This window comes from Phaethon aethereus, assembly GCF_964289735.1.
Source record: "Phaethon aethereus genome assembly, chromosome: 3".
Lineage (NCBI taxonomy): Eukaryota > Metazoa > Chordata > Aves > Phaethontiformes > Phaethontidae > Phaethon > Phaethon aethereus.
In genome coordinates, this window is record NC_138576.1 from 81582954 (window position 1) to 81655042 (window position 72089).

Genomic DNA, 72089 nt, shown 5'->3' on the forward strand with positions numbered 1-72089 from the left:
CTTTGTGATAAACTGATCCATGCTGGGATTGCTGGACTGAAACACTGCCCATCTTTTAAGACAGAATTACTTCTTACTTAAAGTACTTATTTAGAAAGAAGGACCTTAGAAATTGCAAGAAATATCTGAAGATGTTGTTTTCCTTTTTTTAAAATTTTCCTACACCTTTCCCTATTCAGTAAAACTAACCCCATCTGAAACCCCACAGTTTAGAGCAGAAGTTCCTCCAAAGTTGTGTGTTCTCAGGATTCATCCTCCTCCTGGTTCAGCAAGTGCTGCTCACCCTCGTCATTTTCACAGAATCACAGAATCACTAAGGTCCGAAAGGACCTTCGAAATCATCAAGTCCAACTGTTAACCCAACACCACAATGCCCCTAAACATGCCCCGAAGCGCCACATCCACATGTTTTTTGAACACTTCCAGTGATGGTGACTCCACCACCTCCCTGGGCAGCCTCTTCCAATGCTTGACCACTCTCTCCGTAAAGAAATTTTTCCTGATATCCAATCTAAACCTCCCCTGGTGCAACTTGAGGCCATTTCCTCTCGTCCTATCACTGGTTACTTGGGAGAAGAGACCAACATCCTCGTCGCCACAACCCCCTTTCAGGTAGTTGTAGAGAGCGATAAGGTCTCCCCTCAGCCTCCGCTTCTCCAGACTGAACAATCCCAGTTCCCTCAGATGCTCCTCATAAGACTTGTGCTCCAGCCCCCTCACCAGCTTTGTTGCCCTTCTCTGGACACACTTGAGCCCCTCAACATCCTTCTTGTAGTGAGGGGCCCAAAACTGAACACAGTATTCGAGGTGTGGCCTCACCAGTGCCAAGTAGAGGGGTACAATCACTTCCCTACTGCTGCTGGCCACACTATTTCTGATACAGGCCAGGATGCTGTTGGCCTTGGCCACCTGGGCACACTGCTGGCTCATGTTCAGTTGGCTGTCAACCGGCACCCCCAGGTCCTTTTCCACCATGCAGCTCTCCAGCCACTCCTCCTCACCACCCAACTTGGTGTCATCTGCAAACTTACTGAGGGAGCACTTGATCCCCTCATCCAGGTCATCAATAAAGACATTGAACAAGACCGGCCCCAGAACCGAGCCCTGGGGAACACCGCTTGTGACCGGCCGCCAGCCGGATTTAACGCCATTCACCACAACCCTCTGGGCTCGGCCATCCAGCCAGTTCCTCACCCAGCGAAGAGTAAACCTGTCTAAGCCACGAGCCACCAGTTTCTCTAGGAGAATGCTGTATGTTTTAATGTTTTAAAGGGTATGTTTTTAGGACAGCAGTAACTGAACATGCAATTTAGATGAAACAGATCTCTTTAATCAACTTTTGTTAATGAAATCTAGTTGATTTATTCGATGTTGTGCCAAAGAGACTCTGCAGACAGAAGCATGGACTTCAGGAAATCAGAGACCTAGTCAGCATCTGTATCCATGTCCTTACCAAATTATTCCTGGAAGACTGGAATAACTTCTGACATTGCTTACAGAGCCAGGCGGTTTTGTTAAATTCAGTAATAGAAAGGCCGTCAACACTCTATACATTTGCATCATTAACCTACATCTATGCTGATCCAGAATGGAATTCACTGCACTCAGTAGGATCACAGTGGCAAAGGACATCCAGATTTTGAAAGACCCAGTCACTCCAGCTATCAAATGGGCTGACCTTTCCTCCAGTACAGCTGCAACAGGGGACAACCTGATACAGAGAAGTGGAAAAGCAAGCAACTGTCCAAACAGAAAGGAGGTGGCACAAAATTTGGGCAGCACTGTATAGAAAAGCACGTGTACATCAGAGGAGATGACAAAGTAAACTTTAGAAAAAATGAAGATTTCATACTGGATGTTTATAAACTGGAGCATGGTTCATGCTTTCCTCTTGCCTTTTCAAATCCTGCCTAAGACTTCACGTTAGATGCTAATGAACAAGAACAAAAAGTGACGTTTTGGAAAATCTTGTTTTGCTCTTAGTTCCTCACAGACCTTCTGTGAAAATTTGGGGAAACTCCCTTAGCATTCTCCATCTGCCCTTCCCTCCACTCAGAACTTCCACGCACACTTGCACACATGCATCTTTAGTCTATCTTGACCATTTAACAGATTTTCCAGGACAAGAAGCTACATCTTAAACTGTGCTTGTGCGGTGCCTCGCAGGTAATCCCTGAAGCTTGGCTAGGTCTTTCAGTACTAACATAGAACAAAGAAATGACAAGGATGACTTGTTTCTGTCTGTTTGTTTTAAATTCCTGTGAATAGGCCACTTATATGAGGGGTCTCCCAGTATTGCCAGTGACACAAGTAAGTCCATGGGCACTGGATCTAGTGACTGGCTTTCATTGTATTTGTGTCTTTTGGCCAGTTTTTCACTGAATGTTGCCTCATGAGCTTTACCCTTATTAGACATCAAAGAGAAAGAGATTAGAGATCTGCTAATTATGAGAAAAGATTTCAGTCTTTTTCTGACTTACTAGTTAAAAGAGAATCCACATGGAAGATAAATCTTCATCAATCCTATCTGCATAAAAATCATATGTACTTAATAGTCTTTGAAATGTTTGTCAAATTGAGCTCTGTCAAGACAATTAAAACTGGCCAATGAGCTTAAAAGTTCTGTTAGTGATTTACTAGCAGATGATAGACAGATGGACAGCATGATCAGGCCATCTTCATTTCTTTGAGAAACCAGGATTAGTAAAAAGCCTATTTCAGTTCCTAGCTAATTTTTCACTGTAAAATTGGTCTAGTAGGTACAAATCATGTTCTATATCCTTAACGGTTTACTACTTCTGACTGTTTGGGGTTTTTTTTTCTATTTTATATTTTCTTATTTAGACTACAGTCAAGGGAATAAAGAGGTAGAAGCCCTTGAGAAGAAGCATCATCACGATGCTCTGCAATTGTCTGATTTTCTGATGGAGAGCAGGTATCTTGGGACCAATCAGGAAGTTCTGGTAATAGTTAAACCTAGTGCCAGCTCTAGACATCCGCTGGTCTAAATAGGACTACACTGACTTCCTGCTTCTGTCTAATAGAGTAGTCAGGACCCTGTCTTCCCTCAGGATCTATGCAATTTGAGGTCCTGCATGTGGTACTAAACACAGGTTAAATATAAGATAACCTTGCAACCTCAAACACATCACTGTTCCTTTTTCTTTAAAGTCAGATTTAAGTTCACCACTGAAATCCCAATCTACTTATGGATTTTCTTGCTCAGTCTAATTTGCTGTTGAAGCCCTGACATTAATGATGAAGCACCTGAATCCTGTGCTTCTAGCAGGTTATGTAAGAGCTCCTTTAATTTTCCATCATCTTTTATAGAGTCACAAACTGGTTGAGGTGGGGAGGGACCTCTGGAAATTGGCTAGCCCATCTCCCCTGCTGCAAGCAGAGCCATCTGAAACAGTTACTCAGAACTGATTTTTAGTTTAGTGAGGTTTCTTATATCCCAGCAATGTCCTATATATCACACAGTTTTCCTACATTTTTAGGAGATGATTTATATCTATGCCAATATTGCTAATATCTCTAGAATTAGCAATGCCAAGTGAATGCAGATGCTAGGACTCAGAATTACAGCCATTTGGGTCCTTCTGTTTGGTCAGAGTCTTTTTGCTTAAGCTCAGAAATAAGTCATTAATGAGTCATTCTATTCAAATGCCTCAGTGCAGGGGTGTGAGTAAAGCAAAGCTCAACTTGGATGAAGTCAGTCCAGTGAACACAGGTAATGAATCCTTCTGAATCAGCATAGTCAGAGACAAAAACATGGTCTATTTGCCTGGATAAAATTAAGTCCACCTTGAAAAACCTTTATGGAATGATTTTTCTATACCCCACTAAGAGTGCATAAGATAAATGTTCTCACTACAAGACCATACCAGAAAACATAGAATATCTATAGTGTTATAGTCACTTGTGAGTGGAGCACAACAGGAGACATGCTTTCCTTCTGCATACTAATGAATAGTTTTGCAAGTGCATACATCTTTTAGCTTGGATTTGAGCTTTTCAGAGTTATTTGTCCTTTTCTATACACCTACATTAAAATAAAAACTTTGTTCTAGGAAAGCCTATTTTTCTTCACTAACTGAAAAGGAAGTATAAAGAGTTAGGCCAGGTACAGATATCTACATCTCAGATGGTTAAACCCCATTTCTGATTTGTTTTTTTTCCCCCATTTACTTACCAGAATATCATCTGTCTCACACATCTGGAAACAGAGCATGTCTTACAGCCATAGCTGTAAACGGGGCATTGTGATACACAAACCAAATGGCGGATACTTTAATGACCAGTATTCCTTTGGGAAATATGATTTAATGGTTGCCCTCAGCTCACCATTAACAATCTCAAATAATTTCTGTTTCCATCTTTAAGCAGCCTCAGTATTTCTCAGGTATCAACATGGATCAGTGGCCTTCATTCTGTTCTGAAAGGATTAAAAAAACAGAAAAAAAGAGAAATCTCCCAAACAAAAAGTATGTAAGCGAAAAATGCCGCCTCTGTAAGCTCACTCTGAGGAACAGAACTTCTGTATTTTATGCATACGTCTATTTCTTCAGCCTGCCTTTGCACAAGCGAAGCAAGAATTTGGTGCTCTGGTTTTATAGTTTATTTAATAAAAAATACACAGCAATGAAGAAAGACTAGCAGCTGGTTTCTGATGCATACAGCACAGCAGTTCTCCAGGGGATCCTGTCCAGCATCTTAGGTGGTTCAGATACTGGCTGATGATCTCTGCAGACTAGATCCTCCATTTCTGCAAGTACTGATTATGACTTTGAGCAGAGCATTTTTCTCCCCCTGCCCACCTCTTTTGTGTGGTTTGTCAGGCTGTGTAAAATTTTGTGCAATTTTATTGCTGCTGCTTTCCCCACACTCATGCCTCTAAGCCACATCTGGTATGTTACATGTCTCCATCTGAGAGATTTCTGCTGGTTTTCCAATAGCTTCAGTGCAGTGATATTGGCATAGGTTGTTTAAAAAAGCAGAGGCCCTTTTGCAGCACAAATCATCGCAATATGTCTCCATCTGCCACTGAGCCAATAAGTTTAATACTGATATTTTTGCCTATGACTATTTTGAATCAGCAGCTATGCTTTTGCTAACAGGAATTGTGCAAGAGGTTCATTTTTCATTGTGATTGGCATGTAAACCCCTCTGCATATGAGCACTTGCTTTGTATATCTCTCTATACAGGTTTGTCTATATGCAAGTGTACTTAAAAATGAATATAGGCACAAATGCTTTGTAACTGAACCAGGGTGAGCAAAATTAGTATCCTTGACAGAGCAATCAACAGAAAGCATATATTAATATATTTTATTAATAGAGTTTCCCAAGGTTTTGTGCCTCAGAGTTGAACAACACAAATTCAGATGCCCTCCCCGCTCCTCACCCCCACAACATCTCTGTCTCATCTCAAGGGACGATGTTTCCCCTTCCTGTCATGGCAGCACCACTGGCACTCGCGAGGCTCCCCTCCTCTTTCCAAAAAAGTAAAAAACCCTCGTTGACAATTAAACCATTAAACAATTAAACAACTAAAATATAGGAATAAAAGTGTGTTTCATTCAGTATTAAAATAAGGAGGATTTTTTTTTTTTTTTGCAATGTACTCCCTGAAGTTTTATGAATATCAAAGTGAAGTATCATAGATGGAAGAGAAAGAAAATGAACAACAAACAAACCTTAGATAGATCAGGTGACAAATACATCTGGCATTCATTCACAGTTTTTTATTAGAGAAGTTTTAAAAAAATCCCTTAATACACTTATTTGGCTTAATACACTTCAGGAAATTAATATATAATCTGAAGAAAATGTCGACACTCCTAAAAGCCCCCATCAGGGGCTGCTCTTTGGTGTCGTGTGACCTGGCAAATAGCTGTTCAGATTCTTCCTTTCTGTCTTCATCCTTCTCCAGTTTACTTCTCAGCACCTGCTGGTCTGTGATGCTGGGACACGCTGCTTCCCACCACCTTGCCGTTCTGTGCAGTTCTGAGAGCTGTGGCAGGTAAAAAAGGAGGATTTTCTATCTTTCCTATAGGTTATCCCTGTGAGAAATGGAACAACTTCTCATGTGATGGGGACATCACAGTGCAGAGCATAAACACATGTCAAAGCCCCAGACGATGAGGTACAAAAATATGAATATAGCAGGAAATTAAAATGTTCTGAGATTGCTTCCTTTTGAATTAATAGCTCTTTCCGTGGCTTTGATTTTATTTTAAATTTCTAATGCAAAACACTTGCAACATAAGAAGTGACAGGCTTTTTGCTAAAAGATGATATATGCCCCTCAAAATTATGAACACGTGTATGAAAACCTGGTAGTTCTAATAAGGCAAATTGACAACATTGGCTCATCCCACATAGATACATTAATGCAGAGTAATGACTGAGGAATAGAAGAGGTAAAGAAGTCTCAGATAATCGCTGTTGCTTACTTCACAGTGAAATGTTTACTGTTTCTTGTAAAAATTAATCTTTCTTCTTGAGAAATAGCAGTTCTGCATCTAAAATTATTTAGACATCACAGCCCAAAGGTTTTCCAAGCCGCTTGTCAATGTTAAAACTTTCCTAGAATATTGCAGGAAAGGGCACAAAAATGTACATTGATAAAACCTTTCCCATATCCACCTGGAAGTGTCAACATTTTAAAATTGATGTTAATATTTAATGAAAACTGGACAGAAAAGTAAACTTCCTGTTTATAAGAAGGCCATATGTGCAAATGGAGCATTAATTTCTTTTGAAGCTATAGAAATTAATGCAGTAGTTTGCCAAGCAATCTTTTATTTCTGAAAGTAATGTAAAAACTACAGAGGCTCCACTGTTTTGGGAGTTGGGCAGGACCCCAAACAGCTGATATTGAAGTAATAGCTGACATGAAATGGGTTGTGATTTGCCAACTGTGTTGTCAAATCACAATATTTCATGGTCTGTTGGGAGAAACAATATGGGGAAGAAAGTATGTACATAATTGTGGCACTAAACAATGCACACTTTTTTGAGGAATAGCAGCCACCACATCATGAACACATCCTGGACAGGAATGAAGAGGTAGAAACAACGATCTTTCACAGCACTCCAACACTGCAATGCTTTGCACTGGAGTTTTTTAAAGAACTCTTTCAAAGCATTATTTCATCCTCTGGGACATACAGGAGCATTATCATTCCCCAGTTCATAGAAGAAAAAAACACTGGCATGAATATTCCAGAAATAAGCGAGTAAAACTGTTTAGTTTTAGTCTATATGCATCATTAAGAAAAAAAATCTTAAGCACAACATTCAGGTGTTAAATCTGGAACAGATGCGTTGGCATGAGGACAGGGGAAAGTATTTTATGTTCAGGCAACACAGCAGCCATGGAGCTGATCTGCAGACCTTAGTGTTTGAACTCTGTGGGCTTAGCACATTTCCCCCCTCTCCACTGTAAGGGACTGCACACTGGGCTAGCTGCATGCAGGATTTCTTACCGTGGCTATTTCTTTGGCTATCGCAATGGGTTAAGTGGAATCATGCCACAGGTGCCAGCTCCTGCTTTCTGTAATTCAGTTGTACTTCTTCTCTCATCAGAAGGCTGTCAACGCCCACTGGAGGAGAACGGTTCTTCCTCTCTGCAGAAGAGAGACATGGTTCTGACTAGAGCTTCCCTTCCCAAGACAAGTGATTTCAGTAAAAACTTAACCAGGTCTTCCACACGGTTAAGAATGATTGCAACTGTTAATAACAAAAATCAGCTTCTCATTTTTATCCACAAAATGTTACCAAAGATGGAAATGGAACAAAAAAAAGTAGAAGCTGAAAAGAGTTTATTAAGAAGACCTGCAGAAAGGTGGAGATTATCCACTCACTTTCAAATGTGATATAGTAAATATTTTCCCCCTTTTCCAGAAATATTATTTGTCTTATTAATAAACTTAGATAATGTGTTAAATATCTGGGTCATTTGTTAAAATAGCCATTAGTTCTGAAACCTTTTTTTGTTCTCAAAACTGGAGATATGTTGAAAGTCTGGGCCTTCCAGTGCATAGGTCTCAACCTACCAAACCTAACAAGTTAGCAGAAGAATGTTCTTTTGATTTACCTCTCAAGTGTAGTGCCCCATGGCTGGGTGAAAAATCAGAATTGTCAGATGTAAATAAGGGAATATGGAAACATTCAAATAAGATCATTTTTTGTGATTTTCTGTCTTCATTTCTCTTAAAGGGAGATAAATTCATTGTTAGAAGAAAGTTCGAACAGGAGATAACAGGAGTTAATGTTTTCATATTGCTCTCATAATGACTTGCACCTGTTTGTTTTGAAATGGATGGTCTTGTGATAAAGATATTGACCTAGAGTCAGAAGCCCTCCATTTCACCTCTGTTCAGCCACAGCTTCCTTCTCCCTCATGTTTAAGAGGGAGAGGATATTACCTTCTCACACCACAGGGAAGACTGATGCTAGGCATGAAGAACAATAGGTTTCTTGATTGTCGAGTGATGGAAGATACAGTTCCTACTCAGGGTTAGGCTATTTTCCTATCTATAACCATGAATGCCTTAATTTCTTTCCATTTAATGAATAATACTGATTTAAGATCTATTGCAAGCTCTGGACACCAATCTTCATGGGAGACATCATGTAAGATGATCAAAGAAGGTAACTTATTATATTTTACCATTTTAATTTTGTTGCATAAACCAAGAAAGCTATAAAGTCTTCAACTGAAAGCAAGGAATTAAATCTTATGGAAGGATTTGGTGCTTTGTAAATAATAGTCCTCTCAGTTCCCTCTGTGTACAACAGAGGATGTTTCCTTCTCAAACACGAGGGAGCTTTTTATTGATGTATAAATTAAAAAAAATGAATGCAGAGTAACTCTTTATTTCTGCTTTTTTTCTGCACTTAATTAAAAAGAAGAATTTCCAAGAAGAAAAAAACAAGAATGTGGTCTCTTGCCATTTTGCTGCCTATGGATGCTCCATTTGTCTGAAAACTGTGCAAATCTTAAGTTGAGCATTTAACAATGTTCTGGTTTTCTCCCTGCTCCTGATTTCCTTTACAAATATTGGAACTTCTCTCTTTAAATGGAGAAGCGCTGTTGTCCAGAGCAGTGATTGCCAATATCTTTGTAATTGAATCTCACTTGAGAAAGCTAGTGATCTTCCACATGCCCCTGGTTTCACCTCTAGACATTGTCCCCACTTCTTCAGCATCAAAGCTGAGCTACTGTGTATAGTTAAACCCACTGATTACATCCACACCAGCTGGGTAGTCCTTTACTTCTGACTGCAAAATCCTAGAGCAGAGACACTGCAGATGAATCTTCAGAAACCAGGACAGATTAATTTGCTTGGGCTTCACACTCCAACTCTAAAGTACTCGAGTCCCACCAGCAAGGAGTATCTTAACAATTGGTAGCCACTGCTCCTCTGTATCTGTTAAAGCAAGCTGAGGTATTGTTTTTGCCGTATCTTGAATCATTGCCTCTTTATGACAGGCATATCCTTCCCTGAAATTTCTATTGGATGTTGTTGCTACCTTCAAGAAGGCAGCAGCAGCTCAAGGAATAAAACTGGACTGAAGGATCAATCATAGAATCATAGAATGGTTTGGGTTGCAAGGGAGGTTAAAGGCCATAGGCAGGGGCACCTTCCACTAGACTAGGTTACTTAAAGGCCCATCCAACCTGGCCTTGAACACTTCCAGGGATGGGGCATCTATTACTTCTCTGGGCAACCTGTTCCAGTGTTTCACCATCCTCATAGTGAAGAATTTCTTCCTTTTATCTAATCTAAATCTACCCTCTCTTAGTTTAAAACCATTACGCCTTGTAAAACCGTTACCCCTTTAGTTTAAAACCTTACCCCTGTCACTACACACCCTTGCAGAAAGTACCTCTCCAGCTTTCTTGTAGGCCCCCTTCAGGTACTAGAAGGCTACTATAAGGTCTCCCTGGAGCCTTCTCTTCTCCTGTCTGAACAATCCCAACTCTCTCACTCTGTCCTCATAGGAGAGGTGCTCCTGCCCTCTGGTCATATTTGTGGCCCTCCTCTGGACTCGTTCCAACAGGTCCATGTCCTTCTTATGTTGGGGACCCCAAAGCTGAAGGCACTATTCCAGATGGGGTCTCATGAGAGCGGAGTAGAGGGGCAAAATCACCTCCCTTGACCTGTTGGCCATACTTCTTTGTATGCAGCCCAGGATATGGTTGGCGTTCTGGGCTGCAAGTGCACTTTGCCAGCTCGTGTTGAGCATCTCATCAATCAACACCCCCAAGTCCTTCTCTTCAGGGCTGGTGTCAATCCATTCTCTGTCCAGCCTGTATTTGCGCTTGGGATTGCCCCAACCCAGGTACAGGATCCTGCACTTGGCCTTGTTGAACTTCATGAAGTTCGCACAGGCCCACCTCTCAAGCCTGTCCAGGTCCCTCTGGATGGCATCCCTTCCCTCCAGTGTGTGGATTCCACCACACAGCTTGGTGTCATCAGTAAACTTGATGAGGGAGCACTCAATCCCACTGTCTGTGTTGCCAACAAAGTTGTTAAGCAGCACCAGTCCCAATACCGACCCCTGAGGAACGCCACTCGTCACCGGTCTCAACTTGGACATTGAACTGTTGACCACAACTCTTTGAAGACCACAGAGTGGTCCATCCATCAAATCCATGTCTCTCCAATTTAGAGACAAGGATGTCATGCAGGACAGTGTCAAATGCTTTGCACAAGTCCATGTAGATGACGTGAGTCGCTCTTCCCTTACCCACCAACACTGTAACCCTGTCATGGAACACTATCTGAGAGAAACCTGCCTCGCATGAAACTGAAAACTCTGGGTTTCATTTTATTTACATATATAAAAAGGCATTGGTCAAAAATGACCTGTTGCAGCAGCTGACAGTGCTTGCAGCTTTCCACCCTCTCCCTTGTTTTCTTTTGTGTCAGCATGATTTAAAGAGAGGAAATCAGCTGACAAAGGGAGTGTCATGACTATATTTCCTAAAAGTTACTGAAGGACTACGTAATCTCAATGACTAAAAGCAATTTCTAAGTTACAAGTTACCTTATTACAGATGTTGCTAAGATTTGAAGTATGATTTGCAATGCATGCCTCCGGCATCCAGAGACTGGTGCATTCAGCTGTGCTGACAAGAGTCCAGAAATGTCAGTAGATGTCTGAAAATAAATACACTTGCTTCTACAGTAACAACTCCAAACACGTTCACATCTAGCTCTACAAATATCAAGATGAACAGGTAATGATCAATTATCATTGACAGGACAAGAGGTTGTAAAAGGTCTGTCCAACTCATTTGCCCGATTCCAACTCTGACCAGTAGCAGATGGATAGGGAAAGCATTAAGAACATGACAAGCACAGAATGACACTTCTCTGTTGCAAAATTTGTAGATTTTTTTAGTGTGTGTGTATACATGACATGTCTACGCAAGAGCTAAACAGAGAGACTTGGAGAAGGCCATAATCATGGGTAGTATCCTGTACCCAAACAGAATTGCAACATGGCAGCTGATCTTTTCAGCAAGCAGAGGAAATTCTTCTACCTTTGATGTACTGCATGAACCCATTACAGATACATGCACACAATCAGTAAAAGCAAAGCAGAATATTGTTTTTTCTAACATGCAGTTTTATGATGAAATATATACTATTCGCTCCTTCCCAATCTGTGAGAAATAAAGCCTGTCAATGAAATTAAAGAGTAACAGACCAGAAATTGGTAAAAGGAAATTTATACTGTATATTGTGTATAATCAATCGCCAGAACTCTCAATAGGTTGAGAAGTGGGATTAAAACCCCGATATATTTATATCAATAACAATATTTGCAGTTATATTAGTCCAAAATAAGTCATGCAAGCATGAAGGCAGAAACCACCTGGGACTAGGAAGGACATTTCCCTTCTACGGATGCTGATGTATGATTTTTAAGGATAAAGATTTTACACCTTCCTCTGGTGCATTTGGTATTGGCAGCTTTCAAGAAGCAGGATAATGGATTAGAAGGACCTTTGGTTTAATGAGTCCCAGGCTTCTTTTGCTTCAAAGTCCTCCTTCCTGATCTACAAGGGTGGTCTTCTCTGCATTGGGAACATGACTGTTCCAAGTTATTACATAGTTATTTATTTTTCAAATGGCTTTAGAGAGCAGATGTTCCCATGCAAGCCTTAGAGCTCTTCCTCTATGGAGGTTTGCAGCACAAACTGAACGCTGAACTCCCACTAAACTGACCAAGATGAGGATTTGGCCCACTGACTGTGGTAGTCTGTTCAGCTCTGCCCCCGTAGTGTAGCTAGCAAGGAGTAGACACAGATGTTGGCATTCACGATGCTAGTATTTGGGCTGTCTGATGTACAAAATCACAGGTATAATCCTTGGGTGGATTTTTTTCCTTTCTGGAAGAAACCATGGTAAATATGTTACTCTTAAAATGGACAAATTCTTAAATGCTGTGAGTTCAGCTTAACTTTTCAGAATTCAGAGGTTTATCCAAAGTTTATCTGAAAAGCCCATGTCTTAAAAGTCATTAAGAAGTCTCCTCAGAACTTAATTTCAGGTGGTTTTCAGGATTTCAGTATTCCTGTTTTATTCGGCTGGCCCAGAAGATACATAAGACTTACCAAAAAGACTTTAAAGGTGAGGAAGATTATCACTGACTTTTCATAGTTGGAAGCCTGATGCTGAGAGAAATGAAAAAAAATTCTGCCTAGAAAAATCACACAGGAGTCAGTGGCAGAATCAGTGCCTGCCCTACTCTGCTTCCCCTTGTGACAAAAAACACCTCTCTCCAGGGATTTCAGGCCACCTTCTTCCACAGCCATATCTCTCTGGGAACCAGAAGGGCAGAGGCTGCAAAATTTTTAAATATGTATTTTTCCCCAAATATTCATTAATATCTTCAAAGATTATAGTTACAACAATGAACAGCGGATGTCACTGCTTTATGTGAACCTGTTCATTCAGTGTAGTATATTTGCTTTTTCGGTCCTTCCCTGTCTGTTTTTCTCAAAGACCCTGTACGAGTACTGAAGTACTGCTGCTATGGTTTCACATCTTTCCAGTCATTTTATTTCCCTGGGTCTATTTTGCAGGGTCTTATCTGGTTGCCATGAAGGGATTTATTTTTCACCCTTCGAATCACCACTGAGTGTTCATGCTCAAACTCTCTTGCAGATCCATACCACATTTAAATAGGACTCTTGAGAATGTTGGTAACAATATCTTGATCACTATTACCTGAACGATGTCAGTCATTGACATCCTTGCAGTATAAACAGAAGAAAGCCACAAATACAGTTGTATTATTATAAAGGACTCATCAAAAGATCATGATTTTCTTGCATAATGTTCTGCATATTCACACTGGAACCAAAAGCCAAGGAAAGAATAGTTGGGATATTTGTAAGGCCAAGAAAAGTGAATAGTTAGGATATTTTAAGAGAATATGACTTGAGTTCACACTTCAAAATTGGCAATTTGGCATGCTGGGCATTCTTACTTTTCCTAAACGAATTCAAAATGCCCTCACAGGGAGCAGTTCATATGGCAAAGATCTCACATGCTAAGAATTTTTTCTTGTATTTTATTCTGTTTGGTTAGTGACGATTCACTGGTTCCTGAAAGTCTCCAGCAAGGCGGCAATCCTCGCTCACACCCGGTGACTCAGACGGACAGTTACAAAACAGGATTGTATATTCAAACACATCGGCCAAGACACAAGATAGAATGTGTGTATCAGTCCAGCAAAAAAGGAAAGAAAAAAAAAAGGCAGCAGGTCCAAAATTTCTCAGTCACAATACCATAAATAAAGCTTGGGACAGTTTGCCAGATAAAGATTTCATAGGAAATGATGTCTTCTCAGAGGTTAGGAAACCTGCTGTTTACAACCTTAGAAGACAGTTGGTGATTTGTAACCAAGCAACAGAGTTGCTGGTTTGCTTGAAATGAACTGGTTAATAGCAAGGCAAGAGGCTTATTTAACTGATGTCTTTGGGGAATGGAATATGTTCTTTAAAGAAACGTTTTAACTATAAAAAAGGTAAAGAGAATTTTGTTTATAAAACCTTTTTACAGTTTATTTCCTATCATTAATTTCGTAAAATATATATATATATATAAAAATGAGGATCTGACTAAATGAATCAGGACGTTAAATGATAAAGTTCCGTCCGTGTAAACAAATAAATAATTATTTACAATCTTTGGTAAAACAAAATGAAATTTCATTGATCTCACTCTCCCTCTCTCACACACACTTGCAAGGAAAAAGAAAAAATTAAAAAAACATCATAAATAATTTACATAGAATAGGAAAATTATGATACAGTCCAAATATTAACATCTTCATTCCCACACTCATGTCTCTCTCTGACAAAACAAAAAACCCTACACAGCCATTACAATCATTACATTTAATGAAGTCACCCTCCCTTCTTCTGGGGACTTGGGGATACAATTTGAAACACCAAAAGAAAGAAACTGAAATATTTAAAAACCTCATGAAGAGGGTTTTGAAAAAAAAAATAAAACCCAAAAACACAGCAACAAAACAAAACTGAAACAAAACCAAAAAAGGTCTGATAATATGAACACTATAAAATGTGCAATAAAGCCAGCAACTGTCGATTTCTTTCTAATGAATGTAGCAACAAAATATATTTCAAGGGAGAAAAAGTTGAGTCAATATTTAGCTCACTGTGCCCTATAAGGCGGCAGAGGTACTGTATTATTCCATTAGTTAAACCCACCTATGAATAAATTTACACCAGCGTGTGTTCTTTTTGTGAACAAAGCCCATACAACTTGCAAAACAAAAGTGTTAAACATGTTTATACTATTGTATATCTGAGTAACTGTTGTATTTGTTTAGACTAAACACTGGTATCCCTTCAGCATTATTTAAGAAGTTCTATATACAGCAGACATAGGTAACAATATAAAATAGTAAAATTAGGGTAACTGGATATATATTAAGGTTCCATTTATGAATTCCTTATTATTATTCATTAACTTTAAATCATACATGAATAACCCATGAAACTATACTTGTGTATACAATGCTTTGACAATATCTACATATTGTGATATGCTTTTAAAAATAGCTTTAGGATATCATTATTTGTGAATGTATTATTGATGCATTACATGACATGCCTTAAAATAAATTAGAGAAGGTAGCTTGGTGTGATAATCATAATAAATACTAACAAAATATTTATAAATGGAACCTTAAATTCATATGTTACCAAATTAAGTAATAGTGGCTTTGCCACCTTTTCAAAAACCCACATCAGGATTCAGGATGTCAAAGTGCTTTTTGCAACAGAGGTGGGAAAGTGGTTCAGGTTCATTTTGCTCCACATGATCATGGTATATTCTTATCACAAGGGAATGCAAAATATGATGGAAACAGAACAACCGGGAATAATTTTTTTCTTAAAGTCAGACAATAGTGATAGCTTTGAATGTTTAAATGAATCACTCTTCCCTTTCACATGGGAGTTTCTAGTCAATTCTGTCTGGCCTGAATTAAGTGTCTTCTAGACAATGCTTTAGGTTGCAAATTTGACATTTCTACCAACTGTAATTTTAAGTCTGCATTAAGAGCATCCTCATCAACTAAAGAGCATCTTTTGGGATCAAGAAATGTTCATAATTGACCTTTACTTCATTATCCAAAGGCACTTTCATTGTTATTATAGATACTGTTGCTATGGCCCTCCAGTATTTTGCTAAAATTAGACCCAGAGGCTTTGTGTTACTGAAGTCCAGCCCTGATCAGAACAAGGAAATGTCAACCATGCACTTAAAAAGTTATTCAAACACATTTTTTCTCACCTAAAGACTATGACTGATAACCAGTACCCCCCTCTTTTTCTCCATATATATATAAATACATTAAGTAATTACATTTTTATATGTAAACGTCATTCCTTAAAAAAGACAAATAAACAAACAAACAAACATGTTTTGCTAAGTGTTAACTGTACAGAAGTGTTCTAATGTATCAATCTGCTTTTGCTTCAGTGGTGGGTTGGACGCTCACATTCAGGTTGTTAGTCCTGGCTGTGAGAAGGCACTTGGGTGGAGAGATGGCTGAGGCACTCCTGACAGCTGGGAAGTACCTGGGGAGTGGAGCATGAGGACAAGAGGTACACAAAAAATAGAAACTGGGAGTACCAGGATGTACTGAGGTGTCTAGGTTGCATAGCATTTACAGTACTTCGGTAATGCAGCAACCATTGCTCAAGCATCTGAAAGAGATGGAAAAAAGGTATTAACTGTGGTTGTTTTATTTGTTTAGGAAGTCAATCACACAAGATCAGATTGGTATAAGGACGCAGCACAATGTTCCTGTTCTGCATTTTCCTACAAATGTGAAGTCATTTATATAAAAATAGGTATCTGCCTACATACATAGAGACATACACACATGCGTATGTGCACCTATGTATCTAAATGTATATAAAAAAGTAAGTAAGAAAACCTAGAAAAGCATTTTCTAGATTTCAAAACATTTTGGACAAGGCACTATAGACAGACATGCTCATTAAAAATATCTGCTTTCTCCTTCATGCCTCTTGAAGAAGGGGTGATCCAGAAGTAGCTCTCTGCCTGCAGGACACACTGAAATAGCCTACAAAGGAAAGCCGAAGGAATTCTAAGCACAATTTCTTGCTCAGAAATTTCTATCTCATTTTTTCCAGGTGGGTAGTATTAAACATCTGGGTTTTGTTATGCAAATTAAGATTACTATAGGGTCAACGAGCTTTCATGGTATTTCAACAAGTCAAGGTTTACTCCATACTATATTACAGATTGCTGTCAGTAACTAGAGGATACTTTTCATTTCCATATTTTGTGCTTGCTCCACAGGTTATCAAAGGCTTCAGCATTTTCCAGAAATTTTCTGCAACTAACCTCTGCATTCATATTTGAGGTCAGAGAAATAGACCATCTCTTGAGAGAAGACAAAAAGACCTAATCGTCCACCAGCAAAGGTTGTATCATAGATTGGTCCAGAATCCACCATGACTTGCTTCCCTTCATAGACTAAAACCCTGCGAACAACAACAAAATTTAAATTAGACAAGGAGGGTAATGCAGTATCCAGTGCTAAAGGCTGGTAACAGTTCCCAAGAAGTGAAACAGAATAAATTTTAACACAGCACCAAACTAACTTCATTGTAAGGATTGCTTCTCAACTCTATCTCACGCCCACCTGGCTGGCAGCCATAATAGATTAATCAGAAGCAGTGGAGCCATTTCATAAGTAATTTTATGCACACCATCTGCAAAAGATTTCCCAGTTCTTTATTTAGAACAGTCATGTCTCCTGGAATGAACTATGTCATATACTAACATTCATTGATAAGCCCCCCTCCCTAACTCAGAGGTTAGCATAAGACCTTGACACATCACTTAGCAAAGTAGTCTTCAGAGCTGTGTGAACGGCTCATTCATTTATCTTTAGGTGCAAGGGCCAACATCAGAAATTGTAGAACCATCCCTTTAGAGTCAGACAAAACATTGAGATTCAGCATGTCTCCAATTAATTTCAGACATTTTAAGAGCTTAATGAAAGCTTGGAAGGATTTGGATGCAAACAGCTAGACTAATAATAAATTGGAGAAGAAGAACTTGGGGTTTTGGGATTTTTTTTGTCTGTTTGGTTTTGTAGTGTTTCAAGCATCCACCCTGGAGCCAAAAGACCTCTAAAGACATCTCTTCATCCTCCTCCTCTATCAGATAGACTGCAGTTCCTTGAACTTGGATTCTCCACTTCTCATGGGAGACCTTGAGATAGTCAACGTTCTTAGGCTCTCAGTCTCTTAAAATAGTCTTTGGGCCAAAGGAGAAGTGACTCCGTAGTCTGTTAATTAGAGCAGTCTCCAAAGGAAGGAATTACAGTCCTGCTTCAGTTGAAAATATATTAGTTATACAAAGCAGGATGGCTTCATATGAGGATGAACACACTTGAGCAACTTCCTCTAACTCGTGGGTTAGGGACAGATTTCTACTTAGGCAGAAAGGCATGTCCAGCACTTGCTCTACCTTGAAGTGTTTTATCTTCTGAAAGGTGCCCCAAGACAAGTTATGAAACTGCTCCCTGAAAATACTATTTAATGGATGGTAAAAAGAACAGCAAAAAGAATGATAGGTTTTCATGTTCAGGTAACGCTATTTAACACAATTCTCAAAATTTCAAGAACCCAAAACACATGGGAACAGTTTAATAAATTATTCATCCTACCAAAACAATTCCATAGGTCTAATCATGTTAATACTAAATTGGTATTTCTGTACAAATAAATTTGTTTCATGGCTATATTAGTGAAATATAATTTATTATAAAATTACTTTATTTTCTATAAAAACACCCTAAAGAATGAAGAAATGTAATGCCCCCGACCATAGAATTTGTCATGCTAGATTAATCTAATGAAATATCAGTTGTAACATGCTTTATCTGACACCAAGTAGATTCTCCAAAGGAAGACACAGGTAGCAGCAACATGAATGAAAAACTCAGGTTTCCTTTTGACTTGTATCAGTCAATGCTTTGCACTGCAATACTTTGATGCATACAGAAACTCTTTTCTTTCCAAGAAACAGCTCACTTAGTCTATCCAAATTTGTCTACCTTTTTGTCTTTCACAAGCACATGAAACTCCCCTGCTCATAAGCACAAACAAGACCTTAAGAGGTAAGGTCAGACTCTGCCCCATGAAAAACATCCTTTACAGTTACAGTAGTTTGTAGAAGATAAAATTGACATGGACAGTTAATGTTCATTCTCTGGAACATCAGATAAACAGCTGGGCTCTAAGGAAAGTCATATGCCATAGCTCCTTGTTGTGTGCATTACAGATGTGTTCATGGCTACTTCTGCAGTATCTCGTATAAGTCACTATGGCAGACAGGATGCTGAAGTAGACAGGCCGTTGGCCTACTTCCCTGTGGCAATTCTGATGTTTCTAATTAATTTCATTCATTCAAATTCCAGAGTCTGGGGAAGAATCTTGTGTTCTAACCTTGCTTTGAGTTTTGCTGGTCCCTTTACAAAAGGGCTATTGAGAAAGACTTTCTTTTTTCTTAAATTAAAGAATATTTAGCTGATGTAAGCACTGAATCATCCAGACCAAATTAAATACATCTGAAAAAGAAAATGACCTACTCTGAAGATAAAAGAAATCCCCAAAATATTGAAACAAACTGTCACACAAATATCATCCTCAGAACTAACAAAGAAACTGATAAGATAACTCTTGTATCAGAGACAAAAGTTTCTCTACTAGAAAATATAGAGCTGCAGAAACATTTCTTACTTTATTAATCCCGTTTTAGGCCTATGAATCAAATGCCACCTGTAAGCAGTATAATCTTTCCAGCCAATGTTCTTGGGATCATGCCACAAAGTACGCACCTACAGTAGGAATACAAATGCCATATTAGAAACAGACTGTGTTCCAGTAACTGTACATCCATTATAGTAAGCGTACATGCAGACAAGGCTTATTTGCTGCAGACCATGAAACTGAAAATAGCGTTTAACATTGGATGGTATGATCAGCAGACCTCTTATGGAGTGAGAGTAATGAAAATTTGTCTTAAATTATTGCTTAGTTACTCATCTGTAGTTTCATGGCTGGAGTCACTGAAAACCATTACAGCATCAAACCTGACCCCCCTTAGGAATTCCTGCCCCCGTTTGAGTCAATGCTACTTTTCCTATCTATATGAGTGGCTCCACTGAAGGAGAGGGACTGCAGCTTGCACAGATGTTACTGCCTGTGGCCTGCTCCTTGAAATCGCTCGCACTCAGCCAAGGTCTTGTTCCTGAAAGGAACTCCAAAGTGCTAAATTCCTATCCACATGTGAAGCCCAACTAACTTCATTTCCAAGAGGCACAAGTTTCTTCCATGGCTGGGCCCTATTTAGAATAACAGCAGGTTTTCCTCTGTATTTTCATTTCTTTTCTCTTTGGCTGTCACTGGTTACTGAACTCTAAACCACATATAATTCAAACAAGCTGGAATGCTGAAGAAGCAAGTGCCGATACAGAGGTCACAAAGGATTTGTGGATGACTGAGATATCTCGCTCCTTTTTCTTTGCACCACACCACATCTTCCCTTTTATACACGCAATTTTTTCCATTCATAATTTATACGTGTAATGTTTTCTTTGACACACAATGCAAATTTTATTATTGACACTAGTAATACAGGAATTGAAGAAAAGTTGATAAACATCTGCAAAAATTGATGTACAAAAGGAAATTCTTTGAGACACCTCCCTTTTTAAAATATTAGTCATGCATTGTTGGCCTGAAGTTTTAAATCTCTCACCTGTCCAGGGGTGTTTCCTGTGTGCCAGAGAGCATTTCTCAAGTGTTCACCAGTACCGGTTGTTGAATTCACAACTTTGAGTGACACACCAGAATAGCCATAAGCCCTGGTGGGTTTGTCCTCCCAGTAGGTCTGAGTGACCTGCTTCCACATGAGAACATAAAACCGACTGCTGGACTGGTAGCCAAACACAAAGCCAGCATAGTCATCATCACGGTCTGTGTTAACATAGAATGTCCCACTGAAGTCAACAGAGCTGAACTCATCGTAGCCTGGGAGAGGACAAGAGACAATCCATCAGGTTACAACGATGCACCCGGCTGCCCACACCCAGGAGTCCCAGCTCTATCCTGAGTTTTGCCAGGAGTCATAAACTATCTTTTTTGGTTTCCTCACCTGTAGGAGAGGAGGTAATTACACTTGCCTACCTATCACATGGAAGGTTCTGGAGAGAAGTAAGCTGTTTTTAAGAAGTATTGAAGACAGCAGGCACTACACTTACATCAAGTTATTCAACTGGGTATTTTATGTGTGTTACAGTCAGTAATGAGATGAATGGTCGAAGGCAAACAGCATTGAGCTGTTTTTAATTTGGGCATATACACTCTCCCCATGTGTCAGTCCAAAGCTTGCAGCACCAAAAAGGTGTGGTTATCTACTTTTTTTTCCCCCTTTCCTCATCACCAGATCACTGGTTACTTCTCCCAAGATGATGGCTGACATCTGATACTCACCTACAGCTATTCCAGGATCAGAGTTGGCAGTCTGCACCAGTTCCTTGCCTTGGTGGCGAATAACCCAGTTGGGATCAATCTGAGCTGTTCCCTTGGGGTCCAGGGGGACCATCTGGAACTTTCTGAAATCAGTTTCACTAATGGCATTGTTTTCAGGGCATACATCATAAATATCCGGGACATTGTCATTGTCAAAGTCATCTTTGCAAATATCACCTCTGCCATCACCTATAAGCAATATGAATAAGCAAATGCAATTGTTAGCAATTTATTCAGCCTTTCTAACAGCTCATCAACGGGACCGATGGAAGAAGTTTAGGACACATATGTTGTTCTCTTGTTTCTCAAAAGAATGCTCTAAATGACACCAAAGAAAGCTTAATTCTCTGAAAGTCCATTTGAAACAGTGCTGATAATGACTGGAAGAAGTCATTAACTTATATCAGGGCCAAAATTGTTGTTAATAAAACTGTCCTGTCAGTGGTTTATGACAGTGATCGATCTGGCCGCAGTCTATATGCTGCTTTAAAATCAGGGTGGGAAAAGTTGGAAGTTTGCTATGTCGATGTAATTCACTAATGCTTGTATTACATTTTCCATTTGATTTGTCCCAGATGTGGATACAACACCACAGTTTCATGTGTGCAGTGTATATGAATTCAAACAATCGTGTTAAAACCTTAAACCTCCTGCACATTACTAAATCCTTATATACAATTAAAGATATTAAACTTTTTTCAGACTCTTTTCTCTGTCTCAAGATTCCTTCAGCAACAACCCATGTAAGGTGCTTCAGATCACAAAATTGTCACATCTATGTCAAAAGAAAGTGGGGACAGTATTGCAGTAAAATATGCTTACACGCTCAGTCACTCTTTCACTTATGGGTGGAACAATTTGTCTTATAAGAGAGGTAGTGCTTCAGAAAAATGTAAGAAAAAGGAAAGGAAGTCTGTATCCAACAGAACTAGCCTTGGAGGAATGGAGACACTAACTTTTGTTACATGAATTACAAAATACATCCATACAGCTCAGCTACAGTTGTGCTGCTGCTCACTTTCACTATGTTCAATGTTTAAAAAAATAATTATTTTATTTCCTAATTTACCCATAATATTGGTGGAAACCAGTAGATGTGACTTGCCTTGAATAGCAGGTGGTAAAAGGAGACACCTAAAAAAAAATCCTCATTGCCAATGCCACTGCTATTCAGTGGAATACAATAATACAAACACCTGAAAATAAAGTAGAAAAACTGGAATAGACAAGTACAGAAACAAATTCACAAATGGCTCTGACTTTTACAACAGAAGCCACTGGGTATTACACGGGGTACTAATGTAAAACCTGAACTGTCAGCTAATTTGTTTCTATCCTCATATAGCTGAGCATCTGCTTTTTTTAATTTAGTGTTTGTGACTGCTCTAAGAGCATGGGAATTAACACAATAGGAAATAGCAATGATCCAGCTCATTCATTATTGACCTACTACTAGCTGCTTCATAGACAAATGGAAAGCTACATTACTATGCCTAACCAGCACAGCATTATCCAAGAATGAAGCTTTGAGAGAGAAAGCAGAAGGAGTTTTAGGCAACAGCCAAAAAAAAAGTTACAGAAAGCTGAAGCATCTAGTATCTTAAAGACTTTCTGCAGTTCAGATGTGGTAAAACGGTCCCATTTTCCACCCTGGCAATCAGCCCTGGAGAACTCCAAATCCTGACCAGCTGTGTGCACCTGCACCTGTTGGTCTTTGTACTTATTGGAGAAAAGAGAATGAATTTCCAATTTTACTCCCTTTGCCCATATCAGAGAGGTAATTCTTGAGTCACAGGAGGATCTAATTATTGGTACTGAGCTGCTGCTGACAATGTTGATTCCCTGTCAAGGAAAGTTAGAAAGTGTTTGTTTACCCAGCCACTCCAGCAGCTCTCTCCAGGGCCTCATCTTTATATGTTATAGCTCACATCTTCAAGAGCGTGGGAGCATCTTTTGGCTTTATTTATCAATTTTCCAAGATTTCTGTTGAACCTGCCACTAATGACAGTGATGAGCTAAACTGTTTAAATTTGCTTTTTGTGAATGCTTACTCCACAGAAATGTAGTTTCTCTCAAGATTCAGGTGACAGCTGACTATAACAAGCTACCCCAATTTGAGGACACCTTTATTCTGGAATATTTCTGAAATTAAAGGGCTACTCCAGAGATTGGCCAATACAGAGATAGTCCCATTATGTCACTGGACTAAAAGGTTAAGTAATTTAAGAACTACTACTGACTACCAACCAGAAATTTCCTACTGCAAGCAGGTTTTTTTTACCAGGAAATCAGTGAAGGCTCAGGATTTTATCTTTCTAAATGTACATAAAACCATATTGTGCAGGTACTAAATTCTGCTTTCAGTTTCACCAACATAACCATGGAATGACTCCAGCAAGCTGTAGAACTCAGAACAGAAATTGCTCACCTGTATTTATTGCAAGGGTCATTACTCGTAGACATATTATGATGGTTTTCAAAGGATAATATTTTTCCTAAATTACATTCATGATTGTGAACCTATCATTATTTCATTATTGAAATACTGCCAAACATGGAGAAGGACTCTTTGAGAGTGACTAGCAACATTTTACCACAGAACTGGAGAAAAGGGCAATTACATATCCATTTCTTAAACTGCGACATGTACATCGTCAAGAAACATTTAAAGTTACTTAAAGCACAATTGAGAAAAGCTGTTCAGAATTTTTTTATTTACAAAAATAATTAAAAATTAACAATAATTTTAGAGTTAAAAAACCCAGAAAAGTAGTCTGTTTTTCAAAACAAAACATCACTAAACTGTATTTTTTTCCGTTTTATTTTTCAGAAGACAACTTGTTTTGAAAGGAAAGCAGCTCATTTTTCATTTTTAAGACAGATGAAATTCAAGCTATTTGAAATATTTTTCCAAAGTCTTTTTCACTTTGAATTTCCTAATTCAAAGTGAAAATCAGAAATATATTAAAAAATAATAATCTGGTGTAGTTTATTTTTTAAAGGCGTTCTTCTAGAAATAAATATGTGCATGTCTGAGCACCTGTCAAAGATGTTTCCTAATGCTCTAACTCTGGACCAAACTGGCCAATGCATTGCCACTGAAGCCCACAGTGCCTCAAATGTCAAAAGCAGCTCAGTTTCATGTGGAGCTTTTCTCTTCACTGAATACCAATACTCCAAGATGGATACTAAGGACTAAACAAAATTCATATAACATTGTTCTTACCATCCGAGTCCTCCTGCTCAGGGTTGTATCTGAGGCGACAATTATCCCTGTCATCTGGGACACCATCATTGTCATCATCAGGATCACAGGCATCTCCTTTACCATCTTTATCATGGTCAGCCTGGTTAGCATTGGGGATGTAAGGGCAGTTATCTTGGTTGTTCTGGTGGCCATCTTCATCTATGTCCTCATTGTTGTCACACTGGTCACCAACAAGGTCATTATCTGCATCAGTCTACCAAAAAAAAAAAAATCAAAAAGTAAATTTATTATTGTTACTAAACACAAAGGCATGGATAGCTTAGTACTTAATTTATCAACATTTCTCTTCAAGGACTTCTCTGGAGACAAGTGATATCATGATGACAACCATAGTTAAAGCAGAAACTTAACTTCAAACTAGTATAGCTACTTATTCTGCCATCAGTGTATACGATCTGGTTGCCAAGACATTTCCAGGGCAGGTTTTTGGCCATGATCTTCATCACTCTCATTCTAGAGATCACAAGGGAGCTGCAGTCTGGGAAGCACTTTTTCCGATTGCTTCTTTATGCTTGATGTTACTTATCCTTCTTTATGCTTGATATTACTGTGTGCATGGACCGACAAACTCAGGCACACCAAATGCAGCCCTGAGACTGTTCTCACTTGCCATGGGGGAAGAAGACAGCTCGCCAAAGCCTTGAAGATGGATTTAAAGGCATCATCACTCTACTTCCCTTTCATCTGACAGGAAGAGATCTGACAACCCGAGATATGAAAATGAACAATACAAATCCACCTCTTCAGCTCTACAGCAAACAGGGACTGATAGCAGTTCCTGTGTTCTTTTCTCTGCCCTTGTTCTGACATTACCATTAAGGAAACTGACTCTAACATTTACCTGGTCTGGATTATGCATCAATGGACAATTATCACACTGATCACCAACTCCATCACCATCTGTATCACTCTGGTCTGTGTTATAGACGTAAGGACAGTTATCTCGTTCATTAAAAATGTCTAGGAGGAAAAAAACAAACCCAAACATCAAAAGATTGAAGAAATCAGAATGATACAGCATCCAGCACAGACAGCCATAGACTGAAGGAGTCACCAGTAAAGCAGCAAGGCTCTTAAGGGGCTTATAAACTTTGATTGCTACAATATGAAATAGTGAAAAAACTAATATTAGAAAAAATATGGTATCAATTCCACTTTTCTTGCTATGATAGACTTCTATATGTATTTTTACTGTGGGATTTTGCTAGAATAAGGGCTGATTCTGTCTTAAGAATTTAGCCCTTTTTCATAGAATAACAGATAAAGGGGTGAGGTATTTTACTTTAAGTAATTTGATTTGGATTTTCTTCCCCGACACTAAGTATATAACATGGTGGAATTTCTGAAGAGTACTGTATAGGAGCAGCTGCATTAAGGTTCAGCTGCCTCAGACTAAATAATTTCATTTTACCAGAACATGTGCATCATTTATTGTACAGCATGCCAGATTTTCAAAAGAAAAAAGTTTCCTGAGGGGGAACAGTATTATACAACTGACAATCTCCTTCAAAATTATAATACATTGAAAAGAAACAAAAATAAGATATGTTGGCATAGCTGTCTGGAAAGAATACCAGTACCCTCTCCTACATTATATGGTCCCTGGATATTTGCATAACCTTTCAGCCAATAACTTATGATTATATTTTTCTTCAAATGCAAAACTCCCATGAGTACTACTAAGAACCTGAGAACCAGAACGAGAATCATGTTTAAGTCAGATAAGCATCCAAAAGTTGAAAACATTACTGAAGGAAATCCAAAACTAGATTTCTTCAACTTCTAGTACTTCTGGATTCCCATAAATTGGAAATGCTGCAGGGATATGATTTTTAAAAGACACTTAACTGCTTTTTCCCCTCCTTAATTCTGATCAAATCTGCATCATATAGGCATGTACTGGTAGATGATATAAACACCTTTAACATTTTAGGACACATTAAAAAAAAGTGTATTTGGATTACTGTGGGCTTTGCTGTACATTCATAGAAAAGCAGATTAAATTCCTATGGATATTGTCTTAACTGTACGGATGTTCTAATGTTCTTTTTTTCCTTTTTAGGGAGGGGAAAGAATCAGAAGTGTTATATTAAACCCTGATTACTTTGGAACACAGATAAAAAAAGAATTCTTAAGATTACACTGTTAAAAGACTTGCTATGATTTCTTCTTCAATAATATCCATTGTAGTGATTGAGGGACTTTGCGGACAACTATATCACACAGGACAGGTGAACCTCAGTCTTTCTTTCTTCTCCGGCATTTTTGAGCAGCTAGCCCCAATTTTATTCCATGTATAAAAGCAGGTAGCCCACGTTACTGAACATAAATCGAAGCGCACTTGTGGAACAGCTCTTAATTCTCAAAACTGAAAGCATACCGTCTCCGTCAATATCCACAGCACATGAGTCACCCTCCCCATTGTTATCTGTGTCAATCTGAGCAGGGTTGTGCACATAGGGACAATTATCACAGCGGTCACCAACTTCATCCTTGTCATAATCAAACTGACGAGGGTTGAACAGAAGTGGGCAATTGTCCTAATAAAAAGAAATAGAAGATTTCAGAATAAAAATCACAACTCCTGAGAGCATACTATGAAGTGGTAACTCGTCCTGTTCATCTTGGACAGAGGTGAAAAATAAAAATTTTAATCCATTATTTTTTCAATGTATAAGCTGTACCTACACTGAAGATCTTGGTGGTAACAGGATAGCATCTGCACAGCCTGGCTCACTGTCTGATTTTGTACAAGGCATGCAAAATGTGTTCCATATCTCACTAGGAGAGACAGCAACAGGCATTTTAAATTGGATCTGTATTCAGATACTCCAACAAAAATTTATCACTTGTACATACGTTTTTAAAAAAATTAGAACGCGTTGTAAAGTCGGGCCAACTTCAGTTGCATATTATATATTTTGGAAAAAAATAGAATTGTTACTCTGACTGGTTTGGAACAAACTAGTATCAATATTCTCACTTTTAAACCACATATTTTGATTTTTCAATTTAAACAAGGATTGACTTTTTTGTGGGTTGTGTTATACTGCATATGATAATAAAATGTTAAAATTTCAAAAAACAAAGTTAAAATGAAATAGTCTCATTGACCCAAAATATTTTTTTACCGAGACCATTCCTTCCTGTGGAATTTTGAAAATTTATTTCAGTTTAGTCCCTAATTGGAAAGTCTGCAGAAAAAGAATTCTTATGCTTCTCATGTTCCCAAATTACACATGGACTTTTGCACAGGCACGAGGAATTACTTAGTGTGGAAAGCAAAGAAAAAAGAAACCAAACCAAAGCAGCAGGAATGAGGGCTACATCAACATCACAGAATCTGAAGGGAGGTCATTTGGAAAAAAAAAACAAAACAAAAAACCCCACACACTTTAAACTACTTTTTCTGGTAAAGCAAAAACAATTTACTAGGAAATAATTTTTTTACCCCAACATTTCAAATTCTTCAGAAATACATTTTATATACTCAAGGACAAGAAGCAAGTAAAAATTTTATACTGCTTATAAAACTGAACTCCTAGCTACAATTTTTCAAATATAGGTATTAAATCATATTATTTTATCAAATGATTCTCTGGTTTTTGAAATATTCTAAGTGGAGGCTCCATGAACACATCTCTAACCCAACTTTAACCACCTGAAGCTCTAGAGCATCTAGGCTCACTCTGAAGGGAACAAAGAGGAACAGTAAATTCCTAAAACCAATTCACTCATCCTAAACATGTTCAGAAAAGGCAGGGTGAATCCCACTCTGGAGGTGCCTCTACCCTTTTGCTTAATGTACAGGGAGAACAGGTTTAGACTAACTGCTTATCTTTTAGGCTCTGCAGGTAAATTAATTTCAGTCTTGTGGGAAGTTCTAAAGGAGGAAAATATGAACCAGCTAGGTACTTTCCTCCCATTGTATCCCCTTGATGCTGGCTATGTTTATAGCTATTATTAAATAATCATAACTTGTTTTCAACATACATCAGATATAGTATCTACCAGCTTTTCAAATACAATGGACACATCATTCTCCCATTACAATATAAATCCAATACCACCTTCCATTAAAATACTTGCATGCACACAACTGAGCCTAGAACTCATAGGAGAACATAATTCAGCCACAGGTTCCCCAAGCTGCTTTGCTCTGCACAGTGCTACTCTCCTTTGACACAATGCAGCTTTACTCTGCACCAGACCTCATTCAGGGAAGGTGGTGCAGAATACCTCAGCTGCAGCTCTGAACAATAGAGCTCTCATCTATCATAATGGTTTTCCTTAGAACCAAATGTTTAGGTCAAATGTACCAAAGACACAGAAATGCATCTTACTTTGTCATCTTCGACACCATCGTTGTCATCATCCTCATCACAGGCATCTCCTTTGCCATCTTTATCAAAGTCTTCTTGGCCAGAGTTAGGCAGAAGGGGGCAGTTATCCTGGCCAAAAGAAACGTAAATAATCAATACATGGTGTCAGAATGACTTGCCTGGATGGAATAGTAGATATGGTACACCAGAGGCTATAATACAAGGTCAGTCACAAATACTTTTTAAAGTGCCTGTTTGTTTCCTGCCAAGGATAGTAGTTCATTTGCTGCTTTCATATTGTAAAGTGAAATGCATCTGCAAATCATTCTATTTCCCAACTCTCCTTCTGTTAAAGGGATGTTTCCAGTAAGTCTTAAATGAAGCTATCTAGCAGAGAACAAAACACACCACATGCACACACATGCACTCTTACATTAACTTTTTATAGACAACTCATGAAGTATGTTTGAAGATTACATATAAAATGACTGGGTTTGGTTGCCAGAAAAATAAAAGATACAAGCCAGGAGATGGTCTTCAGAAATAGCTGTTCATATAGAAAGTCACTGGAATGAAGTAGTACACAGCAATGAAGGGGAATACTGTAAGAAAGGGTTTTGAAAAATGTGCCTTTATACTGTTTTGCAAAACCGTACATTTGCACTCCCATGCCTTTGAAAATAAAATGCCAATATATCTCTTTATTTTGTACCACAGCTTTGTAAAGAATTATTATTTTAAATGAGCAAGTCTTTGGTTACACTGAGAAAAATAAGTGAAATAGTTCGCCAAACTCTTGGTATTTTAAAAAGAAATACACATTAAAGGAAACTAAAAATGGATAGCAATTCTATCACTCACTAAGCATAAATACATCTATAAAAACCCACCCTGTTTTTCTCACGTTTTCCTCACATTCTGTATCTACTTCAGACCAAAACTGAATCTGCCAATAGAGTGCAGAAATATCTTTTTTGTAACACATACCTAAGAAAATTAGTATTACAGTAAGATTCCTAGCCCTGTTTTTATCTCAGTGGTTCTGAGATATCAGTATAGATAATTTCAAAGAAATAAATGGAAAATTTGTGATGAATATCAAAACCCCAATGTGACTCCAAATTTTTTACGGCACTTTTTTACCAAATACCTATGAACAGCCTTGACTGTCCAACTCAACACTGGCTACCAGCAATTTCAAAAAAGTTTTTTTGAAACAATGAAAGAAATTAGTCAAAGGTTGCTCAATCACTTTTTACATCTGTATCTGTATGCTTGCCTGTCTGTATTCTCTATAGATTTTAGTCCAATTTCATACAAATCAAGTAGTAAGGTGGAGTCCTCAACGGTAGCAAGTTCCTATAAACTTTGTGAAAAGAGGTATCAGGGTAGAGGAGAGAGATCCTACCAGTGCACTCTAAAAGTCTCTTATTGGATACTAGAAAGAGGACTTAGACATCACACCTTCCACCTGCGAACTCAACCTTGAGGGACAACCCCACTGGAAGCTAGGCTTCTTTGGTTCACCTATTGACAAACTGGTGTGTTAGTACGATAATTTGTATTGGAAAAAATGCTACTTGTGTGAATGAAAAAGAAATTTACACTAAAAGATATTGCTGATTTTTTAAATTATTTACAACTACTTGCTTTATTCATATCGCTTTGCTTAGACAGTAAGTTAATTTTCAACTATTATCAGCTCAAGGAAAGAAGCTTTGGTTTGCTTTTTTTAAAATCAAAAAAACTTAAACGAGGATATTTCGTAATGCATATAAGGACCTGAAAATACCTAGTATTTTTAAGGGTTTTTGTGGGTTTTTCCCCCCCTCAAATGAAGTACTCATATCTATTAGATCAACACATGTATTACAGAAACCATGAAATCAACCTTTGAAAATAGTTTTTTTCTGAATGGGTTCAACATGTTGGGTTTTTAATGAAAACTAATCATTTGCATTACATCTTGACTCAACATGTTGCAGATTCTGATGACAGGAACCAAAAGAGAATATATGAACTGCAATTGCAGAATTGGCTGGATCCACAATAAACAGACATCAGCTACAGTGAGGAAGTTCAACATTTGAGGCTCAAGTTTCCACCAGTGTCTGAAACTCTGCTGCTGATAAAGGCCAGATTCGTAACTTCAACTGGATTACACCTCAGTGACTTCTGATTCTCTCAGACAGCCTAATTTCAAGCTTTCCTAGTCTCTTGATTCATATTTGTGGTTTGGTTTTTTTTTTTAATCACTGTAGCAGTCTAGAACTCAGTCATTTTTGCATTTCTTTCCTCATTAGTTCATCTGAAATTATTGTGCTAGAACTTCATGACAGCTTAGAGGTAGATCACTTTAACATGGAGAAAAAAACAGTGTTTCAGGTCTGGGAGAACAAAATCCAAAAGCCTCAGGAGGGAAAGCATTGACCTTTTAGCCACAACTGATTCAGCAAAATACTTGAGCACATGCCCTAGTGAATGCAAGTAGCTAATATAGTGTTGTCAGTGGTCCCATGGACAGTTTAAAACTGAGAACTTGCTTATGCTTTCTGCTCAGGTAAAGCTCACTTCACCTCAGTTGCTTTATGTGCTGCTGCAGTATATCCCCTTCTGTATTGTGCCTCTCATTCAGCCATCAGTGAGGCCACCACCACTCAGAACCGGGATCCAGGGAATTACTTAGCTGAGGGTTGAAGGCACGCCCTGATATTTGGGCCATTGTTAAACTGGTGGACCTGGTTTTGCACAGCAGTGTTAACTCCATCAGGAGGAAACATCCAAACGTGCTCACCATTTTTGACCAAGTTCCACTGGAAGGAACCTCAGGCCATGGAGCTGAAGACAACCTATAGTGTGCTTCAGATGGGCACAGATCCAGGTCCCAGGGAACATACCATGGTGAGCACCTATTACTAAACCTACATACCACCATTTTTAGGCTCCCTGATGCTTATTTTCTCCTTGGTATAGCAATGTTTCATTTTTCACTACAATAGTACCACTGCAGCAGCAAGTGTGGAGAACAGTCCCTTGCCAACTCTAGAGCCAATAGTGGCAGGCAAGTCATTCCCCCGGGAGGCTAAGAGTTGGGACTCCACATCTCTGAAGGGTAAGAGAGGATGAATCTCCCATCCTCTCCCACATACCTTCTGCAATAAGAATTCCTCTGTCTACTTACTCATTCATTCCTCTTAGGTTCCTATTGCCAAAAATTATGCCAGGCTCTGAACTGAGTTTTCAGAGAGAGCGGTTTTCACAGAGAGCATGACCTGCTTAACTCTTTAAAAGGAAGGGGTAGTTCACAAAAGGATTTAGAACTGTAGACCTTACGTGGCTGTCAGTGTCTTGTTACAAGCATTGCAGATAGGAGTTCCTACTCACCTGTGCCCAGAGATTCCTGTTTAGCTCTCACTAGCTGTGTGCTCCACACCTGTGCTTTAGGCAGCTCCTGCTTGGTGTGTAAACCCTATTCACAGGCATCTCAACCTTCCATGTACACTGAACAGGAAGAAATCCAAAGCAGAGGACTCTGGATTTCATTTTGAGAATCCCTTACTGGATCTAGTGTTAAGTGAATACACATTTCACAGCATCTCCTAGAAAATGAGCATGCTGTAACAATCAAAGCTTAATGAAAGCAACCACCAGCTTGATGCTGAAAAGTGTCATTCACAGCTATTCAGGAAAAAAGAAAGAAAAATTGATTATGGCATGGCATTTTTATCAACTTTTTTTACTTACCTTCACACAATGGTATGTTGCATTAGCAGCACAGACCAAGTTATTATTAGGCCATCCATCCAAATCCGAATCCTCACCACAGATGCGTCCATCACCAGCATAACCTGTCCTACATTCACATTTGTACATAGGATCACTGAAATGGCCCAGATAGATGCACTCTGCAGACTTATGGCAGCTGTGTGTCTTGTCCTTGCATGGATTCTCAGGTTCACAGACCTGTAAGAGATAGAGAGTACTCACTGAAACCTGATGATATTTGCAGCCAGCTGTGCATGCCTCAACTTTGTCAAAATCAGGCCAGTTATTTAGATGCCTAAAGACAGGATTTTTTTTTTTTTTAATTGTGGTTAGTAAGTCATACTGCTCTGTCAGTTCACAACTCCAGACAATATGTACAATGAAAATAATTAAAAGAAACCACAGGAAAAATTGGACATTATTCAAAAAGCAATTAAAGTGATTAACATTTTCAGAACTCTATCTGCTTTCTTCCAGATGCCATTAATCCCCAGAAATCAGCTGCAACAGAGAGTAGACTTTACTCACCCTTTTCCTTGTGTTCTGCCTGTCAGCATGCAAGGACTATCTTATTTTCTTAAATCAGAGACCCTAATGAATTCTCACATTCCCTTCAAGTAAGTTTGTTACCTCTTTCTTATCACTTTACTTATTTTCATTGACAGAATCTGAGACTTACACAGATGTTTTACATTTAGACTTCACATGTTGAACTAACCACAGACTGATTCAACAGCAACAAAGAGAAGGCATCCCATGACATCCATTTTAACATTTTTATCTTGTCTATCAAACTGTAGTCTTCAATATCTCTTCCACTTCCTTCTGTCCTTCATCACTGGTAGGTGTTGGCCCAATGATATTTAGGGAGCAAGAACTTCAGACATATGTCTGATGACACCCACATTAACAGCATTATATTTATGGAGAGCGCGATCCAGATTCTTCAGTTTCCAATCCCCAAAGTAGGTATATACACCTGAGAGAAAGGAGTGCAAAACAGGGGAATGCTTGCTCCTGGCATTTTAAACTCATTTGGTGCAACTGTGCAGATGCCTAGAGAAAATAAAACCCTTTAAAAAAATCCACAACCCCAAATTCAGTGTTTTGTTACTCAAACCAGAAATACCTTGGAAGAACAGTTATCTATTTCAGATTATCTTTATTTGGTACCCACATTTATCATATGCTTTCATTCACAGCTATTTTCAGGTGAGAATTACTGTGTTTCAAAGCCAAATTCTCTTTGATATCACTTACTTGCTTCTCTGTCTTGGCAACTTCCAGTCCTACGCCATAGGGCTGACTTCCTTTATAGCGTGGAGGACATGGCAAGCAGTGGAAACCCGGATTTGTGTTCACACAGCGATGGACCTGATTCACCTTAAAGCAGACATCTGACACAGCTATACACTACAGGAAAGGAAAGAAAGAAGCATGCAATTAAATAACTGTGTAATTCCCAAATAATTAAAGTTTCACAGTGATTTCCTGATGTTAATGAAAACAAAGTCAATACCTCATCAAGATCTTCACAGACAGTACCATTGCCAAGGTAACCTGCTGGGCATGGCCCACATGACCAAGACCCATCTGGGTAACTGTTGCATTCTGCTCCAGGAAAACAAGGATTTGACAAACACCCATCTGGCAAAGACACATGGAAGTGTAAATTAAGTTAGGAGTATAAAAGGCAAGTAGCACTTTGTTTAAGAAACAGATATCCTCTATTCATTAGTCATTAAATCACATCTGATGCAACAGATTCTTATAAATCCCTTAGAATTAGGGTTATTAAATGTATTTAATATACTATTGACTTAACACGAAAAATGTCACAGATTGCTACATACATTTGAATACATTACAGCATATTGAAGCCCTACTTAAGAAAAACATCCGTGTTCAGATGTCAGTATTAAGAATATATGTAAAATCCCACTGACCTAAACAGCACTCAAAATAGTTAAATGTGTTCCTGAAACAAAGGCACAATTAGTAGATTTCTGCAGTGTCAATTCATCATTATCCATTAAAAATATAACAGCAGTAATAATTAGTCAGACTGACTAAAGAATGACCAAATACCAACCAATTGGGCAATCCTTCTTATTGCACATATCATGTTGCTTGGTATCTCCCACACATGGCTTTCCTCCATACTGTGGCTCTGGACTGTTACAGAGGCGAGACCTCTCACGAATTCCTCCTCCACAGGTGACAGTGCAGGCAGACCATGGAGACCAAGGACCCCACTGGCCGTTCACTAGGTTATGCAGAAGAGAGAAGAGTATCACAGGCAATATACTGGGGACAACATTTGGTGCCAATGACAACCACCCTTTCTTCAGATCCCTGACTGGAAACAGTTTCTCACTACATACATAGGAAGAAAGATGCTGGCAACACCTTACACTGACATAGCAATATTTCAGAAACAAACCAATAAAAAAAATACTCAACTGCTTTATAGGTGTTTTTTGGCCAATAATTAAAATATGCCATGCCCACTAGCATGGTGTATTTCCATTTAAATTGATCAGAACAAGTACGGTGCCTTCAAAGCTCCCTACTAAGCTTTCATTTTGTCCAAGCAGGGCATGACCACAGGATACCAACTTATGCTGAGCCAAATCTGAGCTCTATGGCTTTTTTTTATGTCAGTGTGCTCGGTAAGGTTGCAGCTATTTGTTTTGTATTCCATTCATCAGTGTATCTTCAATAGTACCGCTTGACTCAGTATAAATAACTCATTTCAATTATTCTTCTGCACATTTTATATTGGTACAACTCTACTGAACCTGTTGTCATCAATCCTGAATTTTCTTGAAACACAAACGTCTTTGAAACAAACTCTGTGTTTGTTCTTGGTACTGAAAAAAACCCAAAACATACAGGCAATGGTGCGTAACCTTAAATAAATAACCTTTTCACTAACTTTGCATGCACAGGTAGACCAAAAAATAGATGAAGCGTATATAGGTACTTAAGCACTATTAGGTTGGAAGCTTGACATCAGTCTCAAGCTTATAACTCCTAAGTAGAAAGGAAAGGCTGAACAGAGGAGGGAATGAAGATAGACATATAAAGGGAAAAAAGTAAGGAAAAAAGTTATATGAAAGGAAAGTGAAAGTGAGTGGAATGAATGGTCTCTAGAAAGGTTAAGAAGTGTAGACAGCGAAGAAAGGATTATAACAACAATTAAATGTGTTAAATGTGTAAAATACATGTGCATACCTTCAAAGAAACCTGGCTATTGGGGGACTGTATGTCTATTCCTAACACGTACCATATCGGCTTCCTTTTAGACAAAAAGAGTTTGTATTTTTGATATGCAGAGATAAATCATGAACTTATAAAACAAAAATTTCTCAAACTTTTAAAGTTTAAAGACAAACCATAACTTGGGAGGTTTACAAAACCTCCGACTGCATTGTTGTCTTCATTTTAAAAGCACCCTTGTGTGTTATTTCACTCCTAAGCTACAAGTTATATTTTCCGTCATAGAAATTCGCTGTAATTTGGATCTGACTAAAGAGACAAAATTCAGTCAGAATATTATTGCATCACCTTGGATTCAAGGCCACAGACATACCTGGACATGGAACCTTCTCACACTTCTCTGTTTCACGCCCATTTCCCACACAGTTTTTCCCACCCATCTGGGGGATAGGGGAATTGCAGAGGCGGATGCGGGTGATATTTCCTATTCCGCAGGTAACTGAACAGGAAGACCAGGGAGACCAGTGACTCCAGCCACCATCCTGACGTACTGCCAGAGAAAGAGAAAAACTCAAGGAAATAGCCCACCTGCAGCAGTAATACAAACTCACTTCTGAAGTTAACCTTCTAACAAGCCTCTCACCACATCTGATGAATGTCCCATCTCTTTCCTACCACTGTGACTTACAAAGTCCAGCATGTCAGCTCAAACATTCAAGTACAACTTTCTTAAGAGTCCAAGTGATCAACATATGACTAACATGCCTGTTAGACATTTTACTTAAAAATAAATTTGTTCCAACAAATACTTGTTTAAAATGCACATTTGGAGACCTAGCAGCTGAAGCTGCTAGGTAGCCTTAGGTACTATAGTAGCCTGGATATAGCAGCTACCTGCAACAGTATTAACTGCAGTTCTGGAGACAGACCATGATCCTTCCGAATGACTTAAATATAAAAGCAGTCTCATATTTCACAAAAGTCTTCTATGATTACTGTATTCCTAAAAACTACTAAGCTAATGGAATGGACCAATAATCATGAATGAATTGCAGATCAAAATGTGTCCCCATGTATCATGATTATGAACTGAGTGTTGTTTCCAAACTAACTTCAAACAAGAGACTCCAGTTCATAATGCTAAAGAAAAGATCACCCACTATCATCTTCTTTAACAGATCTGAGCCCAGAATGCACATACCTATTAAATCATCAGGAAAAAGAAGAAATATTTGAAAGGGGAGAGATGACAAAGAATCTAATGATAGCTACTTTAACTATACATATGAGTGTTCAAATATATACTCTTCTGACTAGTGAGTGTTCATAGCAAATCCAGATTAAGCTTGTTTTTGCTCAGAGAAAGCAAAGAAGAAAGCTTGGTTTGCTTACAGAAGCCCAAAGAAGCTTTTTTAAAAAGGAAAATGTTTTATTACTTACTGCGATGGTCACATTTCTTAAAGCTGCACATCCTTGTTTGTATGTGTGGGCCTGTACAAGCACTCCTCGTGACATCACACGACCTTCCTCGCATCTGAGTCCCAGAGCCACAGGTAACTGAGCACTTTGTCCAGTCTGACCATGGTGACCAGCCTTCCTCACTGTCATCAGCTGCAGAGCAAAGGGTACAAAAAGCTACTTAGCATTGAAAGTTGCTCTATTATCCTACTCAGAAGATTTTCACTTCTTTTCATCTGTAGAACACATGCTTTGTCCTTTCTTTTTCTAATTTTGCTTTCTCAAGCTGACACTGAAGTTAGGGAGTTAGAGTTTAATGTAATGAGAGGTTAGCACATCCTGGATCTTCATGAACTTGCGTGCAGTGTGTTTGCACAAGGCACTGACCATTGGAAGGAGGAGAACATCTTATCTCTAGAACAGACTGAGCCAAAAACTCAAGTTCCAACTGCCTTTGACTTCAGAATATAGGTCAGTTCGATGAGATGTGGCTCCACCTCTGAATACAACATAATGGTGAATGTGATCAAGAGCACATTTTAAGAATACGCCCTATGCTTGAACAGGCAAAAAGCTGTGAGTATGTATTCCAATGCATTTTTATTTAGAACAAGTAACTGTCTTCTGTAACAGACCTGTCTACTACAGAGTGAAGTGTACTGAACCTTCATTCCAGTCACTTAATTAGTGACATTACTAAAATTATTGTCACTCCAAAGTATAGTTCACAGCCTGCAATGCTGTCTTAAATGAACCTTGACAATCTGTTCCATGTAAGCAAAGCATTATACCAAAAGAGGATATATGACAGAAGAAATAAAATAGTAACAGAATGACAATAACAGAGAGGAAAAATAACTTGCACTCTTAGTAAGTGTTGCATCAAACTGCATGAAACTTTATCTGGAACTTCAAAGTCCTCCACAAGGAGACAAGATGACATCTTAACCTATGTTAGTCTGTTTTAGCCAGGCTGTATGGAAAAGAAATAATAATGCACAGTGCTACTGCAAACCAACAAAAAAAAAAAAAAAAAAATCACAATGTTGGAGGCTTGGAAGACATGACTAGCGAGCAACTAACCTTTAGTGTCCAACTTAGCCAGGCAAGTTATCAGTTTACTTCTGAGCAACCAATATAAGAACTGAATAGAGACCAACTCCTCCAGAAAGTAACTTCAAGCAGCCAAGTTACTTCATAAGACCCTTGTATACATATAAGTTATTTGCAACCTCTTACTTGTTTTGACCTCTCCAGCACAGTAGTAGTGATTTTAAACATTGCTAAAGAGTATCCTTCTCTTTGGCTAAATACTCACAGTGAGAGCAGACTGGACAGCATTCACCTTCAACAAAAGATGGATCGGCACAGGAGACTGCTGGGCAGGTGATTTGATGGCACACAATTTTAGAATCCTACAGGCAAAGAAATCAACTTACTGACTTATGCTCATATACAGAGACAAATAAAGGTGGGCATCTGGGGAAAGTTTCATATATGGAAATTCTTTGATTTGTTATAGATGTCATGGACATGGGGTCTACTTTTTATAAATACCAAAGTCTAGGCCAAGCTCTGTGTGTGACCTGACCTAGTGTAGCAAACCCACTATTCATTTGTGCAGAAAAGAATGTTTCCAAAACATACCTGGCAGGTGCATTTGGTGCAGCTATCTACAATCCAGCTTTCACTATCTGCAAAGACACGGCCATCCTGCCAGCAAACAGACTGGTTCTTCAGTGTTTTGTTAGGCCCAATCAATTCCCACATAATTTGGTTCTCTTCAGACTAGAAGATGAAGCAAATGAAAAAAAATTGTCTACTTTGTAAATAAACCATTTTAAATAAGACAAAACTGAGACACTACTGGATTTCATTCTTCCATTTAAGAAAACGTGTATTTTTTACATATTTATGTACATAAAGTAGAAGATCTCAGGTACCGCAATACTGCATGGCAATTCTTCAGCTAACACCACACTCCTCAGCTAACACCACTCACAGAGTCACATGCTAAAGGAAATCTGTTCTTAGCAGTTTTGCTTTCCCCCAGTATAACTCATCTTTAGATGGGAAGATTTTAGTCCTGAGACATATGGCCTAGTAATAAGCTTCCTTAAGAAAGGACTTCTTATTCAGAACAAGAAGAGGAGCAGACTTCAGTAACATATCACAATCTTACTTCAACTACGGAAATCCCATGCATTCCCTTACAGTTTAGGTACCCTGTGTAACCACTTGCTCGTGTATTCATAAATGATATAAGCATGGTAACAATACTTTAATAGTACACAGGCAAGGTTGGGTTTGTTAGCTTTTGATTTCCAAATCTGCATTAACCTTTAAGAGGATTGATTTCCCCTGTGCATGAGTGCATGTGTCTGTGCTCCTTTAAACCCGGCCTGTGAAAACCAAGCCTTCATTAAAAGTGTCATACTCAAGAACTACCTAACTAGTCACTTTGAAAATGTAGGTCATCTCTACATTATGTAGATATACCAACAGGTATACACATGTACATACAGAAATCTCTATTAACTGCCTCTGGTATAAAACAAAGAAGGAAAGAGCACTGCACAGCAGATCTCTCTTGGTTCTTCAGACTTACAGGTACCTACCACTTTTTGGAGGTTATCAGCTAAGTTGTTCACCACGATGCGCAGGCCAGTGAGTTCTGTAAACATTGTTCCCAGTTCTTCACAGGAGCGGTCACAGAATTCAGCCTTCTTCTCTGGTTTCTCACCCACATACTCTGTTGTAACAGCAGGGCTCAAGTGAAGGATTTCAGTGCTCTCGTTGATGGTGTTCACTTCAGCTGGTAAGAAGGAAAAGAGAAGAGCTGCATATACAAAGTTCTCCCACAGATTACAGATTCCTGCTGAAATCACAGATTGGCACCTATGGGTAGAGTTTAAACACATCTATTTCAGCACAGCTTCATGCTAGGTTATACCCATGAATAAAAGAGAGGGGTTAGATGTCAGCTGGTTCCAATTATAGGCTTTCCCTTTTCAAAATTAAGAGCCAAGCTGTGTCTCAACATGGCCCTCACTTTAAAACACTGTTGGCACTGCAACACATTAATTTATGACAAAAGGACACAGTATCAAAAAAGCAAACCCGTTTTATCCACTCAGATCCATGAAAGGTTTGGTTTTTTTCATGACCTATCACATTTTCTTGATGCAGATAAAAAGGCAGGAGAGTTTCCTTGCAGAAAGTCATTGTCCTTGTTCTGCCCATAAATCCCATGGATACTCAGATCAAACTCAGACCATTACGCTAGTTATACCAGACTCTGGGCTGCTCTGTGTTGCATTGCCTGGTGTTAAACTCAGAGGAGCTGTTATAATGATAGTTTAATTCTGAAGTGAAACGGAGGTCAAGCTAAGATCATGCTGAATTGACTCGTCACTCCTCCACCAGGCAGACTGTAATTAAAACAGAACATTGCATGCATTGTACAGGGACAACTGTACATGTTCTAATATCAGTTTAAAAGACCTCCCTGTCTATAGCAAATTCTTGAAAAAGAATATAACAGAAGGCATCAGCAGTGATTAATAAAAAAGATAACAGATAACTAAAACCAATCTGTGTTCTGTTAAGCATTTAAGTCTCCAACAGGTAAATAACTTATGGATTCTACCAAAGCCTTCTAAGGACTCCATGGTTAAATTTGGCTATGCAGAAATCCATACTGCCCTGTCTCTCAATAAAGACTTGTTTACCAGATTTAGAAGTGTTGTAATAACATAAGGTTACCAAACAGAAAGAAGCAGCAAAGAATATAGCAAATCAAAAAGAAGAAATCAGCACAGGAACATGTGCCATAAAACATATGCTTCAAATTTTGAGGGCTTGATTTGATGCTTGACTACACAATGTAAACAGTTATATTTAAATGTACAAGCAATGAAAGTGGGAGAAAAGTATTCTTCATTCATTTAGAAGGCTAAAGATAAAAGAACAAAGAACCAACCCATAAGATGGCATTAAATAATTACTTCTCAACCATACTTAAAATGATTGGCTTGATGTGCTTTTAAATTAGCTATGAAGTATCTGCCACTAGCCAAGGCCTACAAAAAATTGTTTGCAGTATTCCAGAGTTGAAGTAATTGTCCAGCTTCATTTACAGGATTGGAAAAAAAAAAAATACCACATAGCAGATCAGAACTCTGTGTCATAACAGTTTACTTCAGCTGCTTTTTGATTCCCTGGAAAGAATGCAATTTTCCTACCACATTGAAAGACTAGGTTTCTCAGATTCCCCCATAGCACTTTTCAGGTCATTAATTTCATATTTTTCAAGCCAACACGGACTGTGCCTTGACCGGAACATTCTGAGGACATTAATAAAGCTGCAATCTCAGCAGGAAACACAAACCAAAACTATGTTAGAAGAACTAAATCCACACTTCCTACTGATACTTGGCAGCAACTGAAAGAAGATGCCTGGGGATCACAGGGAAATCAGTTCTCTGCTGCTGGCTTCCTGCTTATTTCCTAAGGACCACATGATTATCTTTAAAATGAGAAACCAGAAGAGCAGAACATGCATCCTTTCACATATGCAAATCTGTTGATCTAGCTGAATGGATTTTATTGATGTGCCCATTTAGGCATGTTTTGTCATCTCTCCTACCCAGCACTGTGTGTAAGTCCGGCCTAAAGTATTTGCAACCACTACACTAGAGAGATATTTTCCTACCCTCAATGCAACAGCAATCCCAAGCTACCATTTCACCATACCTCACATTGTCATACTAGGATTAAAGATCCAGTAGGAAAACATAGTCTTGTCTCTGAAAAAGCAGCAGGCTTTGTGTCCTCAGAGCTGAGGGCACTTCATTGGTAATGTCTGCCATGTGGGACACCCACATATAAATTTGGCATCTTAGTGTCTGTACCACAGCTCAACAGGTGGGCCATCAAAATGTGAAAATACTTACATACCTTGTAGTCAGTAACATATTGCCCATGACTTTTCAACTGTGGTAATTAAGCTGGAGAGGCAATGCCAGAAAATTAGTCATGCATTAAAAAGCCTCTAAGTCATTTTGATGGCCTCAAGCCACAGCGTGCCATTAGCCATTGTGTTGTTGCACAAGTAAGTTCCATATTCTAGTGTTCTCCTGGTGTTGCAAAGTAAAGTAAAAACACTGTGAATTGAACTATTTGCTAATACATCCTAAGAAGGACAACACAAAACAAAAAAGAACCAAGTCTGTATCATTTATCAGACCCAAAAATTTGGTAGTTGACAGATGCGATAACAAATACATTAAAAAATATTATCTGTTCATTATTAGATGCAACAGACAAAGGGTATAAGAATTCCTCCTAAGCATGCAGAACTCAATTACCCCTTTAGGCTCCCATTAGCTTCCTCTTCAGAATAGAGATCAGTAACTTCCCATTTTTACTTGATGATATTTCTAAACATTTGGCCAAACTATTTCCCTTTGCAGTTATCAACCAAAAATAATGTAAAACATTTGAAGACACCCTTTTTCGTAATTTTTTCTGGTTCAATCTACACTTAGTGACCCCATCCTCTTGAATGAGACTGTTCTGCCTCTGATTGCTGAATTTGCCCTCAAGGTTCTACCTCCACTTCTGCAAATTTTGTTTCTACTGGTAAATGAAGTAGGATAGCTGAATTGCATCCTTCCTGAAGCCATCCTTCTCTTTTACTAAAATTACAATTAGACCTAAATACACATTCGATTTTCCCACAGCAGTTCTGCTCCTCAAGCATTTCCTTCCACTAACAAAGCTGAAAACCAGTAATATGGAGTTCTGAGTAGTTTCTCAGTAGTTTCCGAGTACAGAAAACAGTTTGGCTGGGGTAGATGACAACCAACAAATGAGGGCATATCTTCTTTGCCCGTGCCATCTAAGGCCACTTCCGTTCTAGCCCACGGGATTTATTTCCAACACATCATCACACTTGTGTCTGAAGCCTTACAGCAGGGCACATCTCTGGAACATATAAAATAATCAACCAATATCTTTTATCAAGATTTAAAAACAGACTAGCAAGCTCAGTTAAATTTTTTGTGCTTATACATACATACACATCCCTATATAGATATATGCATAAATATATATACACACACTTTTATGTATCTTACCGAGTTTTCCTTATAAAATTGCAATACTCTGGTCCCCTTTGAAGAAGTTAAGGCCTGCTACTGCTTAATTTATGGGGTTTGCATAAACAAGGAAAAACGTTTGCTGAACTGACTTGCTCTACGTCATACATGTTGGCAAAGTGACAGAAATAATGGCATTTCAGACGATAGGAGTTTCAAATAAACCCCAAAGTCTTGAGTGCCTTGTGTACCCATCAAAATCCTCTGGTGGAATCAGCTGTTTCTGAGCTCCTGCCAGTTATAATGGAAAGTAAAATAGCCAGCACATCCCATGAGCTGTAGTATAAAACACTAGTGCATGCTTGACAAATTTTCGTAACTCTTTCATGATGAATCCAATATACTCCCACACAAAGAGGGCTCCCCTCCTGGTGAGGTCAGCATGAACTGGACTAACAAGAATACATGTCAGCTTGTCACATACATGCCTTCCATACCTCTTTTTTTTCTTATTTTCCTTAGGTTGTTTTGATTAACAAAGCTTTGGGATTCAAACACAAAGCCTCTTTCAATCAACAAACTTACTGCCGAGGAATTCAGTGCCTTTAAAACTTGCAGACTTGACCATGGACCCATTGAGAGTCAGGAGCAGAATTCAGAAGCAACGTTCCCAGTCTTGTGCTCAAAGAATCATGGACATCTCACGGAATAATGTAGATAATATAGTACTTCTATTTCTAGTAATTTCTTACTTGACAGCTTTTCTCCCAACTTAAGAGCAGAGGCTCAGAGTTATAAACCTAAGCAATAAGAACTAAAATAGTAGCCTAGAGAGTAGAAATAGTATCTCAATTTAGCTAACAAATATATTCCTATTACCACCAAAAAGCAACTGAATTTTCTTTAAATAAGATTCCTCTACCATTTCAGAGGGATCTGTTGCATGTTTTTAGGAGAGTATGTCACCCTTGACATTTCTCATTTTCAAAATCAACTGAAGAGTATTAGTGAGGTAAAAAAGCCTTACTTGACTGGCTCCTCTGGCATCCTTTTTTACGCAGAACATCCTCTATTGAAGTATCAAAGATTAACTGAATATTTTGCAAAAGACCCTGTAAAAATAATTTTAAAAAATTAAAAGCCAGTTAGATCAATTTAGGATTAACCAATAACTAATCTGTCTCAAATCCTACTGACCGGATTTAGCCATAAGTACATATGTAAAAACAATCTACAATGCATTGAACCTGACGCACACTGAAAAAAATTCTGTTGATAGTTTTGTTATATATAATTTCAATACTATAAGCAACAAAATCAAGTATGTTCTGAAACAGGTCATGATAAAACAGTTAATCAGCAACAAGCTCAAATCTCCATTTCCCTGGAGGACATTTTAGTTTGTAGTTCTATGAGACATTCATCCTGAAGTCAAAGCCAACTTTTGAAGTTCCTGCCCCATCGCACTTCCATCCTTAGCCAGACATTCCCATGCACCATACTTCACTGTCTCCTCAGTTCTGCTGTCACTACCCTGAGAGAGGGTATATAAAACCTATAAAACCAGACAAGTATCTGTTTCACTTTAAAAAAAAAAAAATCTCAAAAACCAAAAAAAATTACTTTAAAAACACATTACGTCAGTGACCCACTTAACAATACAGCTCCAAAACCAGTTCTAAGAGCACAACTGATGGGCTAACTTAGCCATGGAAGCAGGAATGGAGAGGCTGTGGGCAAGAGCTTCTGGCTTTCCTGCCAAAACCAATCACCCCATGGAACCACACTCCATCAAGTCACGCTCTGGCTGACAACTAGATGGCACAACAGGATGAAAAAGAAAGGGCTTTTCAAATTCTTGAAGCCATGAGTTCAAGTTTGATTTCAGCTGTGGGTGAAAAGAAGTCTCCCTTAACGCACTTGGGCCAGATCACATCACTGTATGAGGTAGGAAGAAATTTTCATTTTATAGGAAAACCAGGAAGTTTCTAATTGCTTAATTTTAAAACAAAAGAGAAACAATAAATGTTTTCCACAAAAAGAAAAAAAATCTCATTTACAGGACTGATCAAAACATTTTGCTCTATTTTTTCAATTTTTTCCCATTTTTTTCTTTTTTCTTTATTAAATTGAAACGAAAGTTTGTTCAGAATGGCAAACCAAGATACTCTTTTAGGGAATGGGCCAACACCACATCCTTTGTCTCCATTACAAATTCTTTCTTTCTTCCATCTTTCTTTTTCAAATAAAATTTAACAAATATTGACATGTTCCTATGACTTGAACAGAAAAATAGGTCTACAAGAAATTCACAGTTCTCCAAGAAATTAAAATTCTACAAATTACCACAAAAAATATAACAGGTTCGTAAGTCTTAAGTCTGGAAAAGAAAGCGGATGATTGCACAGGAAAGCCCATCAACTGGTTTTGTGCACTTTTCCTGGTCTTAGACCTTTGCTTTACCAGTTCTTTGTTTTCAGGAACCCTCAAATTCACACAACACAGATCCAGCAACGAACAAAAACACGCTCTGGAGAAATTCTGCTTGGGAACACCTATGACCCCACCAAATCCAAGAGGCGTTGGGAGAACAAAACTGCGCCTATTGCATCTTCTCAAACTAGTTGCATTTACGTCCTTACCTCACTAGTGACCCAAGCTCCTCCAGGTTACCTACCCTGAAATGATTCTCCCGAATGGACCCTTTCGCCACATACATTCTGCTGTTCTCTGCTTTCAGCTGCTCATAGAAAGGCTCCTCCAGGATGAAACTGTCAATAAGGTCACAGCCAACATACAGGTTATAGTTCTCCCCTGTTATTTGCACGGTGAGGTTCTTCCACTGCGAGTCAGCTAGGTCCACATCTTCCAGGGAAATCACGTTCTGGAAGCCATCCACCCAGTAGATAAGGTCCAGGGTGTTGGCCCGGCCGTTGGAAATGATCTCAAACTGCCTCTCACTGATGCCAGGACCCTCTAAAGCAAGGATAGTGCCTCTAGATTGCCTGTCCTGTCTCAGGGTGGCTGAAAGGATAAAGCCCTCATTTTGCCGTATGAGTTTGACAATCTTTTTTAATTTCTCTGGTTTACATGGAGGTATATGGTCAAACCGAATGAAACGATATGCTGGGATAGTGGGGTCTGGACCACGGAACAATTTTGCTCCAACTGTCTTTCGGTTTATGTTACTGATCTGAAGTAAATCAAAGGTAGTGTCCTCTTCCTTGTCACCATCTGAAAAAGTTAACAGTGTGTGACAATGTGTCTACAAAAACTGTTATAAGAAACACAACTCAGCACACCGTACCGAGTAACTGCAGTTATACAACAGACGTGAAGATCACCAGAGTAAACCCTACTTTCCTACTTCCATAAACAGACCTGTTCCTACCAGCATGCGAGTGGTATTTTTCACCTGTCATCTTCCTTTATGTGACAACCCTCACCTTCTCAGTGTGTAAATATGTTTGATTATATAAGTACACATACGGCTATATATTTTATAGCCCTATATAATACACACTTGTATATATACATACGTGCTGTATGTTCATGTATATGCCTACGCATGGATGCATGTAACAATGTAATCATTAAATATTTTTATATATATGAATGGATAAGGAAATTGAGCCAATTTCTATATTTTTAGCTATCAGCTAATAAAACTCAAATTATGAGAAGCCACGGGGCCACATGACAACAGGAAGCAAGAGATTTGCTTTTTAAAGATCCAGGCCAAGAAGTCAGATGTAAATGAGGGTCTGGCACTGTGCCAATTTACATTCTACTTATATTTGGTCTGTAGAGGTATATTTCTCTACCTCTATCTTTTTAAAATGTTCACACCACCCTGATTCTGTTTATATTACTTGTACTACACATTTCCACTGCAGAGGAAAATATAATGGCAATTATTTCTGAGACTATATATATTTTGATCAACAATTTTTAAAGAACACAGTTTTTGGATATTTATTGGGCAATATTCATTTAGCACTTGTAAGACATATCTACCAAAAATAACCCCAGAAACTACTATTCCAAGCACTTCTAAAAAAAAAAAAGAAATCATAGATGAATACTTCGCCCACTGTAGCTCAGGTAAGCCAATGTTTTACACCAACATTTAGCTTTGGGAGTTACTCTGTATCTAGTTAAGAAGTGTCAGAACTTACCCTGAGCATTTGAGGAAACCCACAGGGTTATCAAGACAGCAAGCCACAACAGCCCACTGCTCTGCAGCATAACTCCTACGAATAAACCAAAAAGTAGTATTAGGGAAATAATATCTATCAACTACAAATATTTCAATTCACCTCATGAAATGCCATAACTCCCATTATAAGCAACTATGCACATAAAATCATAGCTTCTATCTTGTCTGATTCTTGAAGTACTTATTCTGGGGTTATTCTTGATCAAGTGAAGGGAAGAGGAATTCTGGATGATAAAGCTCCTTTTTACCTAAGTGTCCTTAAAAATAGAAAAGCAAAGACATGCAGAAAATATATGCCATTATTTTCTGCACAGTACTGCAGCAGCTGGCATGAGGAACCACATGATGCTACAGGAGATAGAGCTTATTAGTAGCTGTATCTTTACTTTGCAGCACCATGTTCAGCTGAAATTCCTTACGGGATAATGGGATCTCACTGGATGCTGGTTCTGAGTACCAGGGGTACCCTTCGGTACCTTTTCCAGTGCATCACGCAAACTCCTCTCTCTTTCCTGTGTGTATCTATAAAAGCATATACAAATATCGTTTACCCATTCTTACAATCCTCCGTACACAGCCATAGCTGAGTAAAGCGACTTTTAACGGGATGCCATTTCTGCCCTGCCGCAGCACTATGCCGTGTTAAGCCACGTAACTGCCCCTCCCTACGCGCGTGCACTCGCAATGAACGGAGCAGCCGGCGCCCACCGGAACGAGTGCTCACGCCTCGCGCCGGGCACAGCCCGGCCGCTCCAGCGCTGCGCTAACTCCACGCGTTTCTGGAAGGACGCGGGGGTGCCGCCTTTTACTGCCAATATTTTCTTTTTCCTTATTACCTGCCACCCCGAGGCCCCACCGCTAGCGCCGGTCACCAGCAAACGCCAGGAAGCCTCTGTCACCTCTCAGACCCAGCGCCTCCCCCGTGGGACCCTGCCCCGACGGCTGCGGCGGGCAGGGCTGCCACACAGCGCCTCCCCTGCTGCCGCCCGGGGCTGCCCCCCGCCCCGCGGGGCCTTCCCAGGGGAAGGTCGCTTCATTTTGCGCCCCGAGTACCCGCGGGGGACAGCAGCGCGGAGCGCCCAGCCGGCTGCCCAGGCTGAGCTCCGGCCGGAGCAGCCCCCAGCGCTTCCTCTGGTCCCGCTGGGCGGCAGCCGCCCCCACGGCGGGGGGAAGCTCCACGGCGGGGCACGGCGCCTTCCCGCCTTGCGCCTCACCTGGTATGGGGGGGGCCGACGGAGCGCTGAGGCGAGGCCGGTGGGGGGAGTGGAGCGCGCTGCCCTGCTCCCGCTGCTGCTGCTGCCGCCGCAAGTCCCTCCACAGCCCCGCGCCCCGCGCCGCCGCCTTTATGGGCTGCGGGCCGGGCCCCGCTGTCAATCAGCGGCGCCGGGGCGCGCCCCCGGCTCGCTCCTCCGCGGCGGTGACACAACTCCCGCCGCCCCCCTCCCCACCGGGCGGCCCGCGCTTGCCTACCTGCGAGGCCATCCCGGGCCCGGGCCCTCCCCTGCACCGCCCTCGGCGGGCGGTGCAGGGGCGGTACGGGAGGCGGGCTGGGCGGCCGGGGCCCTCCCCCCAGGGAGAGGAGCGGCGCGGAGGGGCGGGGAGAGGAGGCCGAGCGCGCCGTCGTGCCCCCGCTTTATCGAGGGGACGAGCGCGGCCGCCCCGGCGCGGCAGAGTCCCCGGGAGGCGGCGCCAGGTGCCGGTAGCCGAGAACCGGCTGCGGCCGCGACCTGTCGCCGGGGCCTCCCGAGCCCGGTCCCCGCGAGCGAGGCGGGCGGCACCGGCCCCCGGGGCCCGGCCCGGCCGGGGGCTTCGCGAATCCTCGCCTGAGAGGTCGGTGCTCCTGCCGCCACTGCTGCAAAACTCGGGCTCCCCGAGGACTGAATCCTCTCCCTTTTATCCTTTTTATGTTTAATTACGCAGCAGCCCAAAGGCGAGACTTGCCCCAGTCGCCTTCCCCGCCTCCGTTTGCAAAGTGCTTGCTGGGGGTCAGTCGGCAGCTTCTCAAGTGAGCCCAAGCACCCCGTCCTTCCTTTCTCCACGGGAAGCACCGTCCTCTCTGATCTCAAGGACGGCGCAGTGGGCTTGCTTGGGCATGCTCCACCTAATGAAACTGGCGCACAAGCAGTCTCACTCGGGCTGCTCCCAGTCTCCTTGGGAGGACTGGAAGGTGTCTCCACAAGCAAGGACTCCAGTCCCAACCCTTGGACTAGCTGGTCACCATACTGAGGAGGCAGCCAACATGGTGGCAGGCACCATGCTTTACATTGGAGCAGGAGAATGGATCCCTGTGGTGGGTCTGCAGAACCTGCCCTCACACATGGAAACATTTCAGAAGTGAAGTGAAGACCAGGATCCCCGCTGCTGAGACCCAAACTGGGGTTGCAGACTATCTGGGGAAGGATCCTGCATCTGATGCAGAGAGGCATGGATTTGGCTGTGTTGCCTGCAAAATCCAAGAAATGGAGCCCTGCCAAATGTATGGGTGGATAAACATCGCAAATGTTAACAAAAAAAAAAAAGAGGACAGATAAAAACAGCATAAGAAGTCGTTAACTTTGCTCATCACCATTTGAAATTCCAGTAGAAAAAGGTGTTGATGTTTCAGAACTCGGAAGACTTCAGAAGGTTCAATCTGTCACTAGAGCAGAAAACACCAACGCAAGCATCGCTGCCTTTCCTTTTGCCGTGGAAGCTCTTTCCAACTTGTCTGTCCTTGGCCTTGCAGGGTAGCGGGAGCCAAAGAGCCTTCCCCTTTCTCACAGGGTCCAGGGGACTGAGCCAAGCTAGGAGGGAGAGGGCTTTTTTGTCTTCCTAAGACATTTGTTTTTCAGTTTTGCGAAACCTCAAGAATTTTAAAAAATAGCTAATGAAGCTCACAAAACCTCAAATTCTACTGAGTTTACTCATTCCCACTACTATATTAAGACTTAGTCTTTATATCTATATATGTAGTTGTATGGTGTGTTTTCCACAAGACTTTGAACAGCACTGGCACAACTCTCGTCAGGAAACTGCTCTGGGTTTATGCTTGGAGAAGAGAGGACAGCAAAATGTTTACAAGAACTAGAAGTTATCTTTGAGGAAGTGCGGTTCACTATTGGTACATTCATATATGAAGACTTTTTACAGTGGAAATCTTTAAGTCTGTAAAAGGACAGTGAAAAGTAAAGAGACAAACTTTATCATGATTACTTTTAATGAGCCATCTCATAACAAAACTCTTCTTTCCATCTTGGTGGGTGTTGCAGGAATGAAGGATTGATAGCGTATTGTTTCAAGCCGAGTGATTTATATACAGGACGATGACCTTTGAGAAGACAGATTTGGTTCTGTTCTTTCCACGACTGTGAAAATGCTCACTGCTCACTTTCCCCTGGCCACCTTGGAAGAGGTAAACGTCCTCTTCTTTCCAAGATTCCTGACGGAAAGGCTCACAGGAACAAATGTGCACTCTGTGTTCCCCAGCTAGCCAATGTACACATGCAAATGTCAGAATAATGTTCACGTTTCTCCATCTACCTGCTTTTTTAGTACAAGGTGAAAGTGAGCAATGGTAATTAGATAATAAAGTCAGATTCACTAACATTTAGGAACGCTAGTGAGGTAACAGCAGTTCTCATACTAATGGTTTTCTGTAATGTTTTACCTTTCATTGTGTTTTTCTTCAGACTGGCACATCAGGCATGAGCACAGGTCCTTAACTTCTCATTTCTTTATGCACCTCCCTTTGCCTTTTTCAGTCTACTGTTTGGTGTTTTGCTTTTTTTCCCGTCTGCACCAGCACTAGGGGACTTCCATTTTGGATGATGTGAGCATCACGCAAGGTAACATGTGTTACTGAAGATCACTCAGGAGTGGCAGGATTCTCTCTCAGAACTGTGATTTGATGGGTCTCCACCAAATAATTTCTGTTCTTGCCTAGGAGTTTGTCAGTGACATTCCGACTTAGCTCATCTTGGAGCAAGTCTTGAACTCTACATTAGAAGAAATCCCACTAAAGAAGTGGAATACTCTATACATAGTAGGATTTTTTTTTTGACTGCTTTTTTATAAAATTGAAGTTATGGTGGCATGATGCCAGAAAACAAACTCCATGAGTTTTGCTTGGTGAAATCCTTATCGGCCTTTTTTTTCTTTTCCCACAAAAGCATCCCCACTAATTGAAATGGATCTAGTTCCACAAATATAATGAGGAGTCCTTCAGGTGTTATTCTGCAGTTCTGGATGTTCACCTGATACTGATAAACATTCTTTCTGAAATATTGTCCCACAGGCATGAAGAATTTTTCTTTTTTTTTCTTCTTGTGGTGAGGTTTGATTTTCATAATTCAATATATCGGGGTTCCAAAACTGAAACAGATGACTTCAGATTAGCATGTGACTCAGCCATTCAGTTTTTTGAATGAACTCATAGCTATAGGGAGAGAGACCTGTGTGGTTCCTCAGACAACATGTTAGTTGTACAGTACAGTAAGTTGTACAATAGTACAGTAAGTACTCCAGCTAAATGCGGATTTTGAATGCTGGAATAGGCTACACAAGGGACAGTGAATTCATCTATGATGAGAGAGAAAGTTATTTTTGACAAAGCTTTATATATGCTTTAGTTCAAGTTCTGGTGCATAAGTAGTCAGAAAAAATGAGCATCAAAATCAGGTACTTAGTTTTCTGTTCTTTGATTCAAAGGGAGAAGAATTTCCAACCTTCCTTAAATAATTTCCAGGTATAAAATGTATCCAGATGCAAATGCTAACACATTCTGTCAGAACAAATGTCCATAGGCTGTACGAGTACTAGCTGGTATACTTCTACAATGATCTTGTCAAAGAGGGAAATCTTGTTACCACCTGTTTACAAACCTTGTCTTTACTCAGCAAAGTGCTTATACATAAAGGCTTGTTCAGTGGTGTCGGCAGGAGAACTCTGAGTTTAAGGCTAGGCACATGTTTAAGTGTTTTGCTAAATTGGTTCCTACATGGTTTAACTGGTGTCACACAGTAACTTATGGAAAGAGCCGTAAATGGAGCCATACACTTCTAATTCACAGTCGGAAACTTTAATCTGGAAACTGTTTTTTTCCCTGTCCTTATAATACATATGACAAAACAAATATCCATCTACAAACAGTTAAATGTGTCCTTAACCATTTTACAGAATTTTTGTATTCTTTCCCCACATGTGAGCTGCTGAACATGTCAAGGCTGCCAAATATTTGCAGCCTCCAAAAAGGAACATTCCCCTACCAAGTGCAATGCAAATGAGCACTGCAAACGCTCAGTAAATCCCACGTTGTTGCTCTGGGTTCCAAAAAAACCCCTTTTACTAGATTCAAAACAGATTTATTACCCAAAGACCTGCTTTTATTACAACTTGGTTACATAGTTTCACATTCTATCACAAAGGTATTGATATTTTCACTTATTACAGGAAAAGAACACATCACTGCAGCAGTGACTTTTAAACAGCTAAGACTATCCTTATTATCCAAGCTGTAATATTATCCTTTTTTTTTTTTATCTGCAGTGCTGTGCTTGCTGTATGTAAAGTGGAATTTGGTCTGTTGTATTTACATATGTTCAAAGACAGCCCAAATCTCAAGCTTTTAGATGGTTTGGATTCAGTGCTGAAGTTGATAGTACTTTTAGCTGAGGAGCAAGTGAGTACAACTGAAATGATAACTTCAGTGGTTCAGCCAGATCATAAAACTTGTTCAAGGGACCAGATGCCATTCATTTCAGGAGGAGGTAAGAGCCTTTGAAGGTTTGGACATAGCTGCTTTTCACTTATTTTGGTGAAATAAAATACTGAACGAATACTGAGGGCTTAAAAAGTTACAGCAAATGTTTGAATGATCTCAGTCTGAAAAGGATTTTTTATTGCAATGAGACCCATGTTTGTGTTTCACCAGAATCGTGCGGGGTCCTTGCTTACCCGTGCAACTGCCCCATGAAACACGGGTTACTCCCACTGCTGCACGTGTGTGGGGGCCCATCCTGCAGGGACTTTAGGTGCAGACAGAGGATAGGAGCCCCTCTCCTGGACAGACCTGCAGCCCCGTGCCTGAGGGTGCTGCCTCTGTCACGCTGTCTCCCTCCTCTTGGCAAGGGCCTGGGCATCTGCTACCTTCCGCTTGCCCTCCATTTTCCTACAGGTACGGCAGGGTGGCTGGCCGACAGCGAAGTGTGGTCTCACCAGGTACAGCTCATCCCTGAAACATGGGATTCAGAGAGTCTGAAGAGATCAAGAGGCACAACTTGGAAGAGAAACCGAATGGACGAAAGCTCCAACAGGGCAAAAAACCCCATACTCAAAGAAATTAAATTGACTGCAAGAAATTTGAAAGGCCACAGAGAACAGTCTGGGGGTTTCATATCTCTCCATATGTTCAAAACTCCCACAGATGGAGTCATGGGTCCCACAGGATGAAGTGAAGAGATGAAAGAAAGCAATTCATGAAACTACTACAGCTGGCTGTGTGTCACAAACTGGGAGAAAGAGCGTCATTCAGCTGTGGCCTGATAATGATTATGATGATTAAAGCTGAACAAATAATTCCCATATATATTTTTTTCACTCTAATATGTGTTTTGCCTCTTTTTCCCCCCATAAGAGCATCCACACACAGACCACAGCTTCCCCTACCATATTAATTACTTGGGTGTGCTCACATAGCATTGTTGATGAATAATTAAAATCCAAATCATCTTGCTTAGCTGTGAATGGTCAGAGGAATCAGATGGCAGCATTTCGGCTCCCCAGTCAGCACACCATCGCTTCCTGAACAAATACTTGGGCATATGTATTAAAAGTGGGGCCTCTTATAGTACTTGTGCTTACAAGCATCCATTTTGCTGTGAAATGGCTCTGAAAGCCATCATCCACATAGAATTAAATAATTTCAAAAATCTCTCTGAAATAGTCCAAAGGTGAAGAAAATCAGTTTTGCTGTTACGTTCCTTGTTCCACTGTGTCTGTCTCTGGTACTTTTGAAAAGTGGACAGGGAGAAATTTGCTCTGATGATAACCATGGACTACTCAATTTGGCATATAATGAAATGCTGGAGGAACTAGAGCAATGGGGAAAATATCCATTACAGCATACACCAGAAGCCAAACAATGTATCTCCACAGACATTTGTTGCAGACTTGCCAGTTCCTAGCATTATTTATTTATCCATTTATTTGTAATTGGTTCTATGTTTCACTCTATTCAAGAATGGCTTGAATTGGCTTCACATCAGTTAAAAGACTATAAGGAAACTGCAATTTGTTCCCCTTCCTACAAAACATACCCTTCTTCTTTCTATCCATGTTCTCTGGCATAAAAATTATAAGCTAGTCAACAGTGATATAATTCAACCTATGCATGGTCTACTGATATTAATAGTCTTGCTTGTTTACTTACTTTACAACAATTAACTCATTTTTCCCTAGTGATGTTATTTTCTTATGATTGCTTCATTTTCCTTTCCATGAGTGCTCACAACGATGTGCTGGAAATGGGTGCACAGGAACGGACTGACATTCATCAAGTGAACAGGGACATTAATATTTATTATTGTCTTGCATTTATTTAGTTAGTTATGTTTTGAGAATATTCACTTCTAAGAAACCACACAAGAACAAAGCTGGTTCTACTTCAAGAAAAGCTCTGCTGACCAGAAACTGTCTCGTTTTTCTCTCAGCTAACCACATGATGCATCTTAAATTTACAGGGTTCACAACGTTAAGGAGAAGAGAAGTAGTTGATGGTTGTGGCATTTTTGCAACTGGGTGAATGTTTTTGCAGGGGTGGGGAAGAGCCTGTGTTCATGTCACTGGTGGTGGATGTCTACATGTTGGTGAGATTTGCATGGTGTTCTATTAATGCATTTGTGTAAGTATAAGTGTGTGACTGTTCAAAGGTGTGTCCCTCACTATGGTATCTCTGGAAGCAACCTGTGTTATGCCAGATTAAAGATTCTGAAGTTCAGACCTAGCCTGGGTAAAAATGTGTGGCTTTACTTCTATTTGTTTTGGTTAATCATGTGATACATGTTAATCCTGTCATCAGACACCCTTTGTTCAAATACAACAGAATGCCTTTCATTTGTCTTTTCATTTGGATTTAATACGTTTTTCTCAAAACTAAAAAAGCAAACAAGCAATTCTTCATTTAGTTTTAATTGCGCTTACTGTTATTCCTCATTCTTCTGCCCCCAAATCCTTAATGAAGGTGACATTTAACAGTCGCTAAAAAATATAGAATATATGGATTCAAGTCTAGATATCCACTGATAGGTCTAATCCCTTGCATATTTATTAAACTCCACCCAGAAACCATCTAGAAACCAGGTCAATAATGACCTTCAGATAATGCCATGTCCAAGGCAGATGGCTAGCTACTTATCTGTCAGCCTGGATGGCTCTTCATTCAAAAGTCCAGTTCTTGTAGCACACTCTGTTTTCTGCAGTTTAACTAATAATTCTCCATTTGCCCCTGGGCTTAATGTTTTGCTAACAGCTACAGAATTAGATATTTTGCATTTGCCTTCTCTACAAGGTCTGTCTTTGCATAAAAGGTACCATGAGCTTCCTTTGGTAAATCCAACTTGCCTTTACACGGTTTTTCTCCTTACGTTCACTTATTCTTTGTTTCAGTATTTACTCTAAATTCTTTGTGCGTTACTGAAATCTGATTTGCTCTTTCTTCTCCTTTATGTAATATATTTACATTAATTTTCTCCATTTCGTGTGAGACTGTCCCAGATGAGACAGATTCACTCAAATTACTTGCTACTGGGTTTGGAACCTCCCATGCCAGTTCCTTCAGAGTGCTGGTACAGAGATTATTTGATGATGTAAATTTTGAGCATGTCTTATTCTGGGAGTCTGGGCTTTTCTTCTACCTCAGATGTTCTCATTCTTTTTCAGTACCCTTTATTCCTTTTTCCGTACCCTTTATTCCTTTTTCCTTTTCCTTTTCTTTTATTTTCTTCTTTTTTTCTTCTCTTTTTTCTTTTTTTTTTTCTTGTGTTCAAAATCAATGTATAACTTTGAAATATGAACACCAGAAATTGATATATCTTTCCAGTCAAATGAGTGATAAAAATATCTTCCTTGTTCTATTGGTATTTGCCTATGTATGTGTATCCAAGGTTTATGTGCTTTTTCATAATCCTAACATAGTGCTGGATGCATTGTTCCATTAATTATCGTACATCGACCCTTTACAAATCTTTATTAGAATCCCTACTTCCTTTGTTATCACATTTCATTGAATTAAAATATGTGTTCTTAAGGGAGACCACCTCAAATTTTTGTGTAATCTGAAAACCTCAGCAGTTTTAGCATATTGTTTCAGGTACATACAGCTACTGAACATAGCTGCATTGAAAAGAGCCCCTTGTAGGACCTCCCTGCATTACTAACTCTTCAGCCACTCACAGTGAGGATCTTTCACTTACAACTATTGCTACAACTACAACATTTACTATGCTCTATGTACAACTGCTTTGTATCTATGATTGACCTATGTTGAAAAGATTCTAGGGAAAATAACTGACAAACCCTTAATATACATGACAGCAGAAGAGTTTAAATCTTGCTCAGAAAAACATTTCATTATTTTCTTGATCCTACTCTCAAGGAAAATTGAATTTCTGACCTTGAGCTAATGAAAAAATTCTAAAACATACAATATTGCTGAATTTGTAAGTTATTATCTGAAAGAGAATTAGAAAAAAACAATAAATATTTTTGTTAGAAATCTTTGTAGTGTTTGGCAAGATCTGCTCCTTTCTACCATGTCTGTAATATTTCTTACTTCCTTTATGGAACTATTGATTTCATACATTAGTCATGCCTGAGGGTGTTTTTCTATTTTGAGGTAGAAGATGCCCTGAAAATCTAAATCTTTTCAATTAGGTACTGTTATGCCTGTTACACTTATCAAGAGGAGTTGTCAATGGCTCTGTGTACACATAGATATTCTTGTCTCTGAAATGGAACTTGCTGTATAAGTAAGTCTATGGGCTTGAATAAGAAGTGCCCATACAGAAAATAAGAAGAGAACATATTTTCGCACTAGCTTTCCTACTAAATATCTTATTAAGTGCTCTCTTAGTACTGAGATAGAAAAAGTCAACCATATTTTTCTTCCGAAGCAAACAGCATAACTTTGATAAATACTTTTATTAAATTATAGAAATGCTGTCTTAGTTTAGCTGTTGTTCAGCTTCTTCCTTCCTTTGGGCCCCAGAATTACTGTGGCAGTTTGATGTACTTAAGGAGAGTAGAGGGAAGTACCCAACTACTACGCTGTGCGACCCAGCAGAATTCAAGACTTTTTCACATAAATATGGTTATATATCTTTATTTATCCTTTCAGACACCCAAAATCATACTAAAATGCCATTGGCTCCCACATTCAAAAGCAACTAGTAACTGGGCGTCTGTTTTTTATCAACTCGACACACCTTCAGAGTGACTAGTTCCTAGAGAATAAGTCTATGGAGGTGATTCATTATCATAGGCTTCTGTGTGGGGTTATTTTTCAATTTCTTTATAGAACTACAGGGGAAAGTTATATTTCTGCCACTGAATTTTGGATAGTAGGTGAAAAATAAGGTGGCTGTTTGGAGTAGCTCCTTTTAAAGGCTTTCAGACTTAGTTTAAAAGTTCAGTTTTCCATACAGCTTGCATAATATTACTGTGATAAGACAATGTTAGTAGATAGTCTATAGCCCTATTCAGATTTGATCTTGAGGAAACATTCTTGATCAGCTGTAATGTGTTTCTCTTCAGACAGAAAGTGGGCAGTAAGGCATATTCCCTGCATCAACCTCTTTGACTAAGAACTGTAGCTAGAGCTTTCAATAAGTAATACCCATATAAATGCCCTTGAGGCTACCTTCTTACATGTAATGAGAAGCCTTTATCAATATATAATAACCAAAGTTTGTGTTTTCAAATTCAGTGAAACTTTATTCATTAATTTTTTTTTATTTTTTGCACCATCACAGATAGTTAACTAAATCCTGATTTGCGTCCATTATTAAATTCCTCAGTGCTCTCTTGTTGTTATGATTTTCTCAGATTCATTTCCAGCATATGTAAATTGGTGGAGTATTTGGAGCATGAATAGTTGCGTGTACATTTTGTGTGCCAAAATTAGATTGAGGTTCGTTCTTTGTTGGAAATCAAGGTTTTAGTAATTAATAAAAGTCTAACTGCCTGACCTTTGTTTAGAATGACTATTTCAGCCTCTTAGATTGTAAAGTAAAGCTAGACACCACCTATAAAAGAGTGGATTTCACTCTGTAAAAGGAAATGGTGCAATCTCTTTAGCGGACCTGGGGCTTCTTGAAGGGATAAATGGACTATGGAGTAGGATGTGTTCAGCCAAATACTGCTTCCAGTCTCTTAAACCAACTTCTGAAGGGAGCTGATGCGTGGCACATAACCAGAGGATGAGGTTATTTGTACCACGTGGCCTAAGTGGCTCTTCTAGAGCTGCTTTTTGATGCTGAAGGGTAAGCTTGCCTTTTCACCCTGCTTTCTCCTCAGAGGTGTGCATCAGCCCAGTGTGAACAGGATGTAAATGTGGGTTATATGTCTCTGTTGTTGTGTGTCACTTAAAAGACTGCGATGAGATGATCAGCAAATTGACAGCATTAACGTATCACAGAGAAAGAGTAACAAGCTTACAGGGGTTGTAGTTCAAACAAACTTGAATGACATCTGGCTAATGATGTCAGTGGTGTAGCCGTAGGTATACAAGTTGTTCACTCACCGTTGCTACTATCTCAGTTAAGAGGATGTCTGTCATCTTTCTTTTAAACGTAACATAGTGATTTCTGCTCCTGGTAGGACGCAGTCTGTCCTTATCATATAAATCTGCAGTGATTAGTTCTGCCAGGAAAGTCAGTAGCTTCCAACTGCCTTAGACATATGGCCTCCAAAAGTCAGATTTATGGAAGAACATCTGTGATGCCACAGAAGAAAATTATCTCAGATTATTGTTGAAAAAAAGACAATGAAAGCTCTTTTCTGAGGTTTGGCCTGGTTAGAGTGCTGATTTTCTTAGAAATTCAGTCCCAGATATAATTAAAACTTCATCAGACTTCTGCATCATAGAAGTCTGTGTAAGGTTCAACACACAGCCAAAAGGAAATATATTTAAAAGCTTTCACAACACAAAACCAGACTGAGATCTTTGATCTTTACTGGATTGCTTTATAGACAACCTATTTCAAAACTGCATTTAGTCATCTGCCTCCATGATAGAAAGCAGATTTGGTGTACGTCTGTGCATGGTAAAAGTGGTAAGCGGGTCATGGCACAGGATCATGGAACAGTGTCGTCTTATGGACATTCCCTGTTTAAGTCCATTCTGCAATTTCATGACAACATACAAATATGTCAAAGAGCATCCTTTCCCAAGTAAGTAAGTAAGTAAATAAATAAATACAAGTGGTTGTGGGTTTTTTTCTTTTTTCCATGAGGAAAAGGAGAAGGTCCATAAGGAGAATTTAAAAGTAATGGGATTATGCTTGCTAAGGAAGAAAAAATTTCAAGTAGCAAAGTGAGATTTTGGAAAATTCCAATTGTGATGGGTTGAGAACTATCTATAAAAATATATATTTTTCTCACTTAACTCAGAAGCTGTTTATACAAGTCTTAGCTAGTCTTAGACTGACTCTTTCTGTGGTCAACCCAGAGACACAGGCATTTCCAGAGGATGACTCCTCCCCTCCTAAAAGCAAGTCCAAAATAAACAAGATCCAGAGGTGCTTACCAAAGACCAAAATGAACAAAACATGCCTTTAAAGGTTACAGTGACAGTAAATGACTGAGATGTCAAGAGTTCACACATTATTCTGATGAGCCTGAACAGATTTTTTTTCCTTAAGTGTTACCATCTATCTAACCTTTCCAAGGTCCCTTTGGCCTTCCTTGACTAAAGTCTCTATGAGTTCATAATTTGTTCTTTGAGTAGTGAGTTTTTACCCAGCCTCACAATTCAACATGTAGCCAAAATATCGAATATGGAAAATGCAGATACTGAAAAGTAACAGTGAAGACAAAGAAGAATGGGTACTTAAAATCGCAGAGTAAATGAATGAGGACATTAAGCCTGTCACACAGAAACAGGAGAAGGTAGAATGTGCTAAATTCAGGTATAGAGCTGGATGTTTAAGTCAATGCTGGACTCATAAAAAACAGATTCTGAAGGAGAGTTAATTTTTCATTGACCTTCCAAGCTCCATAACAGCAAGACAAACCCATCAGACAGTCAGGCGGGGAAAAAGAACAAATTATTCCAGCTCTTCTATCACGCCTCACTATTGAGAGGTATACAAAGTGGTGTAAGACCCATTGAAAACACCCAGAAGTTCCTTCATGTCAAACCACATTTACCCACAGGTTGGATCATCACAACAGGCTTCTGCCAGACATTGCAAAAAAATGAGCTCTGAGACAGCCTCAAAACCAGAAAATTTTAGTTTAGAGTATTAGCATGGGAAAAACTTAAAAGCTAATAAGAAGAGAATCAGATAGCCTTAACATAGAGATGTTGTTATCTGCACTGCCTGTAACATCCCTATCACATATATAGCAGTTGTTACTGGATGCCTTAGGATAATCCACAAGTATCAGATTAACTACACTACCAAGTATTAAGCAAACAGAAGAGATTTATGTCAGTAGGAAATAGAAGTTGACCCTCACCATGTAGGAATGTTCTTAGGAAGGGAGGATCAAGGAATGTTTTCTAGTCAGGCCATGATCCGTTGAGTTATTATTCTAATAAGAAATTTCTCTCTAAATCTCTGACTAGTCCAAAGAGTTGAAGTATGGTTGAACAAATAAAAAAAATTCTTTAATTCTGAACTGATCAAAAAATTAATTTGGACTTACTTTATGGACAGATACAAACTAAAATGGCATCAGTACGGTTTTCTGAAGCTTAAAGCATGAAATAAAAACCTCAGTAAGTATACAGTTCATGTTTCAAGCAGGCAACATGAAGATAACATGTGATGCTTGCTGTCTAAACCTCTCGAAGTAGAAAGGAGTCTCGTGGGAAATCTTAGATCTTCCAGAGAAGTGGTATACATAATAAAAAAACTTCTCACAAGTATAGTTAATTCTTTATATTTTTCAGGAAATATCACGTCTGTGATATTTCCGTGTCAGTTCTATGTACCCAATTTATGTAACAATGCTCAACTAAGAGTAAAATTGTTCGGGGAAATGCCTGATGCTTCTTGCACCACAAACATGTAAGATTTTTTTTGTTAGTTCTTTCACCTATGAAACTTGAGGAATCTCAGATGACAACTGCTAAATTGTATCCTAGAGACAGGCATGAAACAAACTCCTCAACTTATATGGATGGCCACAAGTAACTCCTCATTACAGCTACGTTTGGAAGGGAGTGTGAAGAGGTTACTAACCTATACATTAAACTGGGAAATTTTTGCCAGGAAAACATGCATTTCTGGAGTTGACAAGGCAGCATGCAGTGTCTCAGCATTACATTATACAGAACAAATTATGATGTCCATACTCAGTTTTTAATTATTCTTTACTCAAAAATGTCACAGAATTAGATGGGAACAGGGCTGGAATAAGGACTGGGATTGACAGTGGTTTACTGTTTCAAAGATGACTATTCCAGCTACTCCAAAATTCACATATAACCCTGACTGTTTGGAAGATTATTGGTCTCCTGAAGCTGCAAGGCACAGTTACTGTCCCAGGTTCAAGGTTATCTAAGCAATCAATTCCAAAGTGCCCCCCTTCTGTACCCATGGAGCAGCATGCAAAGCCACTTTATCCTTCGTATTATATGTACAGCTCAGGCTCAAACCTTGGCTCAACCTTTCCCAAAATGAACCAAGACCTTTTGGATATGTCTCAAGCACATAACAGCCATGGCTTTTTAGACAAACAGGTAGTGGGAAGGGGTTCACATACAAAATTTCTCAAGGTTTAAGCTAGAAGCTCAATGCCAGCCAGGAAAATGAGCCAAAAAACGCATCACGTGAATGTTGAGGCTTAGTGTCTGTTGAGGAGCAAAGGAGATCCACACGTGCACTGACTTAGTGCCTGGGAGGCTCAAAGAGATATGCTGCTCCCACTAACAGCAAGCTAAACTTCATATCTGGGCTCTCTGGAGAACCCGTGCTATTCCTGCCTCCTGTCTAACGGGGTTCCTCTGGGAAGTTTCACGTGGGCCTATACAACTGCACAGAAAGTGTGTACATCAGTGTCCTGAGCCGTGGGTCATCCAGACTGGGAGATGACTGAAACGTGTTATGCCTACTTACTGGCCTGCAAGCTGTATTTCTCTTCCAAGGAGATGAGAAAATGAGAATACAGGAGGTCATAAGGAAGGGCCTAGAATTTGCATGGATCTCATCCTGATGTTGTGTGCAATTAAATGTGTACCCAGACCTGAAAGCTTGGAGCATGCAAAGATCTCATAGTGTACCTGTAACACCAGACATCAATATTTTTGGAAAAAAAAAAGACTATTTCAAGGTGCTTGAGAACCCATGTAGAGATTCCAGTTTTATTTTAGGAATACTTTCCAAGGAAATTAACACTTATGTAGTAGCTAGGATTATACTGGCATATTTCCTGACCGACAGAGCTGAGTATAAACAAAGCACAGCAAGTCACCAGGTTGTGTGGATAAGGGATCCCTCATACAGGTCCTGTAGAATAAGCTCTTCATAACTCTTCCAGATACTTCTCAGATGCTTTCTTGGGTCAGAGTGAATGTATAAGGGATATTGGCATAAGGAAAGAGCAGGGGGCTCAGGAGCAGGGATGGAGAAGGCTTACAGTGCAAGAAGGTGCTCCAGAGGCAGAAGAGAAGAGGGCAGGTAGCTTAATTGTATTTGCTTGTTTTCAGAAGGTGAAGTTTGTATTACACTGAGTAGCAGCTTTTGTGTTCTCCTAAGGTCTGTGTTAACGAAGTTCAGGGGAACTTCATGAAAATGTTGTTAAGACCGTGAAAATTTAACACTATATCTGCTCCAAGGTGTTTTAGAAGTCTCTTGGAGGAAGTGTGATATTTTAAGTAATTTCAAGAAAGCATATAATTTGTTTACGAGTTCTAACCAGTCACAGAGTCACTGAAGAAAATTCATATGCAAACTCTTGTGGCTCTTTCAAGTCCATCTAATTTAAAAGTTAGAAGCAATGGAAAGTTAAAAGTCTGCAAATAGTGAGAATACAGCGGTCCCCTGGGTGTTATGTAATGCATATTTTAATTGAGGAAAAATGGTATTGATACTTCTCATAACTGTATATTTATATATTGTGGTCAGCCAACTGTGAAAAATATCTCCATCAGCTATTTCCTTTCTCTGTCATGGTTTGTAGGAAGCCTTCTGGAATATTTTTTGACAAGAAATATGAAACTACTTTTTAACATATTCCATTAGAACTATTTCCCCAGTCCAAGAAAGTGGTGGAGAATAAGTTGAATGGGGAGTAGACTTAGCTAGTCAAATGTTGGTTGGCTTGTGTCAGATACCTTGGACAAAATCTTGACAACTTTGCAGAAAAAAAACATGCATACAAGAAAAAATAGACTGGTGGGGGTATTAAAGATGTGAAGCATTCTCCATAGTATATAGGAGCTTCACTACCAGTGGTGCAGCCATCTTTGGCTGATGAAGCAGAAAGTGCATAGTGCAAGCAGATTTTTTTCATTGACTAGCTTTTTGGATTTGGCACAAAGAACAGTCTTTACCGACACGCGTTGACTGATACAGTACATGATGACAATAAAATTCCCTCCACTTTCTCCTCTCTCTCTGCATGAATGATGACTGTAATGACTCCGTCTTTGTTCTGTTGTTCACTCCTTGAATTGCTACTTGCAGTTGCCAAGTTGCTTTGCACCTGATTCATCAAAATAAAATCTTCTCCTCTACCACTCAAACCTGGGAAAGGAAATTATCTGAGGCTGGTTCAGTGGTTTCCAGAGGAACAGAGTCCTTATAGGTTGTGTGTTATTTCCTTGCCTTCTTCCATTCATTACCTGTTGTATTTTTCTGATAGTGCTTGATTCCATTTCCTCTCCCAGTTCACCATGTCATGGTGGTGGATGTAATTAAAAGTTTGGAATGAGAGGGTGTGCCTGCCATGAAATAAAATAATGCTTTTGGATTTGCACATCTGCAACATAGCATTTATTTTACTTCTCATTAAACATGTCAGAGTCTGTGAAGTGAATTGTTTGACTTTGAGAGGACTCCCCTGCTGGGAAAATGACGATATGCAGAAATGACACTTGTACCTTCTCAGCATCTCCCCAGATGAGATCCTTCTCACAGTAATGTGAGGCAGGGTTTCCAGATGTCACTGTCTCTAAAGGAAATAAGATCTTCTTCTGCTTTAGATGACCTGCACAATGTGTTTCACTTCAGTGCAGATGACTATGCCAGGAGTGCAGTATCACATCAATACTGTATCCCACAGCCTTACGGATGACAAAATATAGGACTATAAAGAAAATCTGTAGTGGGTGAAGTACAGTTCAGTGGTTCAATTCATGTTACGCTGAATCTCAACATCTGAAATCAACTAAGGAGTGACTGATTATATCTAAACCCTGGGTACCCCTTCCAAGAAAAAACAAAACAGTTCATGAAAAAAAAAAACAAAACCTGTGCTCTCTGAAGCTGGCAAATGGATCTTCCCTGCTACAGCAAATGCAAGATATGTGACCGCCATCTACTAGATGACCTGTGAAAAAACACAATTTGTGCTCAGAATAAGCTCAGCTAAAAACCTCCACACTAATTTACATGTCAAATGGGGCATCTGCACATTCAAGTGCTATATTTGGTTGTAAAATTGCAGTAAATACATGCAGGCATTTTTGTTTTCAAGCCACTGAATTTGCAAACAGGTAGGAGAATGTCAATCTTCCTGTTTCAAGCCTTCAGTACAACTTCATTTGGCTTTTCTCTAGTTACTGTGTTGGCTTACCACAACTGAGAAATAGACCTGATGTGCATTTCAGAAAAAAAGTGCAGATTTGTTGCCTATAAAGCAGTACACGGTTTCAATAAAGGCACCATTGTATCTCCATATTCCTCTTAGAATGTTTTAAGTTATTTACTCTAGCCCATTTCAGGAATTAGCTCACAAGCATGGTCTTCAGAGGACAGATTTTCTCCATTCCCTGCCCAGATTCAAGGGTACTTTGGTCACTTAACAAAAGGTTTCCTGGCTTTTGAAAGACTGAAAGTTTACGTGTGTCCACAACTCATTTTGCTCTCCTTTTCACTGCACTCACGATGTTGGCATGCACTTGCATAGTGACTGTTGAGACCCCTATGGGACATGAACGGGAACCAACAGTTGTCGATATATAAACCAGCATGCTGTAGGTGCATGGCCTAGAGGAACTGTAGTGGCCTTCTTTGATAGTGGATAAAGTTACTTGTTTACTCTGTCCAAGTTTTGTGCATAGAATAATTTTAAAGGACATACAGAGCTGTGGAAAGTACATTAAGAAAGTAGCAGCTCCTTAAGTACCTCCCCTGCTTATGCACTAGTGAAAAGCCCATTGCAGTAATTTCCTCCATTTTCCTTTCTTCATCTGGTCTTCACTCTTCTAGCTGCAGTTACCACACTGCCCTGCATGTCATTCACACCCAAATCCTGTCTTTTCCTAACATAACAAAGGAAAACATTATGGGTTGTGGCTGTTATTTGAGGAGGACTTAAAGAAACACACTGAGAACTTGAACAGTTTTCAGAAGCTGGCAAAGGGAGAGGAATATGCAGGAGAGAAGGAAGGATCAAAGTAACGAGAATGCTATATAGACAGGAAAGGTACAGGGACGAAAGAGGAGCTGTTTTCACAAACAAGACAAAATATGTCGTTCTTCACTAGCAACAGAAATTTCCCAGCTGCTTCCCTGAAGAAGCTGTTCTGGTTGCTGCAGTCCTGAGATTCAGCTGGTTGTGACCTAGGAATTTCCTTCACAGCCACATGGAAAGGTCTTCCTCAGTAGTGATGATGGTGACTGAAAGGGAAGGTGAGTTATAGAAACTTCTATCTGTATATAATTGTAAGATTTGCAGCACAAAAACCATGGGGCTCTCTGTGCCGGTTGAATTCAGCACAAAAAGCATGTGATGTTTCCCTAAAGTGATGATCTACACCAGCAATCCAAAAAGATGGGCAGAAAAGGAAAGGTTGAGGAGCTGGAGAAAGAAAAATGTAGAGAGGAGAGAAAAAGTAAGCCACTAGAAGTGGAAAAAAACATTAATAAAATAAGTGCTATAAAGAGATTTGTTTTGCTATGCTTTTTTATTACTCAAGAAACATATTTCTCTGGCCTATTGGAAAAGCAATGTCATTTTTGGATGGCGGTGATGTTCTACCTGAGTCAACCTGGTATGTAGTATAACCCCATATTTTGAGAAATGCCATGTGAGGAAGTGAAGGCTTCATTTATGTAGACTTGGAAAGGAAGTTATAAAAAACATTCTTTCCACTCAGATTTTTGTTGAATATAGAAAGGCTCCCTGTCTCTCACTGGCTCAGTCAGATAAGCATTCAGCTGAAATCATGTTATTTCACAGGCCTGACTCTCAAGAGAAGCCAATCTCCTCATGGGCCATTTGCCATACTGTCTGACCGTATAATCCAAATGAGCCACAAGCACCAAACAGTGATAAAATAGAGAAGGAGGATTCAATGGAAGACAGTGAAATAAGTAACCGTGTCCTATTTGTGGAATTATCAGCAAAGAAGGGTTTCTCAGCATCATGCTAGGGGCATTACTATGTTACAGAAGACACCTTCTACCAGGTGAAGAGCCTAGCTTACTATTTTAATAATTACACGGTAGGAGCACGTTTTATAAATTTCAGTGGAAAGGACAGAAGAAAAGTGTGAATCCATTTTCCCACTTACATGTAGAAGGGTGGACTTACAGAGGTCCTCCAGTTCTAGGTGTGACGGACAGACAGACACCGTCTTTACTGTCATAATAAGAAATGCCTCTAGCACCTTCTAGCCTTTCAAGCAAAAGAAATGGTCATTATATGCTAACTTAAATTTCCCTACATGTAACTTACTAGTTTGGTTTTTCATCTGCTCTGTTAAGAGATCCAATTCCTGGGGCTTTGGGGAAGAGAGATTCTTATTTCTTCTTTTCTTATTCTTTCTCTTCTTCGACAGTATGTGAGGGAATAGAAAATAGCTACTTCAGTGGGAAGCAGCAGGCAGTACCTTTTTCTGAGAATGTTTCTGTGTTTTATATGAATCAATAAATGAAACAACTCAATAGAATATATAAACATGCCAAAAAGGGATGCAGGACTCTCCCCCACAACTATGCTAGATTATACTGAGTGGCAGTTATGCAGAGGGTAAGAGCATGTCTTTATAAAGGGGTTAGTCTTTTATGAAATATTTTTCTTAGAAATGTTAGCCTAGCCTGAAAATGAGGCAGAATGGGAGGGAGAGACGTTTTGTGTATATATACATGTATATATAATAAAAGATAAAATAAATACAGGTGAATTGAGGCCTACTTGTGGAATTTGTTATTGTTTGAAAAAAAAAAAGTCCATATGCTTGAGGGGAAAGAGTAATTAAATGCAGCTTTTCACATTAATAGCCACACAGATCAAACAGCCATATAGATCAGGGCCACTACACGTTGCTAGAATGGTCAAGTCAGCAGTACAGTGCCTGTGGCTTCCCTCATGCGTCTACCAAGAAACAGGGGTAACATGAATGGTGCCATAAAGTGAATAAAGTGAAGAAATAAAAAGCAAGTATTTCCAGTTTTGAGAACTAAATTTTGGAGAGACAGAATAAAGATTTCTTGCACAACTATAATATGTCTTGGGGAAAAAATCCTCTTGAAACCACAGTTTTTTTCCCCTCAGAAACCTTTTACTAAAAATAAAAAGAAGAACATTCCTAAGTCTGGAAAAAAACATTTAACCTTTCTAAGCATAAATCATCGTCTACCCCAACCTCCTTCCCTCAGCGCAGAGCACCTGCTTTTGCTTTGTCCAGCTCTGGCTGCGTATTAAAGCTACTGAGTTTTCCTAGAGAAGGAATGTGTCTTCTCTGCAAACTGCCCTGCAGTCAGCACTGGATTTGGAAGAGAAACCTAATCCCTGAGAACCTCCAGAGGGCAAACCGATTCCCTAAATTGCATACATCTAAATAGTGGAATTGCTTTAAAATCCAAGTTGGTTTTAGTGTTTGGTTTGTTCGGGTCTTTTTACTCTAAGTTGCACTGAGGAACCTCCTCACCCCTCACTGTGAGCTTGCAGAAGGGACGCACCACTGGAAGCGGAGCAGCGGTGGTGAGGCCAGTGGGGCGAGTGGTGCTACGATAGAATTTGGCACTGCCATGTAGCTTCCTCTCTTCCCACCCAAGCCGAGCACAGTGACAGGCGAGAAGGGCAAAGGTACAACACCAGAGAAGCATCTCAGAGCGGTGACTGAAAACTGCCCATGCCAAAGCGTTGAAACTTCAGATGCAGCCTTCCTCCACAGCACTCCTCTCCCAGCTCTGCTTTTAAATATCAGATGAGAGCATGCTGCCATCACCAACACCCATTTCTGCTGCCTACAGGACCAGAGGGGAGCTTGATGAATTTTGTTATTCCTGTAGCTCAGTGCTCTCTATAATATCTGTCTGCATCCAGGCTAAAGGTGATTTTTTGTGTAACTATTCCAAAATCGCTATGGTGCTTGAACGGCACAGGTTTTCTCATCCCCCATACCCTACAGACAAGCCTGAGACGCCACACCTTTCCAGTCCGTCTGTCTTCCAGGGAGGAAGATACGGCAACAAACACAGACCCTGGGAATAGAGTGTGCTCTTTTCTTTCTTGCTGTTTATGAAGATCTGTTCATAAATTGCTCCCAGCACTTTCTATTTTGCAGTATTTAATTACAGAAAGAAGAAACACCAGATGTTTTTCACTCTGCTGTGTGCCCTTGTGTACACACAATTTTGTTATTCAAAGCAAGAGTAGAGCTCTGGAGCACAACTCTCTCCATCCTTCTTCATCTTTGTAATGGACTTTTTTTTTCTCTTCACTTCCTAAGCCACTCGTCTTTAATATGACTGTCATGCTCCACCCCAGAGTTGCATGCCAGCAATACATGGAGTGCAGATGCCCCCATATGAACAATATTTCATGCTCTTGGCTATGAAGTTTGTGTTTAAGTGACATGATAGACTACAGTAACTTTGAGTGATGAATTTCTGTTAGTTTAATTACACTAGATCTCCAATTTTTTCCCCTTTTTTTTCCTCCCGCCTTATATTCCTCTTCAGGAAAGCACATAAGCCAATAAATAACAACCTGACTAGATTTATTGTTTTCAACAGGGCTACACATGTGCGTGAAATTTAACATGTGCCCAAGCATTTAGCTAAAGCAGCTTTAATGACAAAATTATAATTACTGTCAGAACCATGTGTTTCACTCAGAAATGTGTATTTTTAACTGTGATTCTTTTACTTGAGGGTTGGCGTTTTCTGGGGGAAAGGACAAATATCTGTGTAATTTCTAAACACATTTCATGTGTGCCCACCAATAAAAAACAGAGTTGGATTGGAGAAAATTCTTTTAATTAGGTATTTCCTCACCTCCAACCTCTCAGATTGTTAAAAGGTAGGCAGAGACTTGCTAGCTCAGCGCATTCATGCATCCACCTTTGTCCACTGCTTTGTAGTATCAAGATATGTTGTCCCATCAGATGTGTACCTGCTGAGTCACAGTACTCCAATGCCAACTGATATTGTAACCAAGGAAAGGTCTACAAAAATGCAGACTGAAGAAAAATACCAAAAACATATAGTGCCAGATATCTCTGAGTAGGTGCAGGAGCACACCCCCCCGTAGGTCACTACTGTTTACTTAAAAGTTAAAGTTCTAAGAAAATCCCGTGTTCTACGTCTCTTTTTCTTTGTGACACTGCTCAGTGTGTTGGTGCTCAAGTTTCCTTATATGTATAAAACAAATACAAAAGAAGGGATAAACTGGCCCAGCTAAAGTTAATAAGAGAACTGCCAAACTGCCATGCATTTTAGTACAGCTAGGAATGTGAGCAATGTTTATAATATGAATGCAAAATAATTTCCAAAGTTGACAGTGCTATTCTACTGTTATAAGTTAAAAGACATTAACTACATCACAGATTCTTCACTGCTTTCAAACAATAGTGTTAAAAAAAAAGAATTGGTAAAACCAAAAACAAGATTAAAGGCATCTGACTGAGATTTTTTGTCATTTGCTTTCATTAATGCATATACTTTACCAAGCCTCAAGGTCAAGTGTGTTTGTTTATGCTGTACTGTGTATTACATTTATGCTACCTGAACTTTAGTTGTCATATTCTGCAAGCTAATAGCAATGATGTCATTACATATTTCCCTCGTGCTTTTAGGTACAGATCGCAAAAAAAGTTGTCCTATATTCTTCTGTTTCAGTCGGTGACATAATTATCTCATCCCATAGTCTCTTTATACACTTAGTAATTGAAATAGCAGATCAAGATTCCTCATACTGTAAGGTCTTCTGAGTCTTATTTACCATGAGCATTTTCAATAAAAGAAAGAAAGGGAAAACAAACTCTTGTTTGATCTTTTCCCCAGACGTATCTTTTCCCAACCAGACTCCAAATGTTTTATGGCTATTGTGTCAGCCCATCACTTCACTTTGTGGGTAATTAAGTCATTACAATAACACGTTATGTTACCATACACCAAGGCAAAAATGCCTGCCTTCTGTCAGGAAACTGTAAAAGGCCAGATGTTTCTAAGAGTTCAAGCAGAATCACAGAGCTATCACTAAGCATTGGATTTGTTTGCGTAGGAGAAAGCGAGCCCATGAAGTCAATGTGAAACTTCCTATATAGTTAATCCAACTCTATAAATTAAACTACATCTTATCTTTAACCTAAAGTGACAGGTTGGTTTTTTTTTTTGGGGGGGGGGAAGAGGAAAAAAAAAGAAGCTAGGCAGAGATCAGAAGTATCTGTGGCTTTCAAGTCACTCGCATCAGATCTGCGTACTGCCAGATCACTGAAACATATATATTCAATGAAAAATCAATCCTGGGCACACAATCAATTGTATTTCAGCCTGAGTACTCAGGACACAGGATATAGATTGCATGCCAGCTTTATACTTTTAAGCCAACAGTGTGCCAGCTGTGGGAGACAGATGATATTTGTTTTGGCATAAAACTTGAATGTTTTAGACAGGCAGCAACTGATTCAATGTTAAACTTGGAAGGACAAAGTTAACAGACTGAAAGTTTTTCGATCCATTTGAATCAGAAAAATGAACCCATATCAGGTTATTACTTTTCATCCTGTGGTCTCAGCATTTATTAATTAGAAGCCCTAGAGGCAGATTACCACTGGCCAGAAAGCTCGTGAATTCTGAAGGGAACAAGGAGTGAAACAGCTGAGCTTTGGAGCACTGGTTGCTTACCACCTAGGAGCTCTCACTCATTTCCGCTGTAGTTTAGGATGATTACAACACAAACTCCAACTTTGAACGGCCATTTGTGTTCCTATTTAACT

The 72089-nt window shown here is 39.5% G+C and overlaps 1 protein-coding gene across 1 annotated transcript; it reads right to left on the minus strand.

The window, feature by feature from the left end:
• Positions 1–16935: 16935 nt before the first annotated feature.
• Positions 16936–47628, minus strand: THBS2 (thrombospondin 2; the record flags this gene model as incomplete). Its single annotated transcript, XM_081997891.1, has 20 exons — positions 47457–47628; positions 45956–46512; positions 44306–44390; positions 39796–39992; positions 38825–38965; positions 38496–38592; positions 37160–37330; positions 36093–36269; positions 34590–34763; positions 34017–34144; positions 33758–33910; positions 32477–32695; positions 28754–28861; positions 26791–26950; positions 25252–25370; positions 24369–24603; positions 21104–21331; positions 20370–20641; positions 19349–19446; positions 16936–17080 (listed from the first exon to the last, which is right to left on the minus strand). Exons 1-20 carry the CDS (start codon positions 47524–47526, stop codon positions 16936–16938), a joined length of 3534 nt encoding a protein of 1177 aa, XP_081854017.1. The 5' UTR covers positions 47527–47628.
• Between the last annotated feature and the right edge of the window lie 24461 nt (positions 47629–72089).